The sequence below is a fragment of the Leptopilina boulardi genome, unplaced genomic scaffold (genome assembly GCF_019393585.1).
Source record: "Leptopilina boulardi isolate dan_hultmark-lab unplaced genomic scaffold, ZJU_Lbou_2.1 LbouV2_379, whole genome shotgun sequence".
Lineage (NCBI taxonomy): Eukaryota > Metazoa > Arthropoda > Insecta > Hymenoptera > Figitidae > Leptopilina > Leptopilina boulardi.
Window position 1 is genome coordinate 22,449 of NW_026137950.1, and position 72,089 is coordinate 94,537.

The 72,089-nt window shown below is 30.2% G+C and overlaps 1 protein-coding gene across 1 annotated transcript; it reads right to left on the reverse strand.

Moving 5' to 3' along the window:
* Positions 1–28,060: 28,060 nt before the first annotated feature.
* LOC127287973 (uncharacterized) lies at positions 28,061–33,171 on the reverse strand. Its single transcript, XM_051315141.1, has 3 exons — positions 32,922–33,171; positions 32,385–32,615; positions 28,061–28,233 (listed from the first exon to the last, which is right to left on the reverse strand). Exons 1-3 carry the CDS (start codon positions 33,169–33,171, stop codon positions 28,061–28,063), a joined length of 654 nt encoding a protein of 217 aa, XP_051171098.1.
* Between the last annotated feature and the right edge of the window lie 38,918 nt (positions 33,172–72,089).

Genomic DNA, 72,089 nt, shown 5'->3' on the forward strand with positions numbered 1-72,089 from the left:
ATTTAATTAAGTTTTAAAAGTTTTAAATTCACAAAAGTCTATGCCCGAATCTATGCCCATAATGCTATTGTTTTTTAACTTTGAGCCATTGTAGCAAAAAAACTGTCCATTATTTTAAGTTTTTCCATTAACATTTTTTGTTCAGGAGGCCTTAAACTACAAAATTACAAAGTTTCAGAAAAATTGGCTGAAAGCCATTTTCAATGCAAAACGTGAGGGGTCCTTTTTACTCTTTAAGAGGGCAATCGCAGTTGTAACTTTCAAAAAATCGATTTTTTTGTATTTTTTAAAGTATATGTTTTTAGAAATATGTCTACAAATTTTTATGATGATCCGGTGAAAATTAAATTAGATACTGGCTGAAAGGGAGGCGCGTCAGGTCGGTCGAGAACAGGCTAATGGCCGTGTGGGTCTTTATACCTTTAAATTTGAATTGTGATTCTGGAAGCAGGTTCATCTTCGGAAGAATTATTATATGGTCCAAGAATTGATGATTCTATCTAATTAAAAAAAATGCAATCTTCATGAAAAAGTAAGTTAAAACATGTTTCAAACATAAAACTACTAAACCGATTGTCATGAAATTTAACATGCTTTTTCAATACATAATAATCTAGTTCTTGATCGAAGGATTAATTTTTTTATGCAAAACTTTTCTTTTTACAGATGAAAAACGACCGACTTTTTTGACGAAAATCGAAAGTTAAACTTTGACAAGTCGCCATTTTGTCAAAAATTTTTTTAAATCGCTCCGTCAAAAACTAGATAATTTTTTAATAAATGTAAATCCGTTTGAATGATTGATTTCAGATAAGCCAGATTTCCATAGTCATGGTCACCGCAAATCATGTTTTTTAAATTGTTTTACTTTAAATGTTTTATTTTGACAGGAAATAACTTTAAAAATATTTAATATTTTTAACTTCCTTTTTTTTAAATTCATGTTCAATAAATGTACTTTTAAATAATAAATAGATATTTTGAAAAACTTGAATGCTGTACGAGAAAAAAATTAATAAAAAGGTCCATTTTTTGATGCTACAACTGCGATTGCCCCCTTATATAGATTATATTATAAGATTATGATATGCATTACATTTAATTTCTTGTTACCCAAGTAGCAGAATTCGCTTATAGTGTTATCGCTCAATTGAACATTCCATGTACAGTCTATTGTATATACAATATTTGGAAATTCTTTTATTACAGAATTGATGATATCCTGGTCAGCAAGGCTTGTCTCAAAAATTGTTATTAAGACTTTTTTAGCTATTATTTCCCACAAATACGTAAAATTCTCATCTCGAAGACGTTGCAACTGCATTAGCATCACACCACTATTATAACCATTATTCAAAGCAGGCCAAGGTCGTTGATGATAAAAAAGTAATTTCCTGTACCAATTACTCTGATTTTCAACTAATCCCACCAACTGCTTTGCGTTGAAATAATGAAATTTTTGCCATAAAATATTGACATCATTTAAAACAGTTACATCGGTGTCAAGAACAATAATTTTTGATTCGTGTAAAATTTCAGGTAATATCAATTTCAAAAGACCATATACTCCAGAATAGTGTTTATTAGGAATCCAGGAAACTCGATGAACCCATCTTTCCGTTTCGTAGTATGTGAAATTTACTATAATTATAAACATTAAAAATGTTTTAGGAAATATAATGTAAGAGGAATTCAATGTTAACGTATTAGTAACAATAAGCAGCTATTGACCCTATTAAAAATCCCGGTACAAAATCCTGACCATTTTTCTTTACATGTTTTACTCTTAAACTCCTACCAGTTCTCGTCAGTTTATGAATAGAAACTTGTAGGTACATATTCAGCATAAGTAATTGGAATAAATTGACGTACATGTTCTTCTACAAACTTATGTTCATTTCATTTTTAAACATGATATTATGTTGTGAACATGATTTTTAATTTTTTGACTTTTTTTGAGACAACTTTCACGGTTTGTACACGCTAGAGAAGAATTTGAACATGAATTGTTTTAGTTATTTCAAATTATATAACAAAATACCATTTCAATGATCCCAAGAACGTTGAAAAATATTAATTTTTGACAGAGAATTAAAAAAATAGTAAAAACATTGAAAACTGGGTTTTTCTTAGGTATCTAATTAAAAAATTAACATATTCTCTTTATCAAGGTGTCATATTTTTTAGAATTTTATTAGCTTTTATAAAATAAAAAGGGAACAATTTGAGTTACAATATTTTTAAAGATGTAAACCGTTTTATAGTCATCGAAAAATAAGAGGTCGCACAATTTCTGACGGTAGTGTAGCTATGGGGGTACTGCCCCAAGTTATGATCTCGGCTAAGTTACCAGCAGCTGGTAAGGTTAAATTCTACATAATCAGCAATTAGTACGTTAAAAAACTGTTTTACCGACCGAGTTAGTTTACCGGTCAACCAATAGATGACGCCACTAGTAAATTAGTCCAATTGTGCTACATGAATTTTTAAATTTTGCGGGGAAAATGTGCTCTCTCACAAGAGCAGATGTTGCCTGGCGTGTGACATATATGAGGCACTTTACGTGTAATGTCCTGAGTTAAAAAATTAATTTCTCGAAAAAAAGTGAAACTTGGGGAAATTGTTGTCTTTTTAAAAATTTTGGAGGAGATAGAGGGGGTCAATTTTATCAGTTTTTCCTGACACCGCCTACTATTTATATTTTTTCTGTCTATAAATGCAATAAAAAAAATTTTGGCAGGTATGTGTTTTGAACGTTTTTTCATACTCTTTCCAATGGTGAATTTGGTTTTTTAAATTTTTGAATTTTGACCTTAATTTTCTATAATTAAACATAAATGGATGCGTATATCAATATCAAAAAATATAAATGAGCTTTACTTTTATTATTAATTAATGTTCTTAAAATGAACATTGTATTTCATTTATTTATTTAATGTGCAAAATGCTTATCGTTAATGACTGTTTTATATCGGCAATGTTGTTTCTAATTGTTAGGTTGGTGTAAATATCATTTTTCAGACAACTATTTTAGTATTATAATAATAATCTTCATATTCTTTCGGTCCATTAACACTTCTAGAGTGAGTTGTTTTTTCTTATGCTTTTTACACTTTTATTTATTATTACTATTTTTAATTTTGTATTAGTTTTTTTACATTAAAAAATATTAAAATATATACTATAAAAAATTTTCAATTAACAATAATATTTACATATTTTTATTGTTATGCATAAAGCGCAACCTTTCCGGTTATCTAGCTCTTAATACTAAAACATATATCACACGTCCGGTCTTACTCAACAACATTCAACCAATCAAAGTCAATTTCGGACAAACGACTTTTTACCCACTTTTCTACCTCGTAAACACCCACATTTGTTCTCATAAGTCTAATTGTGCTAAATGGATTTTTAAATTTCCTCGGTAAAAATGTTTAATGCTAATTACTTGCCCTGTTTTACTCACCACACAATGGAGGATCTATAAGATCCAATTACTTATAATTTACAATAAAATAATTAAGCTTTTTAAATTGCCATTCAATTTTTAATGTTTCATCGACCGAGTGCAACTAACAGATGTCACTTAGTGTTTTAATTAATTAATAATTTATGTTTTATTTCATTAGATTATCTATTGTTTAAGGTAACTTTTATTTAGTATTAAATAAAATACCCTTGATTTATTCTAATTTTTAAGTGTTACATTATTTTAAGGAATTCCTATTTTTAGCAATATTTTAAGTAATTACAATATTTTTTAATTATGAGGTGTGACGGGTTTTTATAATCTTGAATTTAATTAATAAATATTATCAGATGATAAATTATCCGTAGATAATTTATTATTTATTTATTTATTAATTACAAGAAATAAGTAAATTATAATAAATTATTCGTAAACAAAGTAATATTCTTTATTTATAAAATGAGCGTAATAATGCCACGTTCTAAGTCCGTAGATTTAGATACGTGTCTCTTTACAAAGTCTAAAATTAACACTAGTGGTTCTGGGCCTTGACAGAAGTAAGGTCCCTTAGGATGTCTTTAGGGTGCGTGGGAGGGATGGTTCAGAGGATGGTGAGTGGGGGAAGAAAAGGTAGAATTGACGTGGATTTCGTTAAACCCCCAAACTTAGATTGACCTTAGTCCCTAAGGTCGAAACCTTATAGATTGAGGTTTGATTTTTGGATGTTCATCAAGTGGTGTTGGTGCCGTAGGGGCACTTGTATACTGTACATTTGGTGTATTGTTTACATTTGTTTTGACGCAGAATAAATTAATACATAGGTTCGTAGGAAGTAATTTAGCAAATAGTTTACAAACTCCCGATTTATAAAGTGAGTAAATTGTTAAAATGACTAATGATGTATATCCTAAATATTGTAATATATCTGTGCTTTTTTCCACCCATGTTTTGGTTCTACGAATATTTTTTATACTTTGAATCGAAGCTTCCATAGTGTCTATACTACGTTTTAGAGAATTAAATTTTTCTCTATGTAATGATTCTTGTATTACGGGTAGTTGAGAGCTTAATAAATTTAAGTCGCTTTGACTAATTGCAAAAGAGATATTTTTTTTGAACTTGATATCGGAGTTATGTTCGATTGATTTACGTAATTTTAATATTGATTTTGGAGTGTGTAATATACAATCGGAATTACTGTGAATTAGACTAGATTCCTTAATGGTTGTAATTTCATTTTTGTTGTTACAAACAACGTTCAATTCTATTTCATTTTCTGGTATTACAATAAATTGGTTTGGATCTTGAAGAGGTATAAATGCTAGTTCTGCTATTTTAAAAACAGAAAATTCGCAGTATTTATCGGAAATGGATTTGTATCTATGTTTAACAATACTAGTTTCACAGTTTTCTACTTCGCTGATAAGAAAAGTTGGTTGTACCCTTTTACAAATAAAAGTGTCTTCTAATATTTTACAATTTCGCATTGTCTGTGTGTCAGAAGGGACATAAAAAGTTTTTTCTGGATTAATGAGTAGGATTTCGTGTGATGGGATTGGTGCAATGAATCCTGTTCCATGACGAATAGGTATTGGAATTAAGTGTAAAGTTTGGAGGACTGGTTCTTCTAATTCTGGTACTTTAAGAATGTATATTAACTGTTTGTGTGTAATGCTTACAGTTATGTCGGATATGTCAATGATATGTTGATAATTTTGTGGTATCAATTTAATTGGATATTTGGTGTTAGTTTCTTCTTCGATGAGTTGTAATTTTCGAATTAACATATTTGGTGTAAGAATTTGAGGATGTACAATACCATGTTTCCCATCGTTTATAGCATTTATTACTAAATTAATGTCTTCGCTGTATTCACTGATTGCTATTGTACAGACAGTAAGCATATTGGCGATTATAGTGTTTTTTGCGTTAGTGTTTGACGAATTTACTAGTTTATTAAGTTGATTAATCAAGGATCCTGATTCTTGGTTAAGAAGCTGTAGATCGTGAGAAGCTGTGTTTAATAGTGTTTTAATTATCCTAGTTTGATTCCCTATTGTCTCTGTAATTATTTTTTGATCTGAATATACTTTGTCGAATTCTTGATTAATAATCTCCATATCATTCTCATCGAGAGTACCGAAAAGTGTCTTAGACATGGATCCTATGATATTTAAAATTCCTTTCTTTGTACGAGAAAATCCTAATATTTGACGAAGTGTAACCTGAAGATCTGCCATTCTTAGTATGCGATTGTTAAGTACATTAATTTCAAATTCTTCTGCACATTCGTGGCATAATGCGACTGCCTTTGTATAGGCATCCTGAATTTGGATTAATCTACTCTCGATACTACTAGTATCCACTCCTATAATTAATTTCCACGTTCGATGATAAAGGCTTGTAGTGCCCAAGTTCTCTGCGAATATTGGTGTATTCGTAATAGGTTTAAATATGATGTTGGAATATACAATGGTGAAGAAAAAAGTAGTCGTAAACAGTAGTTTCTGCATTTTTTTTTTTGCCTATAACGGAATGAAATTTTATATTAGTCACATTAATATAAAATTCGGTAATACGAGTAAATTATGTTTTAATAGTTGTATAACTTTAGTCTGTCGGCATGGATCAAGGTTCTGTCATTGTTAAGAAGTATTTCGTAATTATTATTAGGTAATGATCTTACAATAGTTGCAGGGCCTTTCCAATCGGGACTAATCTTGTTTTCTTTATTGTTTGTTACCATTACAAGATCTCCAATGTCGAACAATCTTTGTGGTAGAATTATTTTCGCGTCTTGTATTCTTTTATATTTTTATTTACATTTTTGAATTCTATCTCGAGCTTTACCGATATACCATTCGTGTCTTTCCTGCCAAAGTTTAACTAAATCAGGATACTTTAGACTTGGAGTAGTTGATAGTACAGAAGGTATGTTTGCATTTCGACCGAAAGTTAGATGAAATGGGCTAAATCCAGTTCCCTCATGTAACATTGTATTGTAAGCCAGTGATATGAATTTAAGTGTTTTGTCCCATTCAGTATGCAAATCTGTCATAGCTGTCCTAATTAAATCCTTAACTGTACTATGTGCTCTTTCTAAACTACCATTACTCTGCGGATGAAAAGCTGTGGTTTTAATGTGTTGGATTCGGAACAAATTTTCGAAGTTCTGCATTAATTCAGATACTAAATTTTGTCCTTGATCAGTCAAAATGTGTTTCGGTGATCCAAAAATGTAAATATAATGATCGAAGAGTTTTTCTATTATTGTTTCAGAATGAACATCCTTTAGAGGGATTAGTATGAGATATTTCGTCAGCATGTCTTGAATAGAAAGTATATATTCATTAGATTCTAAGGTAACGGGTAAAGGTCCAAAAATGTCCATTGCGATTTTATCGTTTGGTTCGACCGGAGTATCGGGTATTATTGCTTCGGATTTTCTTTTAATTCTTGTTAACTTTTGAGTTTGGCACTTATGACATTTTTTAATGTAATCTACTATTTCATTCTCCATATTTTTCCAAGTCCCTAATTCACGTGCTCTTTGAATCGATTTATTTTCGCCAAAATGTTGAGTCATTATAGATCCATGACTTTCTTGGATAATCTGTTGTTTTTCGTCCTTTGATAATTCGGTGGTTGAATTAAAACAGGTGTGTATCTTAATTTGAGGATATTTAAAGCTAATGAAAGATATTAAAATTTTTAACTTTACTCTTTCTGTTGATGTAATAGTGGGGTCATTAAAGTGCATTCTTAAAATAGTGAGTTTTTTTGAGATTGTCCATCTTGCAGTGTTATCAATTATTCGGAGCCAATCTTTTTCACTATACGGGGGTAAGACTTTAATATTAGGATCATCGGTAAAACGTTTTCGAAATTGTTTCCATAATTTTCCATTGGCATTCGGTTTTTCTACCTCCCTAGTTTCTGTTCGATTTGCGAACCACTTATAATACTCTTGGTACAACTGTTGGTCGTCTAATCTAATAGGTGTTGAATTTTGAGGTTGTGGTTGTTCGTTTTGAATAAGTTCTAGATCTAAATTTGGTGATGGATTTGTAAAGTCAAAATCATTTAATTCTATCTGATCGGTTGAATGTGTGTCGTGAGAAGATGATTTTACATTATTGAATGGTGTTGGTGTGTTAAGATCTCGTTCCAACGGTACATCTAGAATCTCGATTTCAGGTAACTCGGTTTCTAAATCAAATTCGATTTCGTTTGGTTGTACCGAATTATTTTTGCTAGTAATATGGCATATGCGAGAAAGAGCGTCGGCTGCAGTATTTTCGGAACCCTTTTTATATTGAATTTCGTATTCATATTCTTCTAATTTAAGCCTCCATCTCATTAATCGCGAAGATGCATCCTTTACGTTAAATAACCACTTTAACGCTTGATGATCGGTTAGGATCTTAAATTTGCGACCTAGAAGATATTGTCTGAATCTTTGAACTGCCCATACAATTGCAAGGAGTTCTTTTTCAGTTGTTGTGTAATTGAGTTCGGGTTCATTAAGAGTTCTTGAAATATAATAACAAGGATGACCATCTTGACTTAAGATAGCTCCTAACCCTACATTAGATGCGTCTGTAATTAAAACAAATTCTTTTTCAAAGTCTGGATATTTTAATACCGGTGCATTGCAAAGGGACATTTTTAATGAATCAAAAGAGTTTTGGCAAGTTGGAGTCCAGAGGAACTCTTTTGATCCTTTAGTAAGTTCTGTAAGTGGTTTGGCAATTGTGGAATAGTTCTTAATAAATTTCCTGTAATATCCAGAGAGACCTAAGAATGATTTTAGAGTGGTAAGGTTATGTGGAATTTTAAATTCTGATACCGCTTTGGTTTTATTGGGGTTAGGTTTAATTCCATCTTTAGTTACTAAGTGTCCCAAATATTCTAATTCGGGCCTCAAATATTCACATTTATCAGGTTGTAATTTGAGTCCAGTCTGGCGCAGTCTTTCAAAAAGTGTAACTAAATTTGTATTATGTTCTTCTATAGTGGATCCATAAACATCAATGTCATCTAAGTAGACCATACAGATTTTGTTAATGAGACCATTCAATGCAGTGTTAATCATTCTTTGAAATGTGGCAGGAGAATTCTTTAATCCGAATGGCATTCTTTCAAACTCGAAATGTCCGTCAGGTGTCGAGAAGGCTGTAAATTTTTTTGAACTTTCTTCCATAGGTACCTGATGAAAACCTGAGCGAAGATCGAAAGCAGAGAAATATTTAGCGTTGCCTAAATTATAGATAATATCATCTATTACTGGTATTGGGTAAGAGTCTTGATCTGTGATTTCGTTAATTTTCCTAAAGTCTATCACTACGCGCCATTTTTTTTTACCAGATGCGTCTGATTTTTTAGGTACAATCCACACTGGTGAATTGTAAGGCGAGTCAGAGTCTCTCAAAATACCTTCTTTACGCATTTCTCCCACTTGAGTGCACACTTCATTTTCATGGCATTTTGGTGGTTGATAAGATCGGGTGTTAATTATTTTATCCTCTTTGAGTGTAATTTTATGGTGCGCAAGATATGTACCAGGTAATGGGTCGCCTGGTAACCGAAATATGTCATGATATGAGTGAATTATTTTCAAAAGGTTTTCTTTAAAACAGGTCTCTATGTGGTTCAGTCGTGTATTATCATTTAGCAGTTTAATTCTTTTTGATAATTCATTTGCTGGAATGTACATAATTCCCGGTTCCGGCACGTTAGATGTGATATATTTATAATTAATATCCTTTAAATTCAGGTGTTTACTTGTAGGAGAATTGTTACTAATCGGGACAGTGACAGTTTGGTCATGTATAGAGTATATTGAATCTGGAATAAAGGGGTTATCAAAAATCCCTACTGTTCCCTTTTTCTTTGTTACAGGAATGCGAATTAATTTAATTTGATTTGGTGGTATTACAATCCCATCTTCAATTAACTGGTGTTCATGTTCATTTAAGCGCAATGTTTCATTTGATAATCGATATAAATATTGCTGTAAAAATGGTAGCCCTAAAATACCGTCTTCTGGTAATGGAAAATCGTCAGGAACTATGTGAAAAACACGTTTTTTGTCTAAATAATTTACCTCTACTTTGTACTCAGAGGTTTGAACGTCATTTCCCATTTTGAACTGTTTTGCATGGAACTCTTTGGGAAGATTTTCTGGAAAATTTGATTTTTTAATTATATTTATAGAAGCTCCTGTGTCCACGAGGAGTCGTACATCTCGTTTGAATTCGCAAGGTCGTACATATATTGATTGCAATCTTCCGGATATGCAGCTAATTCGGTCTGTATATTCTCCGACGTTTCTGTTCCGTCGCCTGTTTCTTTGTCGTGTATTTCTTCCTCTGAGGAAATCTCTTTTGTATAGTGAACTCGCCCCGGGGGTCTTTTTCGATTCTGGTTTGTGTGAAAATCCGAGTTCAGTCTATCGCGGCATTGAGAATAAGTGTGACCAATTCGTTTACAAAAGTTACATGTCATAGTAGAGCGTTGATTTAAAGGTAGGTTATGGTTAGGTGGGTCAGATTGGTTAAATTTGTTTGAAGAATTCTGAACTGGAAAGGGTTTTCGACCGGAAGTAAGATTTTTTCCGAAATTTGGCTGTGAGTGTGGTCTAATGGTAGACAGTACTCTACTCTTTAGTTTTTCGCGATACCACGTTTCAGCTTCTAAAGCTTCTTCTTGTGCTTTAATAATGGAAGTAGGTTTTAATGGTCTAACTTGAGTACCTATTTCCTCCCGAAGGTTCATAATATATCTTTTGATGGCTGATTCTTCTTCAATTTGAAGAGCAATTTTTCGAGCCATTGTCCCGGAGTGTTTTGATTGAATCGCGTATTTAAGTTCATTAAATAATTGTCTATATTTCTGATTATATATTTGCACCGTGTCATTATTTTGTTTGCAGTTGTCTAGTTTAACCCTGCATAGTTCTACAGATGTTTCAGAAGAAAGGTTTATTTTAAGAGATGTAAAGAGATCTTCAAAACTATTTGTAGGACAATGCCGAATAGCACGTTTGGCATTTCCTTGTATTTTTTCTGCCTTTACAAAATCTAATAAAAGGTCAGGTTGTGAGCATTTGTAAATAGCGCGTTTCACGTTTAAGATAAAGTCTTGAACACCTGCATCGTCTTGGCCATTTAAAATTTCTATAGTTCTTATAATGTCCTTTGCAGGAAAGGTTTCCGTTGTAGCCACTCGCTGTGGCAGGGAATGCGCGCCGCTTACACTTGTGGCACTGATCGCCCGCTGTGAGGAGGGTCCGGTATTATACAATTCTGGAAATTCTCTATAAATATTCTTTTCACTATCTTTGGGTGTTTCATCTAATTTTGGAGGAAAATTTTTATGTTCCGCTCTATTGTCTCCTCTTCGGTGTCGTTCTCTTCGTCTTCGGTTAAAAGCAGGTTTTGTTTATGAGCAAGAAATTTTATTTCATCCATTCTTTTAGCATTTTCCGAATTTAATATTCTTTGATTATTTTCAAGTAATGTCAATTTTTCTAAAATTAATTTTAGAGTGTCTTTGTCATCATCTTTGTTAATAGTATTGTCTTTAACTTTGTCAGTTTCGTTCGTCATTGTAATATTAATATTGTGATTTTCAGGTGTAGGAAGAGATGGAACAGAATTATTAATTAAAGAATCTTGATGAATATTCTCATCAAAACTCTTTAAAAATCTCAAGTAAGACTTTAAAGCCAGATTTTTTTTTTTTTTTTTTTTTTTTTTTTTTTTTTTTTTTTTTTTTTTTTTTTTTTTTAAATATATAAATTGTTTCTAAATTTCGAGTGTCGGGTGTATGTGTACAGAACGCGTTACAAAGTTTTTCTAAGTACGTGTGTTTTTAAAATCCTCACTTGTACAATCCGTCTACATGGAGTACATACAAGGTTAATTCGGATTCGGGTTTTATTTTATTAACGGTGGCAGTGCTCTGGAACACCAGGAGTATACCAACGACTACTCTAAATTATAAAATTCTCAAAAATTTATGTATATATATATATATATATATTTGTCGTATATTTATTTTTTCACTTGCCTCCTCTTTCTTGATGGATGATGACAATGGTCCAGTGGTGTTCTTCCTTCCTTCTGCTTCTGGGTTTTACCGCACTGCTTAGCGTTCCCGAGGTCTTATCGTCTAGATCGACGAGCCTTTTTGAATATACTTTTAGAATAGCGGTTTACGTAGAATAGGGCCTACTTCAATTCAGCCACTAATTTTACCCCAATTTAAAAGAATATTTATGTATATATATTTTTTTTTTTTTATCAAAAACAAAACACTTCCGTCACTATTCACTTAAATTTTACAGTAAGTTAACTGCATGTTCGTATCAAGATACGGTTTGTAGAGTTAGTAACGACTTTCCGTAAAAAGGTAAACTCAACACGTATCCTGGCTCAGGATCGCCATTTTTGTGACGGGTTTTTATAATCTTGAATTTAATTAATAAATATTATCAGATGATAAATTATCCGTAGATAATTTATTATTTATTTATTTATTAATTACAAGAAATAAGTAAATTATAATAAATTATTCGTAAACAAAGTATTATTCTTTATTTATAAAATGAGTGTAATAATGCCACGTTCTAAGTCCGTAGATTTAGATACGTGTCTCTTTACAAAGTCTAAAATTAACACTAGTGGTTCTGGGCCTTGACAGAAGTAAGGTCCCTTAGGATGTCTTTAGGGTGCGTGGGAGGGATGGTTCAGAGGATGGTGAGTGGGGAAAGAAAAGGTAGAATTGACGTGGATTTCGTTACAGAAGCATTATTGAAAATATAATATTTTAATACAGATTGCAATTATATTATAAAAAATCAAAAGTTTCACATTTGAATTCAATTTTGTTTCCTGCCCTTGTTAAAAATGTAAAGACATATTTTCAATAAGACTTAAAGTTTTTGTTATTCCCAAGATCTTATAGTAATTCAAATTTTCGTGCCATATGTATTAATGTTTATTATTAAATTATTTACTTATAACTTTATTTGTTAAAAGTGTAAAAATTAGTTCTATTTTTTTATACATCCCTATGGTTTTCGAGTATACTAAATTCTAGTTTATTAGTTTTTCTTTTAATTATTTTCAAAGATTTTCAAGATTAAAATAATAATATCTGTTTTTTTATAATATAATTGTTTCATTATATTTTATAAGTTTTTATTTTGTATGTTGAATAATTCCATAAGAATGTAAACATGTGAACAGAAAGTTAGTAAAAATATACATATTTTTTATACTGCAATAATGAATTTATTTCTCTTTAATTTAAAATTTGAATCTTAATTTTTCATGTTCAAAAATTTATCTTTTATTCATTGCTATTTTTTTACTTATGATTAAATAAGGTAAGTTTAAACTATGCGTTGCTAATTTTCAATATATTAATAGAAGTTTAAATAAGTTTCGGTTTATGAAATAATTTACTACATAGTATTACTTTCAATTACCTAAATTAAATTAAATAAATTTACATTAAATATTAAATTAAATACTCCAATTACTTAATATACTTTCAATTACTTGATTAATAAAATCTTGTAAAATTATTAACTAAATAATAATTTATCAATAAATATTTTTAAATTAAATTTCCCGTGCTTCCGTCTTACTGTAGTTCTAGTCAACTGTCATGAGTAGTACATGGTGCCAAGAGTCAAAAGTAGGATTTTTTCGTAGTGGGTCGGTAAAGATAATTGTAGAAGCATCATGGCAAAGGCTCATTCCAGACAGCGAAGCAGTACAGAGCGGTTCACGATGGAGTGTTGCAGCTGCTATGAATGCAGACTGAGAAAGGCGTCAGCGTACAATGTAAGTATTAATAATTGAGCAATTAAGATAATAATTAATTAATTATTAATAATTGTCATTAAGTTGCAGAATGAAGGTAGTGAACTACCGCTGCCAACAACACCACCTGGGTTGCCACCTACGGGGTACTGCCGGTGGTACAAAAAGCAGAATCGAGATCGCTGACACCAGAGACGTCTCCGCTCCGGGCTCTGTACCGTTGCTGGCAGCAAGATTCACCACTCTAGGTCAAAATGGAAAGGTCATTACTTCCCAGGTCGCCGACATCACCCCCTCCAGCAGGATGCCCTGAACGACGTCGTCAAAGGCGATATAATATTATGATTAATATTAGTTTTTGAATAAATAAGTTTTCTTAAATAAGTATGTTTATTTTCTGCGCAAGCTTAAAGATTGAAGTATCAGTAATAAGTATGTTCTTTTGTTTTGTTAGCTTGTAAGTTCGATTTCAGGTGCAGGGATGAAGAGAAAAGCCACAACCACTGATGGATCTCTTAAGTTTCCAATCTACACGACCATCCTTGATGAGAGTGACGTAACTGTTACTCTCATCAAGGAAGCTCTTAAATTAATTCCATTTAAAGGTGAGTTAAATTTCGAAGGTATTAATTTCCCAGTACCGTTAAAAATGTACCGAAATTTGAAAAATTAAATGATATTTCGATTAATGTCTATGGTTTATCAAAATATTATGGGGATTTCTCAACGCATCCTCTTCATCTTCGAGCAGAAAAAAAGGTAAGCATGTAAATCTTGTATACTTGCTAAGATATATGCGGATGAGAGTGTTTAAAAGGATGGAATATGCGATGGCGGTGATTTTATGAATTTCCTCTATGTTTGGAAAGAAAGATTTATCGCGACTAGTGTTCAGGCAATTGTCTCATCATAGAGGTAAAAAGTGTATCTGTGACCGATGTTTACACTATTTTTATTCTGTAGAAAAATTGAATAAACACATCGAAAATTGTAAAAATGTGAATGAGTGTAAAATTAAATTACCAATGCCCGATAACAGTTTAATCACATTTAAAAATTATAAAAATAAATAATTGATGCCATATGTAATTTACGCCGACTGTGAAAGTCTACTTCTTCGCGTGGATGAAGATGTAGACAATTCAATTAAGACTGAAGTGTTCCAGTGTCACAAATTGTTAAGCATCGGCTATTATATAAAATCTAGTTCCGTCGAATCATTAAGTAAATATGTACCGTGTCCGAAACATGAATCCGACTCTGTTAAATGGTGTGTTGAGAAATTAAGGCAGTTGTCTGAGAAAATTGATAATGTTTTTAAAAACCCGATACTAATGAATACCTTAACTCCTCAAGAAATCAATGATTTTAAGCAAGCGGCATGACAGGCTGTCACATCAAAATACGTCATAATACGTTTGCCAGTACGGTAACAGATCCGAATAAAATAAAATTATAGTTTAATTGTACATGAAAACAAATGTATTATTGCTTGTAGATGTCTTTGAAAATTTTCAAGAACAATTTGTTAAAGCGTACGGGTTAGATCTTGCACATTATTATACAACCCCATGTTTCAAATGGGTTGAACAAGTTAACCACACTTCTAATTGTTAAAATTCACCGAATCTTACAATGTTGTTACATGTTAGAAAAATACGGTGATAATTGTAAACTGTTGTATACCGATACAGACAGTCTTGTTTATGAAATCAATTGTGAAGGTATTTACAAAGATATGGAAAAAGACTTTGAGAAGTTCGATATGTCTGATTACCCCGCAAACAATGCGTATCATATTCCGCAGGCCAATAAAAAAGTACTTGGCCTCATGAAAGATGAGTGCAACGGTAAAATTGTTACCGAATTTGTTGGCTTTTGGAGTAAGATGTACAGTATACGCGTTGAAGATAAAGACTTTATTAAAAAACCGAAAGGCATTAAATCAAGACTTGTAAAAAAGATTCTTAATTTTTATAATTATGTAAAATGTCTACGAGATTTTGAAATACAAACTCGAACTCAATACAATATTAGATCTTGAATTCACAACCTCGAAACTGTAAAGCAGGTAAAAGTAGCTTTCAGGGGTTACAGTACCACATCTTTTTTCAAGAACATCGATTTTTTAATAACTGCATATTCTTGTAGCAGATATATGTAGAAATGCTATGGAAACTATTATTTTGGTTAGAAACTTCGGTAACATATCGAAAAACGGGATACAATGGGTGTTTTCAGCATTCGCTCAGAGTTAACTCTAGAGTTAGCAGTGGTGCTCAAATGTAAATTTTGATTTTCAGTTCATCCGTTGGTTGTTAACGTTGTTGATTGGCAATTTGGCATAGACGGTTCATTTTCATTGGCGCAGGGTTTGCAATTGTAACAACATGTGAAACGGGCCTTTTATTCTAGTAATGTAATGTTAAAATAAAATTTTTTGTTTCTAGATTTCATAAAAGTCCCCAAAAATTTATTACTAGATGACCCAGAGTTAACTCTGTTTTCTTGCGAGAGTAAAGAAAAAGGGTCAGTCCTAACCTTTAATGGCCGACAAAATTTGTGAACGGATTGTTTGTTTTGAAAAGTGTAAATTGAAATAAAATTCAAGAAATAAAAACTTTTCGTGAGTTTGGAGTAAGAAAAGGGTAACATCAAAATGGAAGTATATCATTAATAAAAATTAATGTTTATAAATAAACAAAGTGTTTATGAAAAATCTTGTTCTCTTTTTGTTTTAGTAACGCAATTTTACATAATTTATTTTTGTTAAAAATTATTTTAACTTTTTATTTATAAAAAACAACTTTAATTAAAATAAATAATCTAGTTTCTAAAACAATTCAGATTAATTAAAGTTAGGGAAATAATGAAAAATTTGAAAATTATAAACTTTAAAAAAATAACACGTTTATGGGTAGCAAAAATATGTTCCATTTTTAAATGAAAAACAAAAAATACGTATAAATTAAAAAAAAGTAAGCAAACAAGGACAACTAACTTCAAACTCAGGGTGATGAAAATAGAAAATCAATTATTTTATTTAGGTAAATAAATTTTGAAAGATAATGTCATTGAGCACCACTGTTTACTCTAGAGTTTACTCTGAGTGAATGCCGAAAACACCCATAGTAAAAGTCGCGCGCTCATGGAGCGTACTCTTCGCTAGTACAATGTATGCTTTTATAAATATATATCAAAGTACATATATATATGTATATAAATATTTATATAAAAGCTTATATACATGTATATAATGTATCTTGTCGCAAAAGAGGGTATTTTCTTGAAAAAGGACATGTTTTTCGTAAATTTGCTTTTTCTCAAAACAACGTTCTTTGACCTGGCGAACATCATAAAAAACTATTGCACCGATTAAGCTCAAATATGTATGGCTTATTCTACACATATACCGCTATTGTCGGAACTAGAATCAAAAATTTTCATTCATATTTAACCATTTTTTAAAACAATTTTAGCAGAGAGAAATTGAGAGTAAGCACATAATACAAATCGTGCTTTTCTATTAAAGTCTGCCCTCTCGCGGTCAGAATATCGAATCTTAGGTGGTTAGCTATATATAGCTATATATATTGCTTAAATCGGTGAGGCTACACACATACGCATAATGTAATGGCTAAGCCGAATGACGTTAGGAATTGATCGGGCGTGCTCGTGTATCTTTGCGTGAATTAGAGAAACAAACTGTAAACGAACCGTGTGGGCCTCATTCAATGTTTTGACTTTTTTCAGATAAAGTATCTGAATAAAGAATAAAGATAAAGGTAAAGTTTCTGAAAAGTAAAAAAAATTGTTAAATTGTTAAAAATTATTAAAAAAAAATTTTTGGAACCTAAAATTATATTTCACTTCCTATCAAAAATGCAAAAAAAGAATTTTTAACAATTTAACAATTTTTTTTACTTTTCAGAAATGTGCACAATGCTGCGCGTGGTGTTTAAATGTTTATTTAAACCCATAAAACTTTTTGGCCCACTCTAAATTTTTTTCCAAAATCTCCTTATTATTTCCAGGTATGTTTCAAAAAAATCACATCCAAATTAAAAAAAACTTAATTTGTTTATAAAAAATTGTTATATTTTTTAATAAAAAATGAAAAAAAAATTTTTTTCTTAACATTATTCAAAAGTAAAAAAAAACAAAAACTTTTTTCTCTTAACAAAAATTGAAAAAATCTAATTTTTTCGAATTATCAACCATTGAAAATAGGTCTAAATATACAAAACTGAATACAATACATAACTCGAAAATTTAAACAAGAAAAAAATATATGTGGCCGAATTTAAAGGGTCCACTGAAATCTCACGTGAAATCACCCATATATAAAAGTTAATGTTTTTTTAACAAAAACAAATATATTAATAACCGCTGTAAAATAAAATTATTATTGACAAAGTGTTTAAAATTTTTATAAATATTATCTTTATTTATTTAATTTAGTTGAAACATGAATAATAATGTGAAACAAAACACTATAGAAAATTCTATACAAATTAATAATTTATTAAATTGTGTGTAATTGTACTAGGTACTGACAACAATGTTTACAATTTAATTTTTAAAAATATTTTCATTTTATTTAAAATTAACTCATTTTTTTATTTGGGCAAGCCCACGAAAAAGTTACAGTTCAAACTTTAATTTAGGGTTGATATATTTGCTATTTTTTATTTTTGGTTTTGTAAATACATATTTATGTAGGTATTTTAAATTGCTTATATCTTTTTAAAAAATTAAATTTAGAAAAATGTTGTCAAAAGATTAATTTTTCTTTAACTTCCCAAAAAATAGTAATAAAATATATTATAAAAATAGTATATAGGTTTTTAAATAAAAAAATTGTATTTATTCGTTTGATGAACAAATGAAATTATTGTTACATGTGGGACCGATAAAAGAATTAATAATAATTATAACAAAAAATTATAATTATAAAAATTATATTATAAAATTTATAATTATAATAAATTAATAAAAAAAATAAATAACACTTAAAATCATAGAGATATAAGAATAGAGTGCGCAGGGGGCTCGAAAAATCGACAGATTATATGCGTTGGACAGAAAGAGACAGATGCATTTTGTAGGCCCCTTTTCCATCCTTGTTTCACTGATGTTTCAGAGTTAGTAAGACAAGAAGGAAGGCAGGGCCCACTAGTTGCATCTGTCTTCTTCTATTTGTTTATCGCAGCGTAACATGGAAATTGTACAGGGGTTCGATTATGTAATTTGATTTGACTTTGACGTCAAAGTCAATTTTTTTTGGAATTGACTTTGAACAGAGGCAACAACGATATTCCGAATCCAAACGCGGACGAAAATGGTGCACCGAGAAATGTCAACGACGGATTACGAAACGATAACACGAACGATAATTCTCGTAATGGCTTGGTCAGTAATGGTAGTCGCGCAACTTTACAAGTTTCCGAAGAACGAATAAACTTAATTGATGGTGGACAAAGTGGAGAGTTGAGCCAAAACCATAGTTTAAATCCTAGTCGTCAAAACAGCCGTGTCGCAAGTCCGCGTATTAACCGTGAAAACAGTTTAGTCAGAAATGTTCATCAGAATCATTTACCACCTGAAAATAACCCCGTGGTTATTCCCCCTTTAAATGGTGGCAGAAATGCTGACATACGAAGACTACGTAACGACATGATAACGAACGACGCTTTAAATAACCGTGCTCCAGCTGCCAATCAGTTTAATCACTCACGAAACCCTTCGCGTCCGATGTCAAGAAATTATCCTGATGACATTGATCGTAATTATGATCAACAACCTGCTCCACGCGACAATGGTCTCGCCGAATGCGTACGAAAATGGGGAGTTTCCTTCGATGGAAAGGGTGACGTTCTGAATTTTCTTGAACGAATTTAAGAACTCAATTTTACTTATGAAATTCCGCTAGACAACCTTTTAATTTGTCTACCAATGCTTTTCAAAGGTAAAGCGATACTCTGGTACCGAAACAATCGTAGGAATTGGAGATTTTGAGAAGATTTCGAAGCCGACTTAAAGCAATTTTATTTACCCGTAAATTTAAATAGACAACTCGAGGATGACATTCGGAATCGGACACAAGGCTCAAAGGAAAGTGCTCACGATTATATCACTTCCTTACAAACCTTGATACGTCGTTACGGTGGCAAGAGTCACGAAAGTGAACTTGAGAGATTATACGTAAATCTCGACCCGAGTATCGTCGTTACATTAGGCGTCACGAGATATTAAATGTCTCAGATTTAATTCGCCTGACAAACGAATTCGAATTGGTCGTACACACCGAGAAAAATTACAAACCTCCTCCACAATTCTTACTCGCGAACGAAAACGCCGCGTCAGTGAAAACAAAGACTAAAGAAAATGTTGCGGAAGTTGAAAATAAATATAATAGACTTGAATGCTGTTGGCGCTGTGGTCAGCGCGGACATAGTCGTTTCGATTGTAAAAATCCGGCTAAAAAGTTCTGCTCATATTGTGGTACGACGGGAATCTTTTACACCGATTGTAAATGCACGAAACCGGAAAACTACAAACGGACCGAGGTAAACAAACCGGCACAAACGAATCGTGGCGCGAACGTGATACACGCTGCCGGAAAGACGATAATAACGTCGGAGTAGTAAATTCGCGAGACAAAAGATTCTTCGAATCAATTAGTTTTATCGATATGACTTTTCACGCTCTACTCGATACTGGTGCGAATAAATCGTACATTTCATAAAATGCTTATCAATATATTAAAGATAACGGTTCAGTTAAAACGAATCCCGCGGATTTAAAAGTCAAATTTGCAGATGGTCGACAAGCAAAAGTTCGAGAAACGGTCGATTTAATAATGACTTTCAACGGAAAACGATTAAGGCAAATTTTCGAGTATTACCATGATTAGACGTCGATCTCTTATTTGGAATCGATATATTGACAGCCGTGAACTACGTATTTGATTATTCCTCAGTTGCACATATCGAGGAAGTAGAAAATCAAGACGAAATAAATGCCGCGCTACACGTTATTTCCGAAGAAATGAAATTTTTCGAAAATATAACGAAACCTACAACAGCAGGTGAACACGTCATACGATTAAAACCGAACGCAGAACCCGTAAACGTACATTACACGCCTAGAAATCCTGCGATGTTAGAAATCATGCAGAAACAAGCCTACGTCATTGAACTATCGAAAGGTGAATGGTGTTCCCCGATAGTTTTGACGAAACGCAAAAATAAAACGTATCGTTTTTGCAATGATTTTCGCAAGGTAAACACAGTCTCAATTCGCGAACTATACCCAATTCCTCACATAAACGCTACGTTGGACCGACTTAGAGATTCGAAATATTTCTCAAAAATTGACCTCCGAAATGGGTATTGGAATATACCATTAGCGGAAGAAAGTCGCCCTGTAACAGCTTTTGTGATTCCAGGCTGCGGATTATATCAGTATAAAGTAATGCCGTTTGGTTTGCACTCCGCTTCTGCGACATTTCAAAGAACTGTTGAAAAAGTCCTCGGTCCTGAACTTGGTATTACAGCTTTCGTTTACTTGGATGACGTAATTGTCTTTGGAAATACCGTCAGCGAGCTTGGACACGTAATTGATGTAAAGGTATCCATACCGATCCCGAAAAAATTAAAGCGATCGTTCAGTTTAAAACACCGGAAAACGTAACAGAACTTCGTCGTTTTATCGGAATCGCTTCATGGTATCGCCGATTTATTCCCGACTGTTCCACGTTAGCTAAACCACTAACGAACTTGCTCCAAAAGAAGAACAAGTGGAAATGGACTGACGAACAAAATACCGCGTTTGAAACATTAAAAGGAAAATTGGCTACAGCTTCTGTCCTCGCTGTCCCCGACTTTTCCATTCCTTTCTGTCTCCAAACAGACGCGAGTAAAGATGGACTCGAAGCCGTCTTAACACAAGAAATTGACGGTAAAGAGATGGCTTTGCCTACGCGAGTCGTACGTTAAATAAAGCGGAAAAGAATTACTCGGTCACCGAAAAAGAGTGCCTCGTGGTCGTATGGGGTATCTCACGGTTAAGGTATTATCTCGAGGGTTATTCTTTTACCGTTCTGAATGACCACGTTTCGTTGAAATGGTTACAATCCATTCAAAGTCCTTCTGGAAGAGTCGCCAGATGCAGCATTTATTTGCAACAATTTGAGTTTACCGTGAAATATCGTAAGGGTAAATTAAACAAAGTCGCCGACGCACTCTCACGAGATCCGTTGCCCGATGACAACCTGAACGAAGAAACAGACGAAACAGTTTTCGCGATCGATGAGAACGAGCAGTGTGATTGGAACCGGAATTTACTCAGAGCAACTCGCGAAAATCCCGATCGGTATCCTGAATTTACGATTTTTGACGGCGCTCTGTATCGCCACATGCATCACTCGTTAAATTTCACAGAACGCAAAAAAAACCTGGAAACTATGTGTTCCTCTTCCGCTACGAAAAAAGGTGATTAAAGAAAATCACGACGTCCCTACTGCAGGTCACCTCGGAATCGCGAAAACTATAGCCCGCGTCGCCGAAAATTATTATTGGCCCGGTATGAATGGAGAAATCGCTGAGTACGTCAGAAATTGTGTCTTGTGTTAAAGACATAAAATTTCTCAAACGAAAACTTCAGGTACATGTAACGCAACACAGCCGTGGGAATACGTTGCAATGGATATAGTTGGTCCTTTGCCTAGGTCGTCACGTGGAAACAAGTACATTTTGTTAATGATGGATAAATTTACCAAATGGGTCGAACTTCACCCGCTACGCGAATAAAAGACACAACCGATCATTCGTGTTTTTAAAGACAAGATCATTTTACGCTACGGAACGCCGAGAGTGTTAATAACAGATAATGGAACGCAATTTACTGACAAAGATTTTAAAAGTCTAGTCGACGGTTTCGGAATAATTCACCAACGAACCCCTCCTTATTCACCTCAATGTAATCCGGTCGAAAGGACGAATAAGACGATAAAAATTATTATTTCGCAATATGTTGGAGAAAATCAAAAATCTTGGGACAATCTTTTGCCCGAATTACAGTTTGCCGTAAATACAGCTAAACATGATTCGACAAAATTCACGCCCGCGTACTTAAACTATCAACGCGAAATCTTACCACCGAATACGTTAAAAGCAAACGTCGAGAAAAACACGCCGGGAAAAGAACCTTTAGTCGAACGATTGCGAGAAACGTTCGAACTAGTCAGAGTTAATTTAGCCCGTGCATTTTTGAGACAAAGCCGTAATTTTAATAAGAAACGACGTAATTGGATACCGGAAATAGTCGAAAAAGTTGTTAAACGCGTACATCACTTGTCATCCACAATCGATAATTTTAACGCCAAACTTGCTCCTAATTACTCCCATAAATTCACTGTTACGCGAATTGTAAGTCAAATTATCATAGAGTAAAAGGACGAAAACGGAAAATTATCAACAAGCCACGTGAAAGATATCAAACCATTCCACGAAGGAAGACCGGAAGACGACGTTAACGCAGCCACGCAGTCATAATTTCGCTCATGCTGAATTCTACGGAAAATTCTATTGCGACGCTGACCAATCGGAAACCGCGTCTAGAATTCTTTAAAGGACCGAAATCAGTGGTTTACGCCTTTTACGCAATAAGACAGTAAAGCGTACGCATCAAAATGGACAACGTAGTAAAAGAGATCATTACGTCCCACCCGGATGACGAAGATGAGGTTATTCGCCAAATTAATATGGGAGAATATTTATAAACAGTACGATCAACAAACCGCCGAACAGATGATTTGTTTCACTGGAGAATATGATACCGAAGAATCAATCAAGGATCCCGACGAACTTGAAAAATCGTCTGCTACCAAAGAAATCGAGTCGAATAGTCGCAAAAGAAATCGATACACCACAGTCGCCTGAAATATCGAATTTTAACAACGACCACGAACTTCAATGGAAACTCATTCCAATTCACATCCCCGAACGATCCATACCAGTCGAATTAATAAACAAACGAGTCGAGCTCATCAAGAAGAAACGTGAGCAACCGAAGATAATTCCACTTGAGGAATATCAACTGGAACAACGTCCGCCAAAGTGACAGCTGTTAAATCAAATGAACGCATCTTTCGACACAACACAGTCAAGAAATCCAAATCGATTCAAACTACCTAAACGCAAGAAATATCTTGAGACGATCAATGGACAATTGTTTAGTGTAACAATGAATGTGTACGGAAAATAAACTATGAAGTTAGTGAATAAGAATAGAAAACAGTGAGATTTATTTTATTATTTTTTGGAAGAATGTTTTATTTCGTGCTACGTATTTACTTCGTTTATATTTTATGTTTTATATTTTATATTTATGTTTATTTCTTTTATCGTTACAACGAAAGTTTGTACTTGTATTCGTATTACGAAGTTAATTTTTTTTATCGTAGATAATTCCTTACCATTTTCCTCTCTTACGAAGAGGGGTGTAACGTAGGTAAAAATTAAAATGAAATTTGTGTGATTTTCCTGGTCTCTCGCGAAAGGCGATGGGAGCGCTCGAGTATTTCGGTTGTGTTTCATTCTTCACGTGTACCGGGAATTTCGTCATGTTTCGTCGCCATAATTATATTTATGACAATAATTTTTGTCGTCTCCCGTAATAATAATTAACGCATTTCAAATATATTTTTTTGATTAAATTGAATGTTAAAAATTTATTTTCCGAACCCTACCCGGCGAGCTAATCCTCGTAACATTCATCACAAAGAATATTATTTTTCAAAATTTTTTACGGCAAAATAATAAAAAGAATTTGATTTTTCTTTTAATATGATTTTGACAAAAGCACATTATTTCACATTATTATTTATGATTTAACTGAATTAAATAAATAAAGATAATATTTATAAAAATTATAATTTTAAACAATTTATCAATAATATTTTTAAATTCCAGCGGTTATTAAATGGTTGTTTCATTTTAAATTAATTATTATAAATTAATAATTATAAATAAACTAATTATTATAAGATTTATCAAAAAGAATTTTGTATTTATTCAACAACATATTTCTCGAGAGAACATTTAGAATTCTAAATTTAATAAAAATTTAAAATTAAATTTAAATAATAAATTTAAATTTTTAATTTAACCTTAAAAATATTGGCGGTAAGTGAATTGTTTCAAAAACCGGCACATATGCAGATTTTAATAGAAAAGCCCGATTTGCATTACGTGCTTAATCTCAATTCCTCTCTGATTTTAGTTTAAAAAATAAGGTCAAAAATAAGTCCGCTATTTAGTTTTTTTTCATCGAAAACAGTTGATTGTAGTTCCGATGATAGCGACAAGCTTACTTTTCAAGAAAATATCAAAAATTTTATTTTTCGATGACCTGAATTGGAAATATAGTGTCCGACAATCACAAGTAGGGGTATTTTCAGACTGCCATGACAGGAAGATAATTCATAATAAATAAAGAATAAATTTTTTTAAATAGTTTAAAACCCCTTTTTTTAGGTAAATAAAATAAATTTTGTAATAAAAAAAAATATTTCTGTGGGGTCATTATGCGATCACAAAACTCGACGATATGTAAATAATTCGAAAAAAATGTCAGGATTTCTAAAGATTGTAAAGAAAACAATAAATGATAGAATTTTACATTAATTTTATGTGTTCTTTATTTAAAATATCCTTACATCTATACATAATACCTTAAGATTAAAACTTATACATATTTTGATTTAACATTGATTTGACATTGAGTAAGCATCACCTTTAGAACAATTATTACAAAGTGAATTTAATACTCTCTATAATGTAACTATTAAACGAAATATATTATCAAAATCATAATTAATGAATTTAATAATGAATCTTTCTAGATTTAACAATGAGCCAGTAATCTTCTATTAATTATGATTTTGATAATGTATTTCGTTCTATAGTTACATTATAGAGAGTAATCAATTCACTTTGTGATAATTGTTCTAAATTTGGTGATGCTTATTCTAATTCTGAAACTTATATTTAAATTTGACTTTAAATTATACATTTGCTTTGTCTTCCCAAGTGTTGTGAGAGTTATCAAAACCAAGCTACTTGACAAGAACTTTGTTTCCACGTGTCCTGAGAATTTTCTCTACAAGATAAATGTCTTAATATTTCACTTTTAGAACCTCCTCTTAATAGAATCCTTCACTGATGGGTTGTTCTTGGTAATCCTTGAATTTGTAAGTTACAGGTTGAGTTGATTCCACTTTATCAATTGTAAATATTTCAGTAGTTCAATTAGGAGTGTAACCCTTTTCAAAATTGGTTTTATATTTTCTGACTCGCACTTTGTCACCAAATTTAAATTTAGATTGTCTCAAAGGAATTTTTCTTAGCTTGGAGATTCGATGTTTTAAAATTTCAACATTTTGTGCAGTAACATCTTTAGGCTTCATTCCAATTGTTCTATGTTTTGTGTCATAATTAGAAATGAGATTAGGTAATATATCATACCACTTGTATTTTCCTCGTAAACTGAATTGCAACCGTTTTCAAATATGAATTACATTGCGTTAGTTACATCTTCTCCATTTTTACTTTTTACAGGAACAGCCCAAGCATACTTCGATAAAATATCTATGACTGTTAGTAAATAATTGTAATTTTTGTTTATTTTGGAATAAGGTAGCATTTCAACTAAATCTGCTTGCTAGGTTTCATCAATATCACGCATTTCTACGCGACGGCGATATTTTTTTCTAGCCTGTGTATGAAGTTCAGTCACTACTGTTAACTTTTTTTTTCATTTTGGAGAGCAGTTAAATGAGCATCCAATTGAACAATAAATTCTGCGTTGTCGAATAATAAATCCAGATTGTCTTTTAAGATTTTTTAATTTTTCATTAATAGAATCTTCAAGGATTTTTAACAACAAGTTGTTATTGTCCACTTTTGATCTTATTGATGATGTGACTTGATATAATAGTCGTACCTCGTTTTCTGTTATGAGTCGTACAAGCTTTAAATTAAAAACGTCGTATTCTTCTTTAACATCAGCAACGTTACAGATTCTTCTACCTTTAATGTCGCAGTTACCTTGTGAATTGACTTTAAAACCAACTTCTGTAGGTCCACGTCTTGCTATTACTGTTCCTCCTTGACTAATAGGATGTCCGAACACATCAATGCTCATTATTGAAATGAATGACATTTACTAAAGCACACCTAAACCTGCTCCTAGAGATGCCATAAGTAGTCGAAGACGATCAACGAATTCATTTGTATCATCCCAATAAATATAGTCGGGTTTAAAACTTTTATTCGCAATTATAAATTTAGGTAGTGTACTACCAGTTATAGATGATTCTTTTGTAGAAGAAAATTATTTCGATATATTATTTATGTATTTAAAACTTCTATCTCTATGAATAGGGTTAGAGGAACAGTAGTTTTTCTATGTGCATTGAAGGTGGTAAGAATTTGTTTATAACACAGGCACACAAAAAATAAAAAGCTTTTTGGCCGAGACACTACACTAGTCTATTTCAATGTATTTTTTCACGCTGAATCCGAATCCGAAGTCAGAATTATCAGATTGGCTTTTATTTTTGAGATAAACTCAAAAAACTGCTCAGAATGGAAAATAAAATCAAAAAGTTAAAAAAATTTTGAATGTCACGGCGATAGTGTAATTCCATGTATTTCTTGTCGCTGAATCCGAATCCAAAGTCAGAATTGTTAGATTCGCTCAAATTTTTGAGATAATTGCAAAAAAACGCAAGTAACAAAAAACTCAAAATCAATTCTTTGAAATTATCTTCAAAATTTGAGCCAATATGTCAATTCTGACTTCGAATTAGGATTCAGCGTGAAAAAATACATGAAAATGCACTATCGTAGTGTTTCGGAAAAAAATATTATCTGTGCCCCTAATTCAGAATTTTTATCAGTTTTTGGCGATTTTAGCACAAAGAAATTTTTTTTTGCCGAAACACTACGATAGTGCATTTTCATGTATTTTTTCACGCTGAATCCGAATTCGAAGTCAGAATTGACAGATTGGCTCAAATTTTGAAGATATTTCCAGAAAACTGATTTTGAGTATTTTGAGTTTTTTGGTACTTGCGTTTTTTTGCAATTATCTCATAAATTTGAGCGAATCTAAAAATTCTGACTTTGGATTCGGATTCAGCGACAAAAAATACATGGAATTACACTATCGTTGTGACATTCAAAAATTTTTTAACTTTTTGATTTTATTTTCCTTTATGAGCAGTTTTTTTAGTTTATCTCAAAAATAAAAGCCAATCTGATAATTCTGACTTCGGATTCGCATTCAGCGTGAAAAAATACATTGAAATAGACTAGTGTAGTGTCTCGGCCAAACAGCTTTTTATTTTTTGTGTGCCTGTGTAATTATTCATATCATGTTCACTAATTATGATTTTTGAGGTTTGTTTTTGAATCAAATTTATAATAACCCAGAGGTAATCATCATCATTCATTTCTTGAATATTCGTTTCTTAAAAACGTCGTGCACTTAACCATAATTATTTTCTATATTTTTTTCTCAGTTTCATGTTTCTATATAAGGGATTGTATTTGAAAACGACCCTCCTTATAAAAAATTGCAATTCATTCGTTTAACATACATTTTTAATTAATTGTAGGTCATATAGTCGATCATTAAATACATTTATTGTTTAAACAAAGGTTTATGAAACGCTTCGCTTTATTCATAAGCGTACAGCAATATAATCTCTCTTTGCCATTCCTTCTGCTTCTGCTTTATTATTCACTTTCATAGGTTCCCCTGGTTCATTGTCTTCAATTTCGGCACCAGCCCTAATGTAATCTTCAATGTCCTCATCAATAATGCTTAAGCAAATATTGTGAAACACCCAACATGCTGTATTTCAGTGTCATTTTTAACTTACTGGTGTAAAATTTCGACGATTTAAATACGGAGGTATACACCATGGCAAAACTGGATATGCTTTATCCCCAGTTACATACTCCTCGTTTGGAAATAAAGCTTCCCTGTTGACATCAACTTATTTGTATAAATCAAAATTTCTGAAAACTCTCAAGTCTCCAACTGAACCAGAGTATCCAGCAAAACAATCATTTAACGCAAGATTTCTGTCACACCCAGTTTGTAAAATAAGTACATGAAATCTCTTTCGACAGACATAATACTGAGCATCAATCTCAAAATATGATAATTGTAAAATAAAGGTCAAATTAATTGTTATAAATAACATATGTACAACAAAAAATATACGTATGAGTGTCAGGTATTCACTTTTGTCCCCATATTATACGCGTATATTATTACTGCTACTTACTTCTAGTGCGTTTATTGGAATGAATGATGCATCAATTACTCCAATAACATCGCTCAATCCTGACATACGTCTAAATTTTTTTTTACATTTATTAGGTTTTGTCTTGTAGGCCAACTTACAACATTTAGAGCTATTTCATTTAAAACATTTACAACTCTAATAAAACATGCATGAAACGATGATTTTGCTAAATCAAATCTTTGGGCCACTGATCTTAAATAATATGGAATTAGAATACACAATTTATAATAGTTAAATGTAATTTATTCCAAAATCAAAAAGTAAAATAGCATTTTAATCTGTAGGGCTGTAGCAATTAACGGAACAAGAATTATTTGAAAATATTAAAAATTGAATTATTTATGCAGTTTTGAAATATTTTTTTTAAATTACGATTTTTTATGTCTATTTTGTCGTATACAAAGAAAACTAATTGACCTTTTTCAATTATCTTAGTTCAAGTGATAGTCACACATGTACTGAACAGGACCTGTAAATTTGATCAAAATCGGTCAAGTGGTTTCTGAGATATCATGGAAGCCAGTTCGAAAAAGGAATTTCGAGAAAAACGCGTTTAAAAGTTTAAGTACACCTAACCGCGCGATTGAACACACTGGCTTATTAGTGCTTCTTAAGGACGTTGTATATCAAAAAATCGCCTTACCCACATATTTTACATATGTAGATCAAATTTATGAAAAAAAATCAATTTTTTAAACCCATCACACGGGGTGACTCCCTTAATTTGAAAAATCTAGAATTAAAAACAGAGCAGCAACAAAGTTTAGGTAGGTAGGTTTAGGTACTTTTAAGTTTTTGTGAAAGTATGCAGACAAATGCATTTTCCTTGAATTAATAAATCGAATTTCATGAGTGAAAATTAAAGAAGTGTAAAGAATGTAATGTTAATGGGAAATGATCGTTTCCCTCAAAAAACCCTTTTATTTAACGGACCAATTTATACTTTCTGGATTTTCTTGACCAGTGTTGAGATCAAAGAGGATCACCGTGGGTAAGTTAGGGCAGAATCTCCTCTTGAGAGTAAGAGTGTGTCATGGGAGTTATGTTTTGTCAATTTAATGTTTTTTTCTAATTTGTTGAGGCCAAGTTTTTGATGATGTTTTAGCAAATAATCTTCTATTATATTAAGTTAACAAATTTCCAAAAACGACACCGACCCCGTGACCTAGACACCGTCCTTGGAAAATCTATTTTCACTTATTTTCAAATAAATCAAAATACTTTGTCATATGCTTTTAGAAAATCTTACATACTTTTTTTTGTAACATGTTTTTTCAATTTTAACCCGAAAAAGGGTTATTTTGCATTTTCATCCCAAAAAAAGGATTATTTTGCAATTTTATGCAATTTTTTACGAATTTTTTGATATATACCTTTAAAATTACTCTATTTTTAAAAAGTTACATATAAACAATTTTTTATGGTTTTTTAAAATTATTTATTGTTGTTTTTTAAATTTTTAGTTAGGATAATATGAATTATAATATTTTTTTATGGCGCTGCCGTTACTGTTCAACGCAGCCATTTCCAATTCAATGATATAATTTATTTATAAAGTAGAGTTATTAGATTTCCTCGTAGTCGAATTTTTTTAAAACATGTGTTAAATATTATTGTAATACTTCTTGGTAAACAATGTTTCTTACATAAATGTCTTTTTCCTTGCCTTTTGTTTTTAATGGTTTTTCGCTATGTGTAATACTTGAATTTTTATTTAATAATACTTTAAGATTATATTTTGAAGTTACTCTATATAAAGCAACATATAATTGTCCGAGACTCAGTGTTGTCAGATGCCTATGGCGCTTTTCCCCTAGATGGCTAGATATTTTCCACTAAAAATAAATTTTTTCCACAAAAAATTTTTTTCCCTAATTTTCACTAGAAAAATAAAAATAAATAAATAGAAAACGTAAAAATTCTTAACTCAACGCAAATTTTAAAATTTTTGAGACTATTTATGCAAAGGTTATTTAATCTTAGAGAATAGTTTAATAAAATTTAATATAGTTCAAGGTAATAAATATATAACAATAATGATAGACATTTTTTTGGAATTTCATTTATTTAGGGCGTTGTCCGCAGTGGCGAGACATTAGGATATTTCAGACAGCTGAACTGACTGTACTGGCACTTCTGGTCAGAAAGTCATGTTTTATTGTGCTTTAACTTTTCAATATGATACATACGTTTTTGATGTACGAAATATCTCTATACTGTTAATAACAGTTTCAAGATATTTTAAAAGTTTTATTTCCCATCGGTTTAAGTGATAATATATAAAAATTTCCGGAATTTTCTGAAGGGTTAAATGTTTTGAGTCTTTAGTATTTAAGTTTCCTTCAAAATTTCCAGAGCACTATGAATTATTGTTCGATGCATAGGATTGTACATCGTCATTACCGAAAAATGCTGTTTCCGCATTGGCGAGACACTTGTTGTCGGCAGTGGCTTTTTTATATCTAATAATATTGTACATGTCCTAATGAATTTGATATAATTTTTGTACGTTTTGTCGACAATACTTTTCATAACTATAGTTTAAATTGAAAAAGATGAACAGGAAGAAAAGTTTATTTGTTTTTAATAACTGTGACATGGATTAGCGGCTCACAATCAGAAAAATATTTGCCTGTATTTTTATGATTGAATGAAACAATATTATGATTTAAAGGCATCAATTATTATACTCTTTCTCTTTGATTCCTTTGTTTTTGTTACGTTTTAACGATGAAGACTCTGATTTTAAGATAGTGTCTCGCCACTACGGACGATTTTTTATGCCGGTAGTCGCGAGACATTATCGTAAATCGGCAATAACTTTTTTTTCCAATATCTGTTCTGTAACTCTATAAGTTAAATTTGCAGAATAGAGTCACACCTGTCCATGGATATATATACAGACTTGATGTTCTTGAAAATATGAGTTCTATAACAAAAAAACAAAACGTGTCTCGCCACTACTGACTCTCCCTTAAATATTAATTCCAGTTACAATTTATTTATAAAATTTATGAACTTAAGAACATGGAATAGACATTGCATTAATAAAATAAACTTCACGAATAAACTGTACTAAACAACAGTGCATGGCTTGGCACGTAGAAGAGCATCCTTTCTTATAGAACTGTGTGACTAATTTTGAATCGCCATCAGTGTAACGAATCAAATTCACTTACATAGTTTAAACTCAGTGACCACACTTTTAATACTTCAGATACAATTTACGTAGAAAAAATTACATTTAAGTAAAAACACTATAAAAAACCAGTAAAGAAAAAAAAAGATACTAAATTTCCTACTAAAATATTTTTCCTACTAAAAATGTTACTGAAGGACCAAAATCTTACTAAATTTAGTGGGAAAACCACTAACTTGTCAACGCTGCCGTGACGAAAAACATGTGATGGAAGGTATATGCCTACTTTTTGGAAAGATTGGCCTTGAGATTTGTTTATTGTTAAAGCAAATCCAAGCCTTATTGGAAATTGCTTTCTTGACATTTGAAATGGTATTTCTTCGTTAGACGGTGACAATGTAATTCGTGGCAAAATTACAATCTCATTTTAATAATTTCCCTTTAGTACTTGTGCATGAATAGAAAAACTACCCATTTTAATAACTTTTAGTCTTGTTCCATTACAAAGACCTCTTTCTAAATTAATATTCCTTAAAAGTATCACAATTGCACCAATCTTTAATATTAATTTGTGAGGAGGAAGTCCATTTGGAGTTAAAGTATTTAATACTTCAATTGGTATTAAGTTAGTTATTGTGTCACACTTTTCATCTTCTTCAGATGTATCTATACTTAAATATTCTCTAGGTTCACCTGTCATTCGTTTAACAACATTTAATTCAAATACATCATTATTTCTTGGTGCTAATATTACTTTTTCTTGAATATCACATTCATTTGAATCTATGGATTTTCCATAAATTTCAGTAATTAGATCATCATTACATATTATTTCATTAGGTAATTTTACTACTTCATTATTTTCTTCAAATGTATTGTTAAATTTTAAATTTCCTACTTGTAGAAGCCAAGTTTTGAATTCTTTTTCATTATTAGATACCCTTTTGTTTTCAGTTAATGTGAAACATTTAAAATTTGACCATAATTCACTTTTTTTAACACAATTATTTACTGTCAATGTTCTATTTCCATGTCTAACAATTGGTAAAGTTTGTCTAAAATCGCCAGATGCAATAATAATTTTATTACCAAAACTTTCTGTACTTATACATAAATCTCTTAACAATCTATGTACTGCTTCAAAAGCATGCTTTGAAGTCATGATTATTTTATCCCAAATTATTACTTGACATTCTTTAATTTTTTTGCCATCAATTGTATTAGGATTTATATTGCATATTGTTTGTTCATTTATCGTCAATGGTAATTTAAACGTTGTGTGTACAGTTTTGCCATTTATCAATAAAGTTGCTGCCATCCCTGTCCATGCCACTGACATTATGGAAATTTCATTTTCATTGAAGAATTCAATAAGTGCATTCAGTAAATAACTTTTACCACTGCCTCCAGGACCATCATCAATGAGGACCCATTTTCTCTAGGTTTAATTTCACTATCAATGGATGGTTCTACGTAACAAATGGGGAAATGTAATTCAATATTTGTTGGTAAATTAAAATCTTTTAACGATAAACTATTCATTATTAGAATATTCCTTATTATTCTTAAAGCCCAAATTTCTCCTTGCTCAGGATTTATTTTTGGATAATAGAAGTGCATTTTATATTTTTCAAATAATTCACAAGCATTAATTGGATTATGATATATTTATATGTAGGCGAATAATTCACATATTGCTCTTAGAAATTGCGTTTCACAAGCTTCATTAGGACATGTGTCCCATTCGTCATTTGATGAAATTAGTTGTCTTTCTTTCGCGGCATCAAAAAATGTTGGCAATATAATATTATTAAATATTTTTAAATCATTGAATGACGTAGCACCTTTTACATGTAAGAGCAATAATCTAAGATGAAATTTTTCACGATAACGTGAACTTACTATGTACATTCTACTTATAATAGGTTTCTTTATTTTAATTCTTTTATTCCAAACTTTTTTTAATTTACAAAAAACATAATGTTGCGGAATATTAACATATAGTAAATTTCGTGCTCCTGAATCTACCTTATTTAATTCAAACCATGCAGTAAGTGTAGTGTTATTATTTCTCTTTGAGAACTAGGTGTAGTCTTCCAAAACGAACCTTTTTTGGTGCACTTAATTCCGGGCAAGTAATATATGTAAAATCAAACAAAAATCTCATTATAAAGGTTTACTCTGGATAATAAAAATAAAAACCGAAATTTTTTAAAGGGTTTTCGATTTATTACGAACATTTTTCTCAAAAATTTGCAAAATCTCCATGTGTTTGTGGGGCAATTTACAGCAATATAATATAATATAATAAAATTTAAGATAAAAAAAATATATTATTATATAATATAATATATTATAATATAATATAATTAATATTGTTGTCATAATTATAATAAAAAAACATCTAATATTTAACAATTGTCATTTCATCCTTCAATGATACTGATTACAATTAAGATAAATTTTATACAATATTGTGACGTTGTAAAATTTACAATTTTACAAATCACAAAAGTTTATTTATTTTTCAAAATATTTAATAACTTTATTTATCATTCCCGAAAGAGATATTTCAATATCACAAATTTACTAGACGAAATCACATTATGGATTCGAGAAATGGAAAAATTTTATTTAATAATAATTTAATATTAAGAATTAATGTCTGTAATCCCTTTTTATTTATGTATTTTCGAGACAATATTCACTTCCGATGTACCCATTAATTGGATAATTGAGAGATGCCAAGTATTTTCACGTTTTATGCAAATATCACCCTGAGAATATCATTGACTTCGTTTCCTGGCGAAACACTCAAAAATTATTATGATTATTGGAAGGCTTCCTTATATTTTTAAATTACTATTTAAAACTTCTATTGCTGCGGTTAGCCAAAGCCCATATAAAATGTTTGATGTTTTGGATTTATGTCAATTCGAAGTTTGAAGATTTTTACTTGAGTGTGGCATTATCTTTGTAAATTTCAATATTAATTCCGAATTAATTAATATTTATATTGGAGAAGAATGAAGGATTTACCATCTTGCGTCGGATTAACGTATTAAAATCGTTAATCAAGAAGAAGTATTATTATTATTCAAGAAAACAATTTTTGTCAACAACATTTATTATTGAATTTGAATTTCGCACTTAATCAGTTTGGACCAATCAGCGTCAAGATATAGATGAAAATCTTTTTATCGACCGTCAAACTTTCTTTTTTGTCCCGATCTTTTTATTTTTTTTTAGATATTCATTTTTTTTTCGTTGGTAACGAAAATCTCCTAGGAGAAAACAAACAACGTCTTTTTTATTCATTCATTAATGTGATTTCGTGTAAGCTAGACGCTTTTTTTATCATTTAATTTAATTTGATTTTTGGGATCTCAATTGAAAAATATATATATATATATATATATATATATATATATAAATCATTTAAATATAAAAAGGAAAAATAAAAAGGATAAAGGAAATATATAAAGATTCAAAAATAATAAAAAGGAATTGTTTGAGAATCATTGGAGATATTCGTTGCCGTCAGCCATTTTGATAAAATATTGATTCTGGAATTCTCTGGTAAAATTTTATTTTCCCATTTATGAATGATATCTCAAAATTATTTATTTGTTTGAATTTTTCAATAATGAATTTAATTTTCTTTAGATCTAAATTTAGTTTTCTTTAAATATGAATTTAATTTAATTTAGAATTTCAATTTAATTTAAAATGATTTCTTTTCAATTTAATTGATTATTTTATTGATTTTGGAATTATTTAAGAATGAATTTAATTCTCTAAATTTAATTTATGATTTTTATTTAAAAATTGATTGAAATGTCATTCATTTAATAATTATTTTATCCATTTCAATTTTCCATTTTTCCATTCCTCGAATTAATGAATCCTTATTTAAAAAAAAAAAAAAAAGAAAGAATAAGTAATTATTTTTTTTTGCATTATATCGAGTCTTGACTCAATTTTCTTTAACATGTTCAAAAATTTTAAATAAAGAAATTTATTAATCTTTTGTTTAGAAAATCTCATGTTTTATTTAATTTGAATAATAAAATCTTTTCGAATATGGCTTTTCCGAACCGCCCTCTCTACTGTTAACCAAGAATTGGGACTGCAGCAGGCCGAGTAAAAGGAAGACTATTTTAATTTAATTTGAATTTTGAATCATTTCTTTGCTTTGAGTTTCCCTTGATTATTGAATTTGACAGTCTTTGAGTAAAAGCCTGGTGGCCGTGTGTACTCTTCAGACTAATTTGACAATCAAGGATAATTTTGATTTAATTGCCGAATTTGACAGTCTCAAAAATAATTTGCCTGGTGGACTTGTGTATTTTTCCAGACTAATTCAACGATTAAAGAAAAATTTATTTAATCTATTTAATCAATTTAATTCTTTTGTCCCTTAATTATTTATTTATTTTTATTTTTGTCCCAAGAAAGGACTGGCGCCCAACAAACAATTTATTCGAGTCTTCCCTTTTGTAACTTTGATTTAATTAATTGATATTTTTAATATTCAGCATCATTAATAAAATCATTTGGTTACAATATTAATAAGATATTAATTTAAAACATAAATTATTATTATAGAATAATAATCTTTGTATTCATTCCTTCATTCATTCACATTTTCTTAGTACTTGAATTTTCTCATTATTATTAGATTATCTTTACTTTGATAATTAGGGTTCTCGAAGGTTTCTACCTGAAATTTGTTTTGTCAAAACAGCTTTCAGTTGAGGGTTCATAAGATGGTCGATGACCTTTTAAATACTGTCCTGTAAGGCGAAGTTGTGTCCCCCACTTTACTAGCCCGGCTCGAACAATCACCATGTGGTTATATGAGCCCGGGTCTGAGCCCGGGATAGGCCGATAGAGTGAGGATATACCACTTCCCTTTTCAGGACCCAATCCGTGATCGCTCGATTCATCCTAACAGCCTTGGGTTGAGGGAAATTTTTTTTATTATTGTATATGCGATATAGATGATAACCGTTTAATCCCCGTGAGTGGAAGTGGTGTATCCATACTTAACTTACCAACATCTATCCCCGAGGACGCCACTCAGGCCTACCGTAATATCTGCCTTACGCGAGAACTTAACATAGGCCCGGATTGGTAGAGTGGGGGTATAACACTTCTCCTCAATGGAGTGAAACGGCTACTGCTGATTTAAGATGCTGATGTAAGTCTACCGTTGCAACAACATTGTAGTAGTGTCGCTAAAAAAGCTTCTAATAGTCTCAGGTAACTTAACTTGATTATTATATAGTTTATAATATTTTTCTGCAATTTGTCGATAAATAACTTACTGCATGTGTTGAATCTTCTTATATTATATTTGTCTTTTTCATTTTTGTATTGGGCCCAAAAAATATATTCCTATTTTTGTATAGTATTAATAATTATATATGTATTTTGAAGATAAAACATTGATCATTGAATAATTTTTTTATGCATAAAATATGGATATTGCATAATATTGGTATAGAAGATATTTGTTTCTTTTGGTTGTCTTAAATGTTTCATATAAAAAATACTTCAATCCATTTAGTCTTTTTGGTATTTGATAACATTGGCATTAAAGATATTACGATTTTGAGGATAAAGAAAGATATAGGATAACATTAGTATCGAATATATTTTGATAATGCAACAAAAATATTGATTGTTTGATAATAGTGGAAACAGGCTTTTGGAAAAATTTTTTGGTATTGGATAATTTTGGCATTAAAGATATTTTGATTTTAAGGATAAAAAATGATATTGCAGAACATTAGTATTGAATATATTTTGATATTGGAAAAAAATATTGATTATTTGACCACAGTGAAAGTTGGTTTTTGGAAAAACTTTTAGGTATTGGATAAGATTGGCGTTAAAGATATTTAGATTTGAAGGATAATAAAATATGATATTGGATAACATTGGTATTCAATATATTTTGATATTGAAAAAAAATTTTTAACTGTTTGATAATAGAAGATGCTGGCTTTTGGAAAAGTATTTAAATAGATAGAAAGAGGTTTGAATATTGTTTTAAGGGTTGAAGTTGTTTTATCGGTTAAATAATAGTTTGTGAGTTGAATATTGATTTGAATATTAATAAAAAGTGCAGAGGAAAATAAGTTAAATAATAATCATTATCGAAAATAATATAATATGGAAAAAAATTAAACAATGCTAATTCACGTTCATGTAAGACTATCATTGTTGCATTAGTTAGCTGAATTATAGTTAATGAAATTTTTTATAGGTGAAACACATGTAAGTAAATTTTTTAAAGCAATAAACTAAAATAAACGATATGTTTTGAAAATTGGGTTTATCAACAGTTTGAAAGTTGAAGAAGGATACCATGTCGAACATAGAAGAGTATTTTATTTTAAGTAATGAAGATTTTAAAATTATTGAAAATGTAAATGAAATGTTAAATGAAGTGCATATGTATAAATTTTAAGAATTATTAAAAATGATTTAAATTCTTTTTTCATTATGCAAAGTACTTTGTATTTAAAAATGCTTGATTTAATTGTTAAAATTAGAGAGTAAATAATTGTGTTAAAAAAAGTGAATTATGGTCAAATTTTAAATGTTTCACATTAACTGAAAACAAAAGGGTATCTAATAATGAAAAAGAATTCAAAACTTGGCTTCTACAAGTAGGAAATTTAAAATTTAACAATACATTTGAAGAAAATAATGAAGTAGTAAAATTACCTAATGAAATAATATGTAATGATGATCTAATTACTGAAATTTATGGAAAATCCATAGATTCAAATGAATGTGATATTCAAGAAAAAGTAATATTAGCACCAAGAAATAATGATGTATTTGAATTAAATGTTGTTAAACGAATGACAGGTGAACCTAGAGAATATTTAAGTATAGATACATCTGAAGAAGATGAAAAGTGTGACACAATAACTAACTTAATACCAATTGAAGTATTAAATACTTTAACTCCAAATGGACTTCCTCCTCACAAATTAATATTAAAGATTGGTGCAATTGTGATACTTTTAAGGAATATTAATTTAGAAAGAGGTCTTTGTAATGGAACAAGACTAAAAGTTATTAAAATGGGTAGTTTTTCTATTCATGCACAAGTACTAAAGGGAAATTATTAAAAAGAGATTGTAATTTTGCCACGAATTACATTGTCACCGTCTAACGAAGAAATACCATTTCAAATGTCAAGAAAGCAATTTCCAATAAGGCTTGGATTTGCTTTAACAATAAACAAATCTCAAGGCCAATCTTTCCAAAAAGTAGGCATATACCTTCCATCACATGTTTTTCGTCACGGCAGCGTTGACAAGTTAGTGGTTTTCCCACTAAATTTAGTAAGATTTTGGTCCTTCAGTAACATTTTTAGTAGGAAAAATATTTTAGTAGGAAATTTAGTATCTTTTTTTTTCTTTACTGGTTTTTTATAGTGTTTTTACTTAAATGTAATTTTTTCTACGTAAATTGTATCTGAAGTATTAAAAGTGTGGTCACTGAGTTTAAACTATGTAAGTGAATTTGATTCGTTACACTGATGGCGATTCAAAATTAGTCACACAGTTCTATAAGAAAGGATGCTCTTCTACGTGCCAAGCCATGCACTGTTGTTTAGTACAGTTTATTCGTGAAGTTTATTTTATTAATGCAATGTCTATTCCATGTTCTTAAGTTCATAAATTTTATAAATAAATTGTAACTGGAATTAATATTTAAGGGAGAGTCGGTAGTGGCGAGACACGTTTTGTTTTTTTGTTATAGAACTCATATTTTCAAGAACATCAAGTCTGTATATATATCCATGGACAGGTGTGACTCTATTCTGCAAATTTAACTTATAGAGTTACAGAACAGATATTGGAAAAAAAAGTTATTGCCGATTTACGATAATGTCTCGCGACTACCGGCATAAAAAATCGTCCGTAGTGGCGAGACACTATCTTAAAATCAGAGTCTTCATCGTTAAAACGTAACAAAAACAAAGGAATCAAAGAGAAAGAGTATAATAATTGATGCCTTTAAATCATAATATTGTTTCATTCAATCATAAAAATACAGGCAAATATTTTTCTGATTGTGAGCCGCTAATCCATGTCACAGTTATTAAAAACAAATAAACTTTTCTTCCTGTTCATCTTTTTCAATTTAAACTACAGTTATGAAAAGTATTGTCGACAAAACGTACAAAAATTATATCAAATTCATTAGGACATGTACAATATTATTAGATATAAAAAAGCCACTGCCGACAACAAGTGTCTCGCCAATGCGGAAACAGCATTTTTCGGTAATGACGATGTACAATCCTATGCATCGAATAATAATTCATAGTGCTCTGGAAATTTTGAAGGAAACTTAAATACTAAAGACTCAAAACATTTAACCCTTCAGAAAATTCCGGAAATTTTTATATATTATCACTTAAACCGATGGGAAATAAAACTTTTAAAATATCTTGAAACTGTTATTAACAGTATAGAGATATTTCGTACATCAAAAACGTATGTATCATATTGAAAAGTTAAAGCACAATAAAACATGACTTTCTGACCAGAAGTGCCAGCACAGTCAGTTCAGCTGTCTGAAATATCCTAATGTCTCGCCACTGCGGACAACGCCCTAAATAAATGAAATTCCAAAAAAATGTCTATCATTATTGTTATATATTTATTACCTTGAACTATATTAAATTTTATTAAACTATTCTCTAAGATTAAATAACCTTTGCATAAATAGTCTCAAAAATTTTTAAATTTGCGTTGAGTTAAGAATTTTTACGTTTTCTATTTATTTATTTTTATTTTTCTAGTGAAAATTAGGGAAAAAAATTTTTTGTGGAAAAAATTTATTTTTAGTGGAAAATATCTAGCCATCTAGGGGCAAAGCGCCATGGTCATCTGACAACACTGATCAAATGTGTTTAATTTAGACGATTTACAATGTCCGTCGTTAATATTTGACATTAACTATAATAATCTTGGTATTCATTCATTCATTCATCCACTCATTCCTTCCGGACCCCTGTTGGGTTTTCGGTGACAGAGAAAAGAACAAGTTATGGAGAGAGAAAGATATATCTTTATTTTGCAAATGAGGGTTCGTTTGACCTGCAATCTGTTAAAGAGGATTAATTAATAACTCTGAGGACCCAGGTAATTATTTCTTTCTCCCTTTATCACGTGAAAAAGCTATAAAGAAAGTCTAAAACTGAATAGGTAACGCATCACTTTCTTTCTTACACCAAGGAATATAACATAAGTACTTCTTTGTTTAACATTGTGTTTCTCTATCTAGACAATTCAAAATGGCATAAGAACACTTTTTTTTCAAAGACATATTAATATGTCAATTTTATATATTTTTGGACACTTTTTGGTATTACCATAAAGTTTGAACTCTTTTCTACATAAGGCATATATTCTATTTAAATTATATTGTGATTAAATAGAAAAATTTCAAGTTTTCGAAACTTAATACATTTTTCGGGTGCAGTTCCGAATAGCACATACCTCTGATTTCGATAAAACTTGGTATCCCTACGTAATTTGGTGCGCTGATTACGAAAATCATAGTGAAAATTGGCGGAAATTTAATTATCATGGTAAAAACCATAAAAAACACCATAAAATCATGGTTTTTTTCGATTATCTCGTAAAAAACAAAAAACTTCGAAAAAAGTTTTAGACGAAAGTTGTAGATCTCTAAAAAACACACATTTCATGTTTTATGCATTTTTACCAAAAGTCATTATTTTTCGAGAAAAACGCAAAATAGTAAACACGGCCTTCGGCCGCGTAAGGTACTGCTCGCTTCTCTTTTTAAGAAATCTTGGCGAGAGGGGGTGGATGTGTCCGAAAGTAATTTGCAGAAATTATCATATTCACCATTACTCAGGATCCAACGAATTCCGCAAAATACTTTCGGCCATATCCACCCCCTCTCGCCAAGGTTTTTTTAAAAAGAAAAGCGAGCAGTACCTTACGCGGCCGAAGGCCGTGTTTACTATTTTGCGTTTACCGCTGCTGTAGACTCCACCCCACAATTTCTGCAAATTACTTTCGGACACATCCACCCCCTCTCGCCAAGATTTCTTAAAAAGAGAAGCGAGCAGTACCTTACGCGGCCGAAGGCCGTGTTTACTATTTTGCGTTTTTCTCGAAAAATAATGACTTTTGGTAAAAAATGCATAAAACATGAAATGTGTGTTTTTTAGAGATCTACAACTTTCGTCTAAAACTTTTTTCGAAGTTTTTTGTTTTTTACGAGATAATCGAAAAAAACCATGATTTTATGGTGTTTTTTATGGTTTTTACCATGATAATTAAATTTCCGCCAATTTTCACTATGATTTTGGTAATCAGCGCACCAAATTACGTAGGGATACTAAGTTTTATTGAAATCGGAGGTATGTGCTATTCGGAACTATATCCTAATATTCTGCTTCATACTTTGTAAATATATATGTTTTGCATTAAATAACGTTAACAAATGTTACAAAACACTCGTAATTTAATAATATTTTACATTTTTAAAATACGATGTCAAGTTTCATATGAAAAATTGCTATAATTTTTTTTACGTTTACAGTACTGCTAATCATACGTCATAATTTGGTCATAACCTAAAAACAATTTGGAGGAAAATTTGAATAGTCGTTCTCTTATCAAGTGTTATTTTTTAAATGTTGCCGAACAATATTTGTAATAATTATAAATTTTGATTTTTTGAATGTTTTTAGCATAAAAAAATCACATTTTTAGTCGCTGTGTAAGTATAGCGCATGCGTATAGCTGACACAACTTATTAGTGTTACCAAAATCCACGTTTCATAAACTTAAATTTTTGCCTGTCCCAGTGTTTAATGTCCCGCAGTTTAAATTAAGCAATCGCAAGGAATTATTTAAATAAAAATTGTTTGTAAAATTTTAAAATATTTTAAATTATTGGATATTATACTTAAAACATGAGTAAGCGAAGTAACAATTACACTTTTTTTTAAAACTGTCCTATTTATATAAAAATCAGCATTGTATTTCAAGAAAAAATTTACTCCGTAACGTCAAAAACAGTTTTTTTCAATTTTCTTTGTAAATAATGAATCAATGTGCCTAAAATTTTTGGAGATAGTGTGTTGTCATAAACATGCTTTACATTTAAATTTTAGTCGAGTTTCTTTAAGTAGTTTTTCAGAAAATTAAAGTGTCCTACTGTTTAAACTGTCCCACTGTTTATCACTCTCCCCTACCTGCATTAGAGCCCCAGAAATTTTTTTTTTTTTAATAAAATCAGTAGTTACTGATTCATAGTTACTCATAGTTCTCTCATTCTTTTGGAAATTTAGTAGTTTTATTGGATAAAAGACAAAATTGGTTATATTGGATTAAAGTAAAAATTGGTTATATTCAATTAAAGAAAAAATTGGTTATATTTAGTAAAAGGTAAAATTAGTTGTATTGAATTAAAGGAAAAATTGGTTATATTTAATAAAAGGTAAAATTGGTTGTATTGAATTAAAGACAAAATTGGTTATATTTAATAAAAGGCAAAATTTATTATATTAGAGAGAGAGTGAGCAAAAGGGTTAAATATATTTAGATTTTCATGAATCAAAAATAAAATTAAACGAAGTATACTATGCCCAACATAAAAGAGTATGTTATTTTAAGTGATAAAGATTTAAAAATTATTGAAAATAGAAATAAATTGTTAAATTACATGCATAAGTACAAATTTGAAGATTTATTAAGAAAAGATTCCAATTCTTTTTTCAATATGCAAAGTGCTTTGTATGTACAAATGCTTGATTTTATTTTTCCCATTAGAGAAGGTGATAAACATATTCAAATACTTTTTAGAGGTAATAACAATTATGGTCACTGAATTTGTGTCTATTACGATAGAGTAAGGCTTTATATTTTTGATAGCCTTAATGAGGGGTGTTTAAATGTGCATCAAATAAAATATTCAAATAGATTGTTGCCTTTTAAACCTACAGTAGTTTTTGAAGCTGTTGATCAACAACTTTTTGGTAGTGTTGAGTGTGGAGTATATGCAATAGCATTTGCAACATCTATATTATTTAACGTAATGCCAAACCGTGTAAATTATGAAACTGAGAATATCAAAATGAGAAAACATTTTAAGTCAATGTTTGAAAATAATCCCTTAAATCATTTTCCGACAGTTAGATCGTCTCACAATGGGAATTCGATAATAGAGAATGATTAGAACCGTCTTTTTATAAATTGAACTCAGGAACATAAAAATTATATTTTTAGTAATTATATTCCCAGTAATAATATTAACAGAGTTCTATTAACACAAGATTTAAAAATTAAACATTCTCTAAATGACACTAGTGAAAAGAAAATAATTCGTACAATTGATAATAATGTGAATAAAATTTCACCACATGAATATTTAAAAATGAAAAATTTTCTGAGTAAAGATAATGATAAAAAGATAAATCGAGCAATTAAAGAGAAGGGAAGAAAAAGGAAGGCAAGGCGCAAAGTTACATATGAGCAGAAAATAATAAGACAGGAGAATGAGAGATTGAGTAAACGTAATCGTAATAAAACAGAAATAAAAAAGAAAGAGCGCAAAAAAATTTGACATGCAAAAAAAAGAAATTATGTATAAAAACTGAAGATGGAAAGAAAATACGCAAGGATAAAAATTTGGCATGTAGGAAAAGAAAAATATCAATGGAAACTGAAGATGAAAAGAAAGTGCGTCAAGAAAATAATTTGTCATGTAAGAAGAAAAAAATTTCTACGGCAACGGAAGATGAAAAGAATGTGTGAAGAAAAGAATTTGACATGTAAAAACGATAATCGGAATAAAAAAGTGCAGGAGTTGCAATAATGTCTTTTGAAGATTTCGATGAAAGTAAAGTTCCACAGAATTATTTAGGTTTAATAAATGTAGAATGTAAGTTTTGTAATGCGTTACATTTTTTGTGTAAAAGACCGTCACATAGATACATCACCGAGGAATGTCCTCGTGAAGAGGACATTATGATATCGCCTGAATGTCACAAAAATATTCCCGGTTGATATCAGCTTGACATTCAAGCAATATTCCGTGCTACTTGGGTGGTAGATCCAATATAAAGAAATTTTTTTTTTACATTTCTAATATTACATTTTTTTGAAAAAAAATGAATAAAAAATATGGTTAATGCACACTAGCAACGTAGTCGGCCGCTTGCGGACGACAAAGTTGCTAGTTTTTTTTTATAAACAATAACAAAAAATCATAAAATTAAAATAAATACCATTAAAGAAAAAATATGTCGAAATAATACGCCAAATTGGCTTATTGTCGATATAACAAATAAAATAAAAATTACATCGCAAACGGTTCATCATAAAGGAATAAACTTAAAATAGTACCTAAAACAAAAATAATTTCAAAGTCATCGATGGTCAATGAACTCAAGGAATTCAATTACGTTGAAGGCAGAGAAAATCAAAAACATACACTTTGTCAATGAGACTTAAAAAGTAAACAGATAATTAGATAGAGATAGAGAAACAACACTGAAAAGGTGACAGACAAATGTATCAAGTATAAAAAAATAAAAATATAATGATGAGTCTATTTAAAAGAAAAATGCTTATATCTTGAATTTAGTTTATTAGTATTATCTCTTTAATTAAACTATATTATTGCAAATTATTGTGGATCATTTCAGAAATCAGTCTTTTGTTAAGTGAAGGTTCTCTGTCTAAAATTTTAAAATTATTCCAGTCAAAGTCGTGATTACAATTTTGTTTGTACAATGCAATGACATTGTGAAAATTTTATATTTAATAAATAAATGTATGAATTGAACAATTCTAAACTAGTTTAAACGTGTCTAGACATGTGCTTTTGACGTTAAATGATGACGTCTCAAGGTCAATTGCATTGGGATAATGCGCATGTGTAGATAAATTCGTGGGGGTATCGTATAGGGAAATATCAATTGAAGTAGAATGAGCAACCTAGCTCATTCTACTTCTTCTGTTCACAGATTTAGCAGCTATGGATCTCAGTAAAATCAACGCCATTGGCCGTATGGATGCATTTTTGTTAGGTTTAATTTTTATAATTTAAATGATAATATATAAAAAAATGTATTAAACTTACTTAATAAATAATTTTTGAAAACTTTATAGTAAATATCAATAAAGTAAAGTGGTACCATATATTAAGTGTTTGACCAACTACACTACCGTCGGAAATTGTGCTACCTCTGCTTTATCAACAACTATAAAACTGTTCAAATCTTCAAAAATATTAAAATTAGTGGTGCATAACGATGCGAGATTATCGTAATTCTCGTTCAAATGTCATATAATGTACGATAATTTTTTTTTAAAGAGATTCTCAAACGTTCTTTTGTTTTTTGTTTTATTATCGTCTTTTAATTGCGATTAATTTCTCACTACACAAATGTTAGTTGAAATCAAACGTCACGATGGCAAATGAAATTGTGCAAATTCCACAAATGCAAGATATTGTTTGTAAACCGAAAAGAAGAAAGCATAATGGAAAAGATTTGAACAAATCATTTACATTTTTTCTCGACGACCAAAAAACTAAATGGGGGAAATGCGAAATTTGTCTGGAGGAAAATTTTGAAAATATAAAAATGACAGGGAACAATACATCCGGATTAAAAAGGCACCTTAAGAAAATTCATCCTAAGGAATTTAAAGAAACCTATCCGTTTGATGAAACTCAGGTTAATTGAATATTTATGATTTTTAAATTTTTATTTTATTTCTAATTAGTTTTTGTCTAAACAAAATTCCATTTTACACATAAATATGTTGGTAAAAAATATATAGATATAATTTTTTCACTTAACTAATCGTTTTATTAACAACTAATGACAATATTAAAAAATTATTTTTAAAAATATTATTACTAAATATAATGTAAAATTTTTTTTTAAGATGCAAAATATTTTGTCATAACTTTTAATAAATAAAAAATTCATATTAAAATAATATCTATTTAAAAAACGATTTTTTAGAAAAAGTTTGTTATTTAAATACAAAATGTTCTTATCATAATTATAAAAAAATATTATTAAAAACTTTTATTCAGTTTAATTTTTTTATTGCATAATTATTATTATGCCATATGTGTTATTTTAAACCTAAAAAAGAGGTTACTTATTTTTGTTAAATTTAATCAAATTTTTAATTAAATTGATTAAATATTTTCTTTAAATATGTGATTGGAACATAAATTTTCCATTTAATATTAAAGAGTTACATTGGTTTACTTTTGTACTTACATTTCTCACATTTACAGGTATTTGATTAAGGGATATTTGAGAATCAAATTGTAGATTGGGTGGCGTTAAAAAATCTGCCCTTTAATTTTTTCGACGATGCAAGTACTCAAACTTTATTTAAATATTTAAATCCTCTTGCTACGGTACTACTACGAAATAAGTTGACATCAATGGTCCTAAATCGTTATTTAAAAATGAAAGTTGTTGTAATGAAGATTTTACAAGACAATAATTAGAAAATATCATTTGCTACGGATGGATGGACGTCTATTTCTCAGCGAGGATATACAGGAATAACTGCTCATTATATTGACAATGATTGGAAATTGCAGACGCTTGTCATTGATTTTGCTCCATGCAATGGTCAGCATGCCGGTAAAGATATTGCCAAGATCTTTTTTGATTCTGTTAACATTTTCAAAATTGCTAAAAAAGTTTTAGGAATAACTGTGTACAATGCTTCTGTGAATTCAAGATATATGATCGAGTTGTCTTATTTAATGTTCCACTAGGTGGAACTCGATGTGTGATATGATTAATTTAGGTCTTCAAATGCAAAACGCAATAGATTTGATATGTAAAATTAACAAATTTTTGAACAAATTAATCATTTCACAATCCGAGTGGATTCTTTTGAGAGAAATTTATTCACATTTACGTCATTTTAAAGTATTATCAAATGCTTTTTGCGGGGAAAAATATCCTACTCTCAATTTAGTTATTGTGGGGTATAACATGATTTTAGATAAAGTTGAAAAATCAATCGAGACATTAATAAAGCGAAAAAAAACCAAATTGAAGATAAAATTCTACGAGCTTTGCAAGCTGGATTGTCAAAAATGGATAAGCATTATTCGAAATGCAATTGGGTCTCCTGTGCTGTCCTTCTTTTAGATCCTCGATTCAAATTAGAAACATTTGATATGACTGAATGGGGCCGCGCAATGAAAAAATCATCTTTCAAAATGTTCAAATCTATATTTAAATCTCAATACTACACACAATCTTAATAAAAGGTACACGTTAAATAAAGGTATATGCTTAACTAAAAAAATAATGTTGATAAAAAAGAAAGTCAAATTTTATTATTAAAATATTAAAACATGCATTAAATTTTTTTAATTAATTTATTTAAAAATTTAAAAAAATATTACAGGAACGGATTTAAATTAAACTATTTGAAGAGATCATTTAAAAAATTAATTGACTAATTAATAAAATAAAAAATTTAACTTAAACTTAAAACTTAACTTAACTTCATATGAAAAAATTAACACAATAATTGATTTTATTTATAAGAAAATATATATTTTATTACCAGAAACGCTAATTTATTTAAAAATTCTTTAGTATTAAAAGTATTGTTGTTTTCATTGGTCAGATCAACTCTGGAATTTGCACCATTGATCTGGTTTCCATATTATGATTTGCACAGCAGGCGTATTGAACGGGTACAAAATCGCTTTCTTAGATTCGCATCTTTTTGTTTGGGTATGCCTTATGACAGACACAGTCATGATTATACCAATATCAGAAATGAGTTAAATATACCGGAAATTTCTGCTCGCTTTTTGTATTCTGATTTATTATTCTTTTACAAAATATTACATGGCCTACTAAACTGTTCTGAACTTGTGTCTAAAATTAATCTTTATGTTCCATTTGTTGCGCTTCGTCATTATCAATTATTTCGTGTACCTACACACAGAACAAACTATGGCAAAAATTCAGTCTTTAGTAGAATATGTATTGAAGCGAATGATATTTTCCAAGATATTGATTTTTTAAACCTAGCATAAATATATTTTGCTCGAGATTACGTAGCTTGTTCCTAAACTTATCATAGCACGCTTATTATTTGTTACTATACTCATGTATCTCAAGGGCTGTTGCCCGTATATGTTTGTTAAATAAAATAAATAAAAATATTTTCTCTCATATAAATCTAAGACTAATTCTGGATCCGATATTGAAATGTTAACCATAATAATTTATAAATATAATTTCTAAAATATATAGGAAGTTCAAATTGTTGAAAATTTTGGTGGAGAATCGCCACGTGATGCTGGTCTAGATGAAGATCTCGATTTGTTTTCTCTCTACAAAGATGATACTAGACCTACAAGTATCCATTCCAATACCCCCACTAATCAAAACACTGATTGGGAATATGAAATTCACCTTTATGTGAATGAAGAAAGAGCTGCAAAATCAATAAACATTTTACAATGGTGGAAGGAACACGCGAAACAATTTCCAAATTTATCTCGAATGGCTCGAGACTATTTAGCCATCCCTGCATCGTCCGTTTCTGTTGAACGCTTATTTTCAAGAAGTTCATTGGTTATTAGAAAACATAGAAATAAGCTAAACAATGAGTCCATACGTTCTCTAATGAGTCTTAATTCATGGGTTTCTTGCTCGTTGTCAGTTAAAATACAATCTTTAATTTAGAATTATACATTATATTAAATTTATTTCAACACTTTTTTGAACAATTTTGAAATGTTTGTAATAAATTTAAATAAATTTATTTAATTTAAGTTAAAATACAATCTTTAATTTAGAATTAAACATTTTATTAAATTTATTAATACATCAATTTTAAAAGATAATAAACTAATATAAATATATATATTTTTTAATTTTACGGGCATCAGTGAAACATTCAATAAAAATATGTAATAATGATTATATTTAAAAACTCAAAATATTTATTAAAAGAAACATAATAAAATATTAATTTGTAATCTAAATTTTGAATTCGGTTTTGCATTTTACATGCACAGAGTGAATCACCTAATTTTATTAAAATTCATAATTATTATTTTCATGTTTTTTAAATATTTAAAAAATCAATAAATTCAAGAATGTCTTCATTTATATTTATCTAGGTATTGAATTAATTTATTTTAAAACTTATTTGCTTTTAGAAAATAATTATTAAACATAGTGTCCGATTGTTTGTGGCTGTTGAATCACGTATAAAAAAACACGATTACTTATTTAATTTACATTTTTTTGAATATTAAAATTTTTTAAAAGTAACAACATTTTTTAACAATTTATAATTGTTACATTTATTTTGATATTTTTTTTATTCTTCTTATTATAATGTTATTTTGAAAAGTGTTTTAAATTGTCTATGTTCTAACCTGTGATTTATTTTAGTATTAAAAAAATGAAAGTCTCGATCAATCTCAAATAATACGATATTATCGCTTTAGCGATATAGTTCTCATTGAGATTTAGGTAAAACAAAAGCGAACTGATTTTTCTTGTCATTGATTTTCTCGCGATTTTTATCGTTATGCATCGCTAGTCCTTAGGCTCATTGGAATCGTACTTTGTTATGCAATTCAAATTACACAGCCACACAAAAAAAAAAGTACCCGGGCCGGGGAATGAGACCACCATTTCTTGATGTATTTTGATGCGCTGAACACGAATCTGAAGTCCGTTTAGCTCCATCACGTCAGGATTTTGACATAACCTCAAAAAACATAGCTGATTTTAAATGACAAGAGAAATTTTTTAAATAATGGCAGATTTGCTTGAATCTTGTTAGTCGGGGGTTTTTGGGGTCGCTGATTACAAATTTAACGTCAGATTATTCAAATGTAAAATGGCAGATATAGTACGGTGGTCAAATATCTTTATGTTTCTACATGTGTCTGCATCGAGGGCACCTCCACGTGGTGACGGTGGGCAATGGAGTTTGTCCGCTATCCGGCTAAGTCCCTGGATAATGGCTTGGATGCCGTCATGGCAGACACACGTAGGAAACGTATTACGATGCAGGGACTCGGAACCCCAGTATCGGCGGTTAAGCAGGCTCTCAGGCGTCGTCATCCAGCAACTGCAGCTCTTCATTGATGGGAAACTTGGTTAATGTAGAGTATAATACGACAAGAAAACAACCTGATATAGACTTAAACTCTCATATTTGTAGCAAAAATCGAGACCTTTTTTGTTATATTTGCAGTAAATTCGAGGTAAAGTCTTTGCGGAACAGGATTGACGAAGAAGTACGTAAACTGTATAATGAAATCTTCGGTTTTGAGATTGATCTATCTTCTAATTGGGTTCCGAACATCATTTGTAATTGTTGCAGAAAGATGATCTTTGGTTGGAAATCTGTTAAAAATAAGGAGTTTATCAAATACTCTTATCCAACAGTTTGGACAAAACCTACTTGTGAAGAAGAGAGCCTGCTTTCTCACGCTCAACCGCCGATACTGGGGTTCCGAGTCCCTGCATCGTAATACGTTTCCTACGTGTGTCTGCCATGACGGCATCAAAGCCATTATCCAGGGACTTAGCCGGATAGCGGACAAACTCCGTTGCCCACCGTCACCACGTGGAGGTGCCCTGGATGCAGACACATGTAGAAATATAAAGATATTTGACCATCGTACTATATCTGCCATTTTACATTTGAATAATCTGACGATAAATTTGTAATCAGCGACTCCCAAAACCCCTAGATACCAATTTTCGTACAAATCCAACTACTTTTTAAAAATTCGTCCGCCATATTGGATCCTCCATTTTGAATTTTATAAATCTGACGTTAAATTCGTAATCAGCGACCCCAAAAACCCCCGAGTAACAAGATTCAAGCAAATCTGCCATTATTTAAAAAATTTCTCCTGTCATTTAAAATCAGCTATGTTTTTTGAGGTTATGTCAAAATCCTGACGTGATGGAGCTAAACGGACTTCAGATTCGTGTTCAGCTTCCCTAGCGTATGCAAACCGCGAAAGTTTGCTCATAAAAAGTGAGAAAATTATGATTTATATTAATATGACAAAAAATGATCAGTAAACTGTATAAATCTTAAATTTACTTACATTGTAATATGAAAGTGAGTATTAACAAATATTATTAACCCCGACAAACAAACATGTACGCGTTAAATCAATAATGTCCCGATTATTGATTTTTGGACGATCAGCTGACAGGCGTGCGCACGCAAACTATAGAGCGCAAGACCGAGCGAAAAGACCCAGGCAAAGGCGCGGACGGTGGAGAAAGACCCCAGTGGACGGAGCGAAAAGTTGCGCGCCAGCAAACGAGAAACGACCTAGCGCCACGCAGAACGAGAGATTTCTCCCTCCAGACGCCCGATCCGATCGTTCTCCCCCACCACTGCCCAGCCGGTCGAGCGGATACAAAAGGAGGAGAATTTTGGAAATCAGCACAGAACTGAGTATTACTCAGAGCAGTAAGGTGTTACCTTACTGAAATAACTTAGAGTGTTACTCTTCGTTAATAGAGTTTTACTCTAGCAATATATGTATGTCGAGTATTACTCGAACACGCAGAATTCAAACGTAGAATATTTTGTTCTTTAAACATATTTAAATTTATACTAGAGTTTTACTCTAGTGTAACTAATCGCGAGTTTTACTCACGATTACCGGTTATTAGCAGCAACTCTCGAGATCATCCAGGAGAGGTACCGCGGACAAGCAGAAGATTTTCCAAACGGCTCCAAATATCCCGGTTGAACGCCGATCGACAAAATACCGCGGCTCGACCTGCATCGAAGCCGATTCTACCCCGCGGCTCAACACCCCGATGGACGCTGGTTAAGTCGAGTCTGGAACAGATATCGCGTTTTTCCTCAAAAATTATAATCAGTAGACTCATCTGAATTTCGATATCGACCGCAATTAATTTTCTTTCATTATTTATTACCCGCAATTCCGCTCAACTAATGTTACCGTTCCGTATTAAATCCGTAAATGTTTCGCGGAGCTTGCGAGCTGATCGCCGTTATAATTGTTAACATAGTTTTCATCGTTACCGTTATACTGTCTTTTTCTTTCCATATAACAAAACCGATTGCACGGTATTTCATCTATTAAAATAGACAAATGAAGCTTGATATCAGTCCGTATCCGATTAACGTAAAATGTCAAGTAATTTTATATCATATGTAAATAGTATTGTAAATAAATAAGATGTTTAGTTTGTAATCCGTTATTATTGTTATTATTCTTTTTGAATCAAAAAACCCTGGCTCGGCGAGCTAAATAGATTCAATTATTACAAACGTTACAACATAAATCAGAAAAGTTTAAAGTTGTTTATTTATTTGATTTTTAAAAATTACATTTTGTTGTAGAATTGAACTTTAAGTTTTTGACTCTTTTGAGCCAACTTTCACGGTTTGTATACGCTGGGAAGGAATGTGTAAATTAATTGTTTTAAATAATTTAAATTGTTTTTCAAAATTCGATTTCAGTGAGCACTAAAACGTTTTAAAAGTACTAATTTTTGCCAGAGAAATAAAGAAAATAGTAAAAACATTGAAAATTGGGTTTTTCTTAGATATCTAATTGAAAAATTAACATATTTTCTTTGTCAGGGTGATATTTCTTTCAGATTTTTATTAACTTTAAGAAAATAAAGAGGAAAAAATTTTAGTTTTAATATTTTTGAAGATTTGAACAGTTTTATATTTATTGAAAAAGCAGAGTTCGCCCAATTTCCGACAGTAGTGTAACTTGGTCGGTAAAACAGGCCAAGAATTTAGCATTAAACATTTTTACCTCGGAAATTTAAAAATCCACTTAGCACAATTGGACTAATCGACAGTGGCGCCATCTATTGAGTGTCCGGTAATCTAACGCGATTGGTAAAACAGTTTTCTACCGTACCAAATGCTGATAATGTTGAAATCTACCTTAGGGGAAAGTGGGGCATGTTGCACCACGGGGCACGATGACCCGTACGAGAAATTTCTTACATTTCTAGGAATTTATGAGTGTTGATCACAGATTGAAATCAGCCTGCAGGTAAAAGTGCTAAATTTGGTCCTGCCTATTTTACGAAAAATCTTTGCTGTTCTTTCGATGTGTTTTCGATTTCAATAAACGTAATTATAATCGTAAGTACACTTGAAAACAAAAGTTTATATGATAGTTATATCGAGTCAAATTTTTTTGTAATATTTTGCGAGTTCTTGAAAGATACCTCACAGGTGGTGCAAGACGCCCCATCTGGGGGGTATCAATAGTTTTTTTTTTTAAATACTAATTTCATGAATAGATACACTTTAATTTTTTATCACGAAAAAATACTACACAATAAAAAAAACTAATTAATTAAAATTTTGAAGAAACATTATATATTATAATTGTACAAAATAAATTGCAAACTGTAAAACTCTACATAATTAAATCTGCACAAGGAAATTCTACACTTCAATAGAAACTGAACATTTTTTTTAAACTATTCATATTATTATACAAATAAATTATACATTTTCAAATTCTACACAATAGAATTCAAACCAAAAAACTCTACGTAATTCAGAGGGTTATAAGATCTTGAGTTTGTTTAAATACAATGTTACTTTAAATGTAGATTACAGGGAAAATACACCGAGTCATATTGGATTTTTTGGTTACGAACTAGAAAGGAAGGACATTGGTTTTTTAAAAAAAAAATTTTAAAAAAAGATGCTGTTCCCCCCAATTTAACTTCTACATTTTTGTATAAGAAGAACTTTAATTTCGTACACATATGTGTTTTACATGTAGATTACAATGAAAAATATAGCTAGTCCGATTACATTTAATGGTTACGAGGTAAAAAGGAAAGAACGAGTCTGATTGGACTTGATGGTAACGAGATAGAAAGGTAAGAAATTGTTTTTTTTAAATAAGCTAAAAATGACTACGTCATCCCCCTTAACTTCTACATTTTTGTTTATACAGAACGGCAATTTAGAACACATACGTGTTTTTACTTGTACATTACAGAAAAAATATAGCGTGTCTGATTGGATTTGATGGTTACGAGATAGTAAGGTAAGAAATTATTTCTTTTTTAAAGTATTTTTACCACATAACCCCCACAGCACCGAAAATTTCCTGAAAATTTCCTAAAGATTTATTTGCAAACTTCGGAAACTTTAATTGCAAAGTTTAGAGAAAATTGTATAAAGATTTAAATGTCCAAAATGAATAAATGTTTGGCGTAAAACTTGACGGAAGATTTAAATTAAATTTTCCAGAAATTTTCGACGCGAAAATTGAGTGAAGATTTAAATTAAAGTTTCGTGAAATGTTTGGCGTAAAAGTTGACTAAAAATTTAAATTAAATATTTATTAAAAATTTATACCGAAAGTTGAGTGAAAATGTAATTTAAATATTCAGTCAATTTTTGTGACGAACATTTCCTAAAAATTTAAATTAAATTTTCAGAAAAGGTTGGACGAAAATATTTGTAAAAAATACAAAAATAATATTTAAGAAGTATTAATATTATTATTAATATTAATAATAATAATAGATAGATAGATAGATCTTTATTCTTATTATTATCAATAAAAAAAATTTACTATCTGGGATTAAAAATAAAATAAATAATATACAAACATTGTCGCTCTGCTTTGATTCACATTGAATCAAGCACTGCATGCTTGTTGAGCAAGAACTTTTGAAAACAAATTATGGGGTGCTGGGGATTGAACCTACATTCGCCGCGCGCTAGCTAAAGACCCTAACCACTACACTACAGAAATCTGTCTGAAAAAAAAAATCTTCCACACACTCTACAACTTTATATTATCGACTTTTGAGTCGATAAGTAGGATCACTTGTCTATCAGTAAGTTGTAGAGTGTGTGGAAGATTTTTTTTTTTAGCCAGATATCTAGAGTGTAGTGGTTAGGGTCTTTAGCTAGCGCGCGGCGAATGTAGGTTCAATCCCCAGCACCCCATAATTTGTTTTCAAAAGTTCTTGCTCAACAAGCATACAGTGCTTGATTCAATGTGAATCAAAGCAGAGCAACAATGTTTGTATATTACTTATTTTATTTTTAATCCCAGATAGTAAATTTTTTTTACTGATAATAATAATAATAAAGATCTATCTATCTATCTATTATTATTATTAATATTAATAATAATATTAATACTTCTTAAATATTATTTTTGTATTTTTTACAAATATTTTCGTCCAACCTTTTCTGAAAATTTAATTTAAATTTTTAGGAAATGTTCGTCACAAAAATTGACTGAATATTTAAATTACATTTTCACTCAACTTTCGGTATAAATTTTTAATAAATATTTAATTTAAATTTTTAGTCAACTTTTACGCCAAACATTTCACGAAACTTTAATTTAAATCTTCACTCAATTTTCGCGTCGAAAATTTCTGGAAAATTTAATTTAAATCTTCCGTCAAGTTTTACGCCAAACATTTATTCATTTTGGACATTTAAATCTTTATACAATTTTCTCTAAACTTTGCAATTAAAGTTTCCGAAGTTTGCAAATAAATCTTTAGGAAATTTTCGGTGCTGTGGGGGAAATTATTGAGATGTCATTTTTTGTTATTTTAGAATTTTTAATTAATTAATGTTGATAAAAAATGAAATTTTTTACAAATAAATAAAATTATTGCACTTTGTGAAAAAAAATTATTTTTAAACGAATATATATGTAAAGTAAGTGCTGTTTCTTTTTCAAAATTTGATCTACTATTCATTGACATAAAATTCACACTGATTTCAATAATCTATACACTGAGAAAAATAATTTCGTAATAATAAGAAAATAATTTAGTTGAGCTTTTTTAGTTGGCGTTACTAAAATATGGTTGTCACAACAGAATAGAAAGTGGCAATAAATCGGAAAGTTTAGTTGGCTCTACCAAAAAATATATTTGAAGCTTTCATGTTTACGAACTAAATAGTTTGGTTCCCAGTACTAAATAGCTGACATGCTGTATTGCGCACGCGCTCTTCTCGTAAATATGGCGTCGCTTCCCATTCACGGGATGTCAACATTAACCATATGTCGTTCGCGTCGTGAAGTTTCAGTGTTGAAGTTTTTATGTTTTTCAGACATTTTTTAAAAAAAAAAGTTTGTGTAGTGAAAATAAATAAATAAAACTTGTTACAAGAACGAAAGTTTTTTTCCATCTTTTATATATTGTGAAAATGATTTAATCTCAAATTGTTAGTAGGATTCGTAAAGTAGTGGTCAGCGTTCTCGACTAGCGTTGCGTAGTCTGAGGGTTCGAGCCCCAGCAGTGTTAGGATTTTTCCGCGATAGAAATTAATTTAAGTAGGCATAGGTAGGTTATATAAAGAGAAAAGGGTGAAACAAAAAAATAAGTTGGTTGAGAAAACAAAAAAAAAATTTTCATTTAACTAAATTTTTTGTTTGCTTAAAATCAATAAGTTAGTTGTGCAAAACAAAAAATTTGGTAGACCGAACAAAATGATTCAACGAAAAAATTTAGTAGCCCGAACCAAACGGATTAGTTGCACATATATCAAATAAAAAATTTGGTAGAGAGAACCAAACTTGGGTAGATGATACTAAACATTTTTCTCAGTGTATATTTGATTTAATTTAGACTTTATCAATTGGTATGTTTAGTTTTTGAGTTAGTTTAAAGACATCGCATCTTTTTTTTGTAAACCTCCAGAGCACTAGCTCCGTACCGGGGGAGTAATTTGTAACATTAATGCACGATAGATTTCGTTTATTAAGACTGATTTACTGTTGTTTTTTCGAATTCATTTAGTTAGTGTCCCGATTTTAGAGGTAATTATTAGTTAGGAATTTGAGTTTATTTTGTTAATTTTTGTTATTTAAGTATATTTAAGTATGATAAGAATTATTTTTGTATGAGTCATATTAATTTCTAATGCTACTATTAAATTACTTTCCCATAATTTAGTAAAAGAATTTGTAAACTACTTGTAATTTTATTCAAGTTTAAAAATATTGATTGCAATGGTCCGATCGGGCTGTAACTTGCACATGGTATAGCTCTAGGGGTGAGTAATTTAACCACGAAATATTGTTAGGTTTTTCAAAAGTAGTCGGAGAGGGGGGGGGGTTGAATTTTTGTGAAAAACAGTGAATTTGTAAAGACTTGTAACTTTTACACAGAAAGAAGAAAAAAAATTTGTTCTTTATGTTTTCGAAAGGTTTTTTCCTGCTCTTTCGAATAGTGCAAAAAAATGTCAAAAAATTCAAATTTTGACCCTTTTTTGAAAATTAAACTTTTATAGAATTTTTTTTAAGTTTGGTTCTGTTTATTTTTTTTATGTATTTTTTTTAAAAGCTAAAAATGTTTATTTTCACCACAAAAAATATTGAGATGTCTTTTTTTGTTGTTTTCGAGATATTAATTAATTAATAATAATAATAAATAAATAAAAAATGAAATATTTCACAAATAAATAAAGTTATTGCAATCCTGAAGGTACCAATTGAAAGCTGATGTATTTCTACATTCAACGAACCCTATGTGGACTATTTTGGATTAGAAGATTTTTTATAAACAATTGCCATGTTAGCCAATTGTTTATTAACAATCCACTAACCCAAAGTACTTCAAATAGGGCTCGTTGGATTCGGAATTTTGTCAACTTTCATTTAGTAACGTCAGAATTACGATACCTTTATTGCTTTATAAAATATATAATTATTTATTAACATTAATTAATTAATTAAATAATATCTCGAAAATAACAAAAAAGGACATCTCAATATTTTTTAAGGTAAAATTGCACATTTTTAACTTTAAAAAAAAATAATTAAAAAAAATTAAAAGGACCGAACTTAAAAAAAGGCAAAAAAATTTTTGATTTTCAGAAAAAAGGGTGAATTTTTGAATTTTTTGAAATTTTCTTTTCACCAATCAAAATAGCACAAAAAACATTTGGAAAACATATATGTTAAAATTTTTTTTATTTACTTATATAATATTTACAGTTTTTAGTTAATTAATTAACTGTTAAGGTTAATAAACAATTATATATTTTATAAACCAATAAAGGTATCGTAATTCTGACGTTACTAAATAAAAGTTGACGAAAGTCCGCATTTAACAAGTCCTATATGAAGTACTTTTTGTTAGTGGATTGTTAATAAACAATTGGCTACCATGGCAATTGTTTATAAAAAATTCTCTAATCCAAAATAGTCCATATAGAGCTCGTTGGATGAGGAATGACGTCAGCTTTCAATTGGTACAACAAAAATTATTTTCAATTTAATAAAAGGGTGTTTTATTCCTTTTTAAATTTTTTTTTACATTTTTGTGTCTGTTTTTGGTGAGAAATTCGTGAAGGAAATTTTTAAGGTTTTTTTGTGAAATAATCACATTCCGCAAAGCCATCGATAATTATTAAAATTAATTAATAATATAATTAATATCTTAACAATAATAATAATTATTATAATTTATTATAATTATAATTATTATAATAATTATTATTAATTTTATCATTTATAATATTATGTAATATATTACATATGTGACCGGGTCTGAGAAAACGGTGCTATCGACCAAAATCAACTTTTCGAGAAAAATGCGTTTAAAGTTTTACTACTAATTGAAATAGATTTCTTGAAACATTTTATATTTCAAAGGACCTAGATAAGTGTTTCTTATGTATTTTTTATGCTTAACACGATTTTTATGGATAAATAATTTTTTTAATACCAGTGTTATTGTTATAAACAATTTGTTTTGCAAAAGTCAAAATATGAAATTTTAAAATTTAATTTAAACGATTTGCTGATGTCCTAGAGGACTGAAATTTTTTATGTACATTTAGGTAGAACTAACAACCGCACAATAATCCATGGTAATTTTTTACCTACAGAACCAGGTTGTCGATGATTGGTATAATTTAGGATCATCGCTGAGAATTTATCTCGAAATTTTTTTTAATGGTTTTGGCATTCATATTTGAGGTTTGAGAAAATATCCTTAACACTTGGACAACAAGGTCGCTGATAACGGGTATACATAGAAATTATCTTCGACGATTTAGATAGGCACCGTCTACTTTAATATTATGTTTCTCACAAAATTATTGTTGTCCCACTTTCATATTTACATAGCTCATGGGAAAGAACCTCAGCTTTTTAATGAAAATAATTAAAAAAAAATACCCGAAGTGGTGAAAATCGAAAAATAAGGGTTGATTTTGAAAAAAGGGGTAAATTTTTTTTTTAAATTTCGTATACATTTTTGAAAAGTACGTGAAAAATGCATTAAAATTCATTATAGGTGAATTAAAATCCATTAACTTTTGTCATAGTTATACGGATTTGAAAATGACAATGTTACCCTTTTCGTCAAAACTTCAACCCCCTCTACTTTTTACAAATATTTTTTTAATGAGTTTATATTTTAGGGATTTATTACTATCATATAGGACAACAATTTACCAAAGTATGAAGCCAATCCCAGAAAATTGACTTTTTGGGCTGGGGCGATTGAAAAAGAATCTCTCATATATATATGGGACGTTCCACTTCAACAAGGACCGGCTTCTGCCCAAAAATGGATTTGGCGGATTTCAATGTTCTAGAGCTTAAGCAATTCGTAAATTCCTATACATTCGAATGCCTAGTGGCAAAAAAGTGTTTTCAGCATATTCTTAACTTAATAAAATTTATTTCACTCAAAATCCTTAAGCGGCGTTTTTGTGTTCAAATATATGTATGAATATATTTCGATCACACCATAGATTGACCTGTTTAAATCAAAAATGCAGTTGTGCCTTTCAAAAATGTATAAATCTAAATGAAATCACGATTTTTATTATCATCTTTAAATTGTTGCCACAGGAATACAATTAGTGGCACATCATTGAAGAAGGTCTTAAAATTTTTGTTTTTTCATCACCTTTTAAGAAATGCATTGAACTTTTATTTTTATCCAACGCTGTAATAGATATTTGCATAAGAAGACGTTCAATTGAATTTTTTTAAAAAGTGCTATCACTCAATCAAACCTTCGTATTTTTAGTTTTAGTAGTGGCACACTAATGGGATAGTGAAAATTTTTTGACAAAATATGTCTGTTAGATATATATTTTTAGACAATTTCTGGAATTTAAAACTATTAGTAATATTTTATTATTTATTTCTTTAAATGTTATTTACGATTTTTATTAACAATAATTTTTATTATTTTCAAGTTGTGGTGCCGTAATTTTCCCCAAATCTCAAATGTCATAATATTCATTTGACATAAAACCAGTTGACATAACCAATATTTGTCATAATTTTTTTGGTCATAATTTTACTTTAGCATAAATTTTAATTGACATAATAATTATTCAGCATAATTCGCATTTGACAGAATGTTTATTTAGTATAAGTTATATTCGGTATAACTTTCAATTGTCAAAATTTTTATTTGGCATAATATACATTTGTCATAATCTTTATTTGACATAATTTTCATTGATCATAATTTTAATTTGGCATAATTATCATTCATCATAAAATGTATTTGATATAATGTTCATTCGTCATAACTACTTTTTGACATAATATTTATTGGTAATATTTCTTAACTGGTATAACGCTAATTTAACATAATGACTATTGGACATAATGCTCATTTTTCATAATTCTTAATAATCATAACTGTCATTTGTAATAATCACTGTTTGATATAATGTTTATTATTAATAATCAGCAAATGACATAACGCTTATTTAGTATAATGTGTATTTGACATAATGTTCATTTGTCATAATTTGCACTTCACAAAATGCTCATTTGTCATAATTCTTATTAGTCATAACTTTCATTTGTCATAATTTTTATTTGGCATAATTATCATTTAGTATAAAATATATTTGATATAATGTTTATTCGTCACATCGATTGTTTAATATAATTTTCATTTATAATAATTCTTAATTGGCATAAATTCAATTTAACATAATTGTTATTTGATATAATGTTAATTTGTCATAATTTACAATTCTCATAATGCTCATTTGTCATAATTCTTATTAGTCATAACTGTTATTTGTCATAATTACTGATTGACATAATGTTAACTTTTTATAATAAGCACTTGACATAATGTTTATTTCGCATAATTTAAGTTAGACATAATGTTCATTAGACATAATTTTAATTTGACATAATGTTCATTGTTCATAATTTTTATTTGTCATAATTATCATGCAGTATAAAATGTACTTGATATAATGTTCATTTGTCATAACTATTTTATGACATAATGTTTATTTGTTATAATTTTTAATTGGTATAACACTAAATTAGTATAATGTGTATTTGACATACTGTTCATTTGTCATAATTTTCATTTGACATAATTCCCATTTGTCATAACTTTATGTGTCAACGATTTTTTGCTGTATCTTCCCATCCTTGGTTTTTTAATTGGTAGTTTGTATATGTTGGTAAAGTAGATTAGGTGGCGCTGTCTAATATTTCTGAAATTAATTCTATCTAGCTTTTAAATATGAAAAATTACTTTTTTTTCCAAGTTACAATTTTAATATTGTACAATTCAATTACATTTTTTTAAAAATAATATGACAATTCATATTAATAATGATGACATTAAAAAATTGTACAATATTAAAATTGTAATTTTCACATTTAAAAGCAAGATAGAATTAATTTCAGAAATATTAGACAGCGCCACCTAATCTACTTTACCAACATATACAAACTACTAATTAAAAAACCAAGGATGGGAAGATACAGCAAAAAATCGTTGACACATAAAGTTATGACAAATGGGAATTATGTCAAATGAAAATTATGACAAATGAACAGTATGTCAAATACACATTATACTAATTTAGTGTTATACCAATTAAAAATTATTACAAATAAACATTATGTCATAAAATAGTTATGACAAATGAACATTATATCAAGTACATTTTATACTGCATGATAATTATGACAAATAAAAATTATGAACAATGAACATTATGTCAAACTTAAATTATGCGAAATAAACATTATGTCAAGTGCTTATTATAAAAAGTTAACATTATGTCAATCAGTAATTATGACAAATAACAGTTATGACTAATAAGAATTATGACAAATGAGCATTATGAGAATTGTAAATTATGACAAATTAACATTATATCAAATAACAATTATGTTAAATTGAATTTATGCCAATTAAGAATTATTATAAATGAAAATTATATTAAACAATCGATGTGACGAATAAACATTATATCAAATATATTTTAAACTAATTGATAATTATGCCAAATAAAAATTATGACAAATGAAAGTTATGACTAATAAGAATTATGACAAATGAGCATTTTGTGAAGTGCAAATTATGACAAATGAACATTATGTCAAATACACATTATACTAAATAAGCGTTATGTCATTTGCTGATTATTAATAATAAACATTATATCAAACAGTGATTATTACAAATGACAGTTATGATTATTAAGAATTATGAAAAATGAGCATTATGTCCAATAGTCATTATGTTAAATTAGCGTTATACCAGTTAAGAAATATTACCAATAAATATTATGTCAAAAAGTAGTTATGACGAATGAACATTATATCAAATACATTTTATGATGAATGATAATTATGCCAAATTAAAATTATGATCAATGAAAATTATGTCAAATAAAGATTATGACAAATGTATATTATGCCAAATAAAAATTTTGACAATTGAAAGTTATACCGAATATAACTTATACTAAATAAACATTCTGTCAAATGCGAATTATGCTGAATAATTATTATGTCAATTAAAATTTATGCTAAAGTAAAATTATGACCAAAAAAATTATGACAAATATTGGTTATGTCAACTGGTTTTATGTCAAATGAATATTATGACATTTGAGATTTGGGGAAAATTACGGCACCACTTCAAGTTTTAAAACAAAATTTATCTAATTTTTTAAATTTTCCAGCTAAAATTTGACCTACATTTAAGGTTATGTTCGTTTTTTGGTCATTTTCCATCAAAGTTTGACCTGAATTTTCAGGTTATGTTTGTTTCTTTGTATTTTTGCTCCAAATTTTGAGGTTATGTTTGTTTCTTGGTCGTTTCCCGACAAAATAACTTAACCTTAAAATTTAGTTTAATTTCTGCGGAAGATCCACCTCTCTTTCAACGTAAGGAAGAAGGTGGGGCTTGCGGCTATATTGAAAGTCTTGAAACGAACATAACCTTTAAATTTAGGTCATTTTTGGCAGAAAATCTACCTCCACTTGCGGCTATATTAAAAATCTTGAAATGAACATAACCTCAGAATTTAGGTCACTTTTGGCGGGAAATACGGTAAGAGGGGAGGACTTGCGGCCTTATTCAGAGTCTTGAAACGAACATAACATAAGCTAAACTGAGGCAAATAGAAGAATGCACGTGTGGAAGACGTGCATTCTTCTACTTGCCTAGATTTAATCAGTCATTTATCTTATTGCCTAGTCATTAAGATAATTTACAAAATGGTCTCCGGCAAATAGAAAATTCACGAATATTGACGAATATTCTGTAGCGCCGTATAAACACCGATTCCTAAACAAACTTTGTAAACATAATCAATTAAGTATCAAAGTTCATTTGTAACGTATATTAAAAATGAAAATTAGTTTCCAGCTATCCGCTTCAAGTGACAGTTGACAATTATTAAATTTTATTCAGTATGAAAAATAATACTGTAGACAAAATAGAATTTAAAAAAAATTAGGTGAATGTTTAAATAAAAAAGAACATGTAATCGTTGCACGTGGAATAGAAGACAGTTAGAAAGTGTGATAAAAATTTTGAAAAGAAATAAAATTAGGTGCTAAAAAACATCTGTTTTACTACTTTTATTTAAATAGCTATGAAATTCTCGAAATTAGTGGAGAATGTCATGTTGTTCTAAAACGGACACATTCAAATCGGACATGGAGAGCGGGATAAAATGTTGTTTTATATTTAACAAAAGTAGCGCATTTGTCGACTTGCGTGTGAAAATTTTATACAATGTTGCTCAACGTGTACCCGTAAAAGAACAACAATCAGAAAAGGTGTTGTTGTTAGGCCATCACTTCTCACGGATTTAACAGCAGATGACAGGTTGATTTGATTGATTTCCAATCAAATCCCGATGGAGTCTATAAATGGCTTTTAAATTACCAGGACTACGCAACAAAATTTGTCCATTTACGATCGCTGGAATCAAAAGAAGCTAGAAACGTTGCTGAGGAGTTATCCAGAATTTTTTTTACATTTGGAGCTCCCTTTATACTTCAAAGTGACAATGACCGGAAATTTGTTGCGTTAGTAATAAAGCAATTAGTTTCTTTTTGGCCACACTGCAAAATCGTTTATGGAAGACCACGGCATCCACAATAGCAGGGTAGTGTGGAAAGAGCAAATGCTTCTATAGAGGACATGTTGCGAGCCTGGTTCATAAACAAGCAGTCAAACAATTGGTCTCGTGGCTGTTATGAAGTGATGGTAACATATTTTTTATTTTATTTATTTTATTAAATTTCGAATCAATTTCTATTGGTTTTCTGTTGAATATCTATTGGCTTTCTATTCGTTTTTATTATATTAAAAAATAATTCGTTTTAATAGTGTCAAAAAACACATCCAAGAACAGGATCATAAATCGATCACCTTATGAAGCTACACTGGGTCCAATGAGGTGTGGATTAGCAAATATTAATTTACCAAAAAAGATATTGGATTCATTGGGTACCGAAGAAGATTTAGAAAGTGCTCTTCAAGAATTGAACAAATTGGATGAACAACCTTCGGAAAATTTAAATATTAAATCTGATAATTGCAATAATCTCTGTGGAAGTTGTGACTCAGAGTTAAATATTAGTGATTCTGCTACGTGCACCAAATGCAACCTAAGCATTCACATTAATTGCGGCGTTTTAGATTTGACAACAGAGAATAGTCTTATTTGTTCTTTGTGTGCTAAGGGAATAACGATTATTGACAGTCAACGAGATTGCTACTGCAGACAGCAAATTGCAGCTGAGAAGATGCAAACATTTTCGGTAGAAAAATTTCCGCCTTTGATAATTGGAGATTCCATCACGTTAGCAGTTCCTTCTGTTCACCGAGGACCGAGGACTTTGCAAATATTTTCAGAGTTGTTATCAACCGTTCCCGACCACTTTTCCCAATCCATTCTTCCCAAACCATTTTTCCCAAGTTCCATTTTTCCCAAAAGATCTTTTTTCCCAATCCATTCTTCCCAAAAAATTCTTTAAAAAAATTCCACTTTAATTAATTATTTATAATCATACAGAAAGTATTCAGAGGTTGATATTGTGTCCTATTAGGCGTAGATACGGAAGAATTTCGCCCTTCCTCTTGTATTCCTGGTATTCAGATACAATATTTCTAATCCTCTTCTTCGATTGCAACCATATTTTCTTCGGTGCCGCCTTCACCGCTTGTCCCAAGTCCAACTGCCGTAAAATCGTTTCGGTGTCTGCTTGCTCTTTAAGGAACTCTTGAAGAAGGTAATACAAGGAAGGATGATTCTTTCCAACCATGAGCTGAAATTTGTTGTGCCATCCCTCGCTAATGTTGTTGGTGCGATGCTGATCGTGGATGGTAGCTTTATACGTGTTCCACAAGGGTACTGGAAATCGTGGAGCAACTGCACGCCGCCTTCCCCGTGCTCTTCTTCCAACAACATAATTTTCTTCAAAATACTGCGCAATGCAAACTAATTCCTCCGGAATTTCTTCGAACAGCTGATCGAAAGCTTCTTGAACATCTGCAGTCGGAACGAAAGCTAAAGAAAGTATCATATGTGAATGTTCTTTGATCGATCTGTTGTTAGGGTTGTTGTACTGCTGTTGTAGACCCTCACTTTGTATCCGGCGGTAGAAAGATTGTCCTAAGTGAAAGAAGCAGTATTGAACAATCCAATTTTCAAATACGGACAGCAAGGCGTTTTTCACTCCAACCTCGAAGTCTAGAAGTACTCTCAATGGTGGAATGATATCTATTTGATATCGTTGAAAAGCATTTTTTACTTCTTGTATCACAGTTTCATAGGAAGCTTGATCCTTCGATGGGAGTAAACTGTAAATCAATGGAACAGCAATTTCGATGTCGTCTGTTTCAGGAGCTACTTTCCTCACGAGGCCCATTATGACGAAAATTTGCAAAAATATATTAGGTGACGTCTTGAAAGTGCCATCTAAAAACCAAGCTGTTGATCTAGTTAGTAGCTCCAGATTCCTTCTGGTTCCAAAAATGATGACTCTGTTTTCAGTTTCTTCTTCGTCATCGAAGGAGTCATAAATAATGAAAGTATCACCCACCTTTGTCTTCCTGAACTGCTGTGAGATGGCACCTAGATCTGATATAGACTTCGGTTCCGGCGGAAAATCATTTCGTCGCTCTCTCCTTATCCGCTTTTTCAAGTTTTCTCGATCTGGCATCTGACTTAATATTCCGCTTGATACTGATGGCAATTCAGTTCGAAGAATTTGTGCTGGGGTGGATTCGGGATGATCAGTAGCAATTCGTTTTAAATTTCTTACAACTTTTTCAGCCTCAACTTGTTCTTGATTCGGAGCATGTCCGTGAGAGCCCTCTTTTACTACCTTGATATTGTTTCCGGTATTCAACGTTATTGCAGTGGCTTTGCATTCATCCTTTTTTACACAATACCAGTAGGTTTTGTTTTTAATTGAGTCCCGTCGATAATAAATAAATCCATTGTACAACAACTTTCTGCCACCCCTAGAAGAAACTATGATTTCTGGTTCAGCCATTTTCACGCTGAAAAAGTAAAACTACTATAACTGCTTGGCCAATGACATAAAAAGAGACCAAAGACATATGGATAAAATTTTTATTGATTTCCTACCTTCTGTGGAGCCACGAAATTAAAAGTCACGAACCAAAATGGAAATACGAAATTTGGAAAATTAGTAAATGTTGTTCTATAAATTGAGTAAATCAAAAAAACTTTTAGAATTGTACACAAAAAATTTGGAATATTACAGTAATTTTTCAAGTTGAACACAACAAATTTTGACAACCTCTTATTCAGAAGGTTACAAACAAAGTAACTGTCAAAACAATCAATTGGCAATTCATTTGTGTTGCCTAGTAACCAAATATTTAAATTGAGGCAGTGATTTTAATGTGAAAAATTTTTTTTTGGGAAAAAGGACTTTGGGTAAAATGCAATTTTAATAGAATTGGGAAAAACGGTTTGGGAAAATTGGATTGGGAAATTTTTTTTTGGGAAAAATGGTCTTGGGAAAAATGTCTTTTGGGAATAATGGATTGGGAAAAGTGTACGGGAACCGTACATTAAAAATGATATCTATCAAATTGAAACTGAGAGTGGCATACTGAAAGGTTATTTTTTTATTACTTCATGTTTAATTATAATTATTCTTAAAATTTATTGAATGGAAATTTATCAATTTTAAAATTTTTTTTGAAAAATTACTTTAAAACTTATTAAGTAATTGTTTTTAAAATAAATTACATTTAATTTTTAAATGAATGAAAATTATTTGAAAACATAATTTTAAAATTATATTTATTTCTTTTTAAAGGCTGGTTTCCTCGAACCGATATTAAAAAATCTGGAACCGTTAAAATCCGACTTGATGATGTTAACAAAGATGATATTTTAACTTTGAGAGAGGCTGCATCTCAACAGTCTGTGTGCAGAGGACAAGGTTACAAAAAGTGTAACTGCAAAACAGCTCGCAATCAGTGCCAAAATAATCGATGTTCTTGTTTTAAATCAAACAAAATCAATCAATCGACATCTTGTTGCAACAAATAAGAGAATCTATTGTAACAGCTTACTCTAAGTTTTCAATACTTTGACATTAAAGTTTGACGTTCGCTCAAGAATATTCGTGAATTTTCTATTTACCGGAGACCCTTTTGACAATTAGCTTAATGACTAGGCAATAAGCTAATAAAGTCACTGTATTTGGCAATACATAATTTATTATATTCACTTTAATTTTTTTTTGAATTATAAGAAAAATGTGTCAGAGGGCCGAATCACAAGATTCACACTATTTATTCAATTTTTAAAATAATAATGAGATCGAATTAGAAGGAAGACGACTGAAATTATTATTTTGGGGACTCACCGTGCAACTGATGACGACGAAGTCGCCTCGTCACACTGTTACAATTTAATTTTACATTTTCAAAGATTTTTACAAAATAAAAGAATAGAGGAAAAACACAACCTCCTTAACTGACACCAGGATGAGAATGAGAGTAAAAAAAAGGCTGACGAGTTTAACTCGGAAGCGTCGCTATAGAGCGCCCTCTCTTCCTGGTGTCATGCAGATAATTCAATAGTCTATTTTTGATTTCATCCATGGTTGATATGCAATATTATACAGTCGATATGCGACCGTCGGTAACGTAAATTCCAAAACTATCCTATGTCGAGTAGATTGACGAGAAGTCCATAAAAATTGACTGCCAGTATTGATTTGACAGATTGTCAATAAGACAACAATTTCATCTTCCTGGTGTTCTTAAATATTCGGGACTCTCATAAAAATATATACACCAGCAAGCTCTTCCCTTGGTGACTTCTAATTCCAATGATATTCAGTGGTGTCATCGTATTTATGACCCAGCGAGAATCCTCAATGTCTCGCGAGAATTTTTATAACAAAACGAAAGGACAGTCAGAATCAAATATAATTATTATTAGTCGACTATTGACCTGACGACTTTGACAAGTTGGTTGTTAATAAGAGAATTTATTACTTTAACAAAATGCAGTGAGTAAAAAAAAATTCTGATAATGTATAATATGTTACAACCATTATGGCTAGATTTCCACCCTGGTGTCGTTTATTTACAAAAAAATTAATTAATTTAACTTTATTATTTTTACGTTATTTGTACGCGACAAAATGCCGCGTTACAATATATATATATATATATATATATATATATATTATAAAAAGATTTCGCCGCAGCCGCCGCCGCTGTTTCAGAAATTTTGACCTAGGAGGGGGGGAGTCCCCCATCCTAAATTTTGAGGTTATGTTCGTTTCTAGACTCTGAACATAGCCGCAAGTCCCCTCCCCTTCCCCGACAGAAATGACCTAAATTTTGAGGTTATGTTCATTTAACCTTTGTGATTCTCGAATCGAACACTAAAAACATTTTTCATACATATATTTGAACACAAAAACGCCGCTTAAGGATTTTAAGTGAAATAAATTTTATTCAGTTAAGAATATGCTGAAAACACTTTTTTAGAGTCTTTACCCCCTTTTTTCTCAAAATCCTCACGTTCTAAGCAAATTTAAGTGCCAAAATCGTGTTTAGAGGACGAAAATATTTAGTAAACCACCTTGATATCAAAAATAAAAAAAGTTGAATTTTTTAATTTTATATGTAATTTATTAACATTAAAGAGTTTAAAGAGTTAAACATTGACGGCGTGAGCTAAAAATGAATCACGCATATGAATTTGTAGTGCTAAAATGTACTTAAACGTGTATACAAAGTGACATCAATGTGCCTGCAAATTAAAAAAAGAAATTTTTTTTCTTGAAAGTTAAAAGTTTCGTGGATTTGCCCATAATTATATATATATATATACCCAGATAGCCAAGCGTACTAATCGTTATTTACGAGTACGGAGTACTAGCATTATACTAGTTTCATACCAGTACAAAATAATTATGTATGTACGTACCAGTACGGTACTAGTATAATAAAAATATATCGTACTGTTAGAATTATAAAATGTAAGTACTCGATAAAAGTATAATACTAGTACAATACCAGTACGTCGTACTTCTGTAATAGGAAGCACAACATACTCGTACGATACAAGTATAATACTGGTACGTCGTACTGTGGCTCTTTGCTGGTAATGCCAACCTAACCTCAATTTCTTAACAGTAATCAAATATGAACGCGTCACTAAAAATGGTGCAATAAGTTTTGGTGGAAAAAGTGGGTTATAATGCAGCACAAAAGTTTTTAAGTTTGTAACATGTGCTTCTTTACTTATCTTGAATATTCGTAATTAAATTTATATTAAATTATCGATTTCTATAAGATTTATGTTGTTTTGCTTTGAATGACGCTTTGTGCCATGGTGTTCTTTCATTGAAAAAAATCTAAATCTTTTCTTATACAAATTTTTTTATACATATGGGTGATTCTCCAGAAACAGGTCACTTTTGATTCTTTGATTAATTAGTTAATAAATATTATCTAGAATTGGTTTATTTTTTTTTAATTTCTTCATTTTAATGATCTTTAATAAACTCATTATCAATATAATGATATTTTACTTCCCAAAATTTATTTTGTCATCTGAAATATGCTAAAAATATACTTTTGCTCGTTCCACACATGGATTTTGCTATTTTTGAATAAGATTTTTGACATTAAAATTAAAAAAATAAAATTTGTCATTATAGTCATTTTAAAGTATGGCTGAAAAAATGTTATTCCCTAAAAGGGTTTTTAATTTTTCGTCCATTTAAATAAAAAAATGTTTATTTATAATGTTTCTTCGTAAATTTTTTTCTGGATCCGGAGTTGAGAATTTGACTAGTTTTTCGAGGTTTTGCTTGTTATTTTCATTGTAACTAAAGCAATTTTTTGATAAATATGTGTAAAAATCCCAATTGAATAAAAATCAACGGTACTAATTAACTAATTAACTTTTAAATTTATATTATTAAACAATACAATTTGCGTATTTTTATTATGTCTCAACTCCGAACCTGTTTAAAACAATCGTTTTTCAAAATAATTTTGAATTTCAACCTATAGTATCGATAAAAGTAATAAAATTGTATAAAATCCCTAAAGGATTTTTTATTTAGTCCTTAATTAACAAAGTAATTAATGTTTTTCATTTGTTTCTCAACTCCAGCTCTCTCAACTCCGGCCCCCGAAATTTTATTGAGCATGCGCAAGTTTCGCGCGAGCAGAAACGACACTCAACTACAGGGCCGTCATTCAGCTTTTCAGTTCCCTTGCGTTTAAGAAACTTTTATTTATTTTTATTTAAAAATATTTAAAGTTCCTAAGGCTAATAAGCCCTCCAAGGAACAATTACATAATAAGTAAAGATCGAATTATCAATATTGTATTAGAAAAAG

Excerpts from the sequence above, each read along its gene's own strand:
- LOC127287973 (XM_051315141.1), bottom strand. The coding sequence starts at position 33,171 with ATGTCAGTGGCATGGACAGGGATGGCAGCAACTTTATTGATAAATGGC. Across the intron at positions 32,616-32,921 it reads TATAAGTACAGAAAGTTTTG|ATTCAAATGAATGTGATATT; the intron begins GTAATAAAATTA and ends GAAAATCCATAG. Across the intron at positions 28,234-32,384 it reads CAAATTAATATTAAAGATTG|CATGTTGGGTGTTTCACAAT; the intron begins GTGCAATTGTGA and ends ACTGAAATACAG.